This window comes from Puntigrus tetrazona, chromosome 10 (assembly GCF_018831695.1).
Source record: "Puntigrus tetrazona isolate hp1 chromosome 10, ASM1883169v1, whole genome shotgun sequence".
Taxonomy (NCBI): Eukaryota; Metazoa; Chordata; class Actinopteri; order Cypriniformes; family Cyprinidae; genus Puntigrus; species Puntigrus tetrazona.
This window is the reverse complement of record NC_056708.1, coordinates 4,567,978-4,633,315: the sequence shown is the minus strand read 5'-3', so window position 1 is coordinate 4,633,315 and position 65,338 is coordinate 4,567,978. Positions and strand designations below refer to the sequence as shown.

General features: G+C 38.1%; 1 protein-coding gene and 2 pseudogenes across 1 annotated transcript; all 3 read left to right on the top strand.

The window, feature by feature from the left end:
* The first annotated feature begins 6,274 nt into the window (after window positions 1–6,274).
* LOC122352396 (talin-1-like) lies at window positions 6,275–43,028 on the top strand. Its single transcript, XM_043249807.1, is given in 50 exon segments — window positions 6,275–6,367; window positions 7,812–7,873; window positions 8,985–9,165; window positions 9,342–9,458; window positions 10,292–10,400; window positions 10,551–10,759; window positions 11,550–11,648; window positions 11,725–11,781; window positions 14,266–14,306; window positions 14,308–14,431; window positions 14,516–14,740; window positions 14,743–14,812; window positions 15,676–15,842; window positions 15,929–16,057; window positions 17,371–17,484; window positions 17,859–17,972; window positions 18,059–18,193; window positions 18,681–18,809; window positions 19,215–19,317; window positions 19,537–19,745; window positions 19,968–20,087; window positions 21,013–21,210; window positions 21,703–21,842; window positions 23,416–23,509; window positions 24,414–24,503; window positions 24,592–24,714; window positions 25,531–25,674; window positions 26,045–26,206; window positions 26,288–26,428; window positions 26,679–26,860; window positions 26,972–27,104; window positions 27,218–27,319; window positions 27,394–27,564; window positions 28,146–28,394; window positions 29,492–29,611; window positions 29,800–29,946; window positions 30,029–30,195; window positions 30,878–31,061; window positions 31,732–31,801; window positions 31,804–31,856; window positions 33,169–33,285; window positions 33,474–33,659; window positions 34,194–34,301; window positions 36,504–36,609; window positions 37,228–37,352; window positions 37,704–37,829; window positions 37,938–38,000; window positions 38,392–38,574; window positions 41,336–41,461; window positions 41,939–43,028. Coding segments are annotated over 50 exon segments (6,552 nt in total). The 3' UTR covers window positions 42,074–43,028.
* Window positions 43,029–44,682: 1,654 nt separating this feature from the next.
* On the top strand, window positions 44,683–57,076 carry LOC122352395 (annotated as a pseudogene).
* Window positions 57,077–61,352: 4,276 nt separating this feature from the next.
* On the top strand, window positions 61,353–64,948 carry LOC122352393 (annotated as a pseudogene).
* The last annotated feature ends 390 nt before the right edge of the window (window positions 64,949–65,338 follow it).

Genomic DNA, 65,338 nt, shown 5'->3' with positions numbered 1-65,338 from the left:
CTTGGGGATGTACAAGAAAGGATATGTGGAAATAGAAACACCAAAAACTACTGAAGTAGTTCTTTCAAATACAGTTTGGCTTTCATACAACATTGTGGTTTGCAGACCACCTCTTGTTTTCTCAGCTCTGATGTTTTTCAGATTTGGCTTTTGCTGGTTGTAGTATCATTTTATGTGATTGCATCTTTGCAATGAAAGCAGGGTAATTTTGAAGTAGTATTAGTAGACGTTTACGTGGGCGTTACTTCTTTGATCTATTAAAATAGATCCTTAAGTAAAGGGAAAAAGGACTTACTTTGTTCCTTTCGTTTCTGGTAAAATCTCAGAGTGAAATCGGCCTCTAACAGGGGCAGTTTCATCCTGCCTGTGTCTTTTCTCGCGCATCAATTGGATCAACAGCAAGAAATGTTATGAGAAGACAAAATAACTATAAATTACCTTTTCATTGTCCTGCAATCTATAATAATTCCTCCAGGTTTGGTTAATCATGAATAATGTCCGTCCTGTCAGCTTGAAAAGTGTTAAGAGTTTGTGTGGTGTTTGTTTTGCCAGGAGTAGCAGTGGCACAGTCCCACGTAGTGTCAAGTCATGTGTGGCGCTGTCGCTGAAGATCAGGGTGAGGGAATGTGGTGAAGACCATGCAGTTCAGAGCCCTCCACCATGGTGTACGTACGCCTGTGTGCATCATCAGGAGAGAGTTCCAGAAAGCACAGCGCCGCCAGCGTGAGTCCCATCACCTGAAAAGTGCACCAAATTCAGACCAAAAGCATTAGAAGCTCTCATGCGAATGGCAGTGTTATTGAGCATTTGGTGGCAGAAATATTCACAGCTCAACTATAAACAAAATTTTAAAGCACAGTTAGTAACTTATGTCATTTATTCGTATCATATATCAAAATAAATAGAAAAATCATTTTGGATAACGCTCTGAGTATAGGACCAATTCCTACTATTAACTGATTCTGCATGAAGCATTTTGTACATCCATAATCCTGCCCAATACCCCAAACTTAACAACTATCTTACTAACTATTAATAAGCAGCTTAGAATTTGTAGTTTGAGGCAAATTTACTTAAAATTGGCTTTTACGCTGAGTAATGTGTATTCTAAAGGATCTGCACTAAAACATTGTTACTAAACAGCTGCTCAGTAACATTTTCATGCATTTTTAAAATAAAATAAGAAAAGTAATATAATAATAATGATCTTTATTAATAACATCTTTATTATACACTCATACAGTGATATTCCAGTTGGTATCTGTAATATTTTAAATGTTTTGAAAGGGGGTCTAGAATATTTCTAAGGACGTTAAGTATTGCTTTTCATTTATTTTTATTTTTTGGAAAAGCTAAACAAACAGTAAAAGCACATTTTAGCTATTTAATTTATGCAATTATAAAAATAATTATCAAAATGTATGGGGGAAAATGCAAAGCTGGATTGTTCATTATTCGGTCCAGTGATTCTTGTTGTTTGGCTTGGCCAAGAATTTTAATTTAGTACAGTACATCCCTAAAGCATGCGCTCATAGAAAACTCATGCAGTTTGAATTTTAACGATGTGGCTTCAAAATCTCCAATTAAATAATAGTAATATTATCCAGAAATGCCATTTAGTACCAGTAAACATTGAGTTGAAACCACCATCACTAAAACCCATCTCACACCATTTTTGTTTTTACACAAAAATTTGTTATCAGGACGTTAAATCAAATCAGTTTGACTGTTAGTCTTCCTCTATTCCACGTTGCTAACAACCTCTCTCACATTTCATAAAAACTTAATAGCCACATTGCTACAGCTGTCATGGGCAGCAACACTAGTCAAATTAACAATATTTGGCTAAAATCCCAACATAACATCTCTGATTTTGAATTCCTTTTAGCGGTTTGTTCCACCCAGATTCTTCTCTTTACAGAGTAAACTAACTAAACTCCGCAAAATCAAGCATAAATCTAGTTTGTGCTGCACTTGCGCTATAATGCTGGGCCTTAGATCCAGGAGTGCGACTGGGTCAACATTGTTGCGTAATAGTCCTCGAGTACCACTCATACATACTTGTCTTAACCTGTGAGCCATTGCGTCTGTTTGACAGACTGCTTTCGTCCCAAACTCAGCAGCTTATGTGGAATGTGCAGTTGTCTTAAATAAGCTCGTCTGTCGGTGTTGCAGCATTACATTTGGAGGTAGCCTATATCTAATCCAAGGAAAAAGCTCAAATTCTTTCTTGGCATCACCAATGAAAATTATAGTCAAAGTGTTTTACATAAACTGAGCAGCAACCTGGGCCTAATTTTAAGTAAAGCGGTGTGTATTTTCTAACTTGACCTAATCACTTAGAAAGAAAATCAAAGTTTCTGAAGCCAAACAGTGTCATGGTGCTTGAAACTGGAGACAGTAGTTGTTTTTAAATCTCAAACATGCAATTTATGTAGAGCTCAGCAAGTTGAAGTAATTGTTTAACAATAAATAAAGAGTTCTTTCTAATAATAAATAAGTTAATGGAGTAAAACCTGAAATTTTACAGTTAATTTTCCATTTCCTTACCACAGCAAAAACTACTAGTTCAAACATTTATTAAATAATCAAAATCGATGATAATAGCTACAAATTAAGTGTAAGTGTGAAGTAAGTAGCTTAAATAAACACAATAAAAGATCAAATATACGAAAAACATTTAGGTATGTGCACAGAAAACCATCAATCAGACAGCAGGTGAATGCAGAAAATTATTATTATTATTTTTTTTTTTTTAAACACCCATTTGCATCATGCTTTTTAAAGTGCAGAAATGTGTGCTCTGTGTGAATGGTCCATAAAATAAAATTAACCATGTTATTAACATTACGTTATGCATAGCACTTCGCTACATTATTTTAAGTGTGTATATTTGAATTATTTTCAAGAATGATAAGCATTAAGAATCCTGTATTTTTTAAAATTCAGGGAAATTATGGGAAAGCGTTTAGTCAGTGCCCTTCCTATTTTGGCCAGTCTTATCAGGTTGTAAAATGCAGTCTAACTGCAAGGCATGTCTCTTCTGTCTTCTTGGCCAGTGACTATGGCCTCTTCCTGTCAGATGAGGACCAAAGAAAGGTATTTGGCTAGAAGCAGGTAAAAGCCCTGAACTACTATATGCTAAGAAATGTGTGAGAGTTGAAGATTATTTTAAATAAAACATCAAGATGCTGTTGCTCGTTGTTTCTATATTTTACTAGGGATTGTCTTGAGAATGAATAGAATGTTAAATTAGTTTGATGTATTTGAACTAAATCAGATGCCATCTGTAACTGGTAAAGCATGGTTCTAGAAATGAAACCAGGAGTCAAGTGCTAATTACCAGTGTATTGACTGTGTATAAAGTATAATTAAATTACTTTGGGTAGCATCTGCTCAAATTTTAAGAAATGTAAATGCCAACATTATTTATAAGAGACAGTGTTATATTAAAATTATATAAGCATAGTAGACCTTAATACAGCAGAGTAACCTCTAGTAGACATAATTCGTTTGATTTATAAAGATTTTCATTAGAGACATATATTTTTAGGACACTCTGAGTACAAAGAAACAGAGAACCCTAAGAAGATCCATACAATTGGATGGGAACTGTTCAAACAGTCGCTGTGGATGACTCAAAAATCGTCAGTGACATGCTAATGACCATCTGTGCCAGAATAGGTAAGTTAATGTCCGTATTATATTGTAGATGTATGATAAGACTTGGATTGGCTTACAGTGTAGAAGCATAGAAATTACCACATGCTTCAGTGATAAGACCATTGTTTTTCTCTATATCTAAACACCAGCACATGGGATGATCATCCAGTCACATTGTCCTGTTCTCACTTGGTATAAAGATACATTTTTGATGATCCAATAAATAGTGGCTACTAGTAAATATAGGTGAGTCTATGCATTTTGTGATCAGATTACTAAAACTGCATTTGGGGTGTAGCCAGTAGGCAGCTTTTTTAAATGGAGGTAAAAATATATTTAGAGGTTTATAAACTATTATGACCCATGAGGAGCAGTTTTGAGATGCAGTGAGAAATGCAAAAACTTTTTTTTTTTTTTTGAGGCATCACAAACTATGGCCAGTACTCACTCACTGGGTACGTGACAGGGGAGAAAGAAAGGAAGAGACCACAGGGACACTGAAAAGAGACAAAGACCCTCCTGAGGGGATGACAAAAAATATGGAGAAGCTCAAACAGAAACTTCACACAGATGATGACGTCTGCTATGTCACTTCCTCCTCCTGAATAAAATAAACATGCTGTTTGCCATTTTAAAGAAACAAGTGTATTCACTAAAACCTGTTCCCTTTACGTGATGACAAAATGCATTATTTTAAGTATTAGCAGAGTTCTTGTTGACTGATTTTCTTCACTCTGTGCTTTGCTAATCTGCTTCAATCTATTTAAAAAATACATATTATTGAATTTCTTTTCAAAATCCAAAATGTAAAGGATTTTTAAGATGATGAGGAAAGAAAATTCAGTCAAGCTTTTACATGTGGATGATATGTTTGGAATCTAGTTGAATTCATGATGTCAGAGCTGTATTTGAACAGTGAATTGGTTGGATCATGGCGGGACTCTGCGAGAGCAAGGTGTAGAGAAGTCTGAGATGCTGCTTCTCAGAAGAAAAGTTCTTCTACTCGGACCAGAATGTAGATTCCAGGACCACGTACAGCTCAACTTGCTCTATGTGCGTGAGTAAAGCGCCACAGAGCGTCATCTTTCAATCAAGGTCATTTGTAAAGAAAAATGAAAGAGCTTGTTTCGTTTTGGATCTGAGATTAAGCGTTTGTCCTTAGTGGCGAAGCATTCTGTCAGTTATTTCTGTGGCATTTAAATGGGTGAAGCTACTGTACACTCAGTAAAGTCTCATTGGTCTAAAACCAGTCTACACGTAAAAGTATGTTAAACATCATTAATGGTCCGATTGGCTGTAATTGTGATGGTTTGTGCATTTACTTCACTTTTAGTATACACATTTATGTACCGTATGTTGTATCCCAGGCCGTGATGACATCCTGAATGGCTCCCACCCGTCTCTTTCGATAAGGCATGCGAGTTTGCTGGATACCAGTGCCAGATCCAGTTTGGAGACCACAATGAGTCAAAACACAAACCTGGATTTCTAGAGTGAGCTCAACACATTTCTGTTTATTCCCATCTTGTACAGCATTCATTCCTTAGTTAAGTTAAGTTTGCCATCAAAACCAACAGATTCTGCATTTTCAAGCTGGATGAAAACAGAAATGCAAGCAATTAAGTCAAATATTGGTTTATTTGCATAATTTTTTTTCTGATCATATTTTCATATACAGTTTTTAATAGTTTAGTTATAGCAGCTGTTATGTCTTGTCTTTGTTAACAATTTAATCAGGAACAGAGTTTAGGAAATTACTTCTGTTTCTATGAATAATTAATGGGTGCATGGTATTTCAAATGTTGTTTTTTTACATATTTCTATATACAGTACATAAACATATATTATTTAAGCAAAGCTTTTATTTTGGAAGTAGTTGACAGCACTATTTTATACACCAGATCCTGCACAAGCTACTGCTTTGTTGCAGCAATCCTCAAAATATTAATGAATGTAACATTCTCGCTTTCACGTCTGTCTCCAGTTTGAAAGAATTCCTGCCCAAAGAGTACATCAAGAACAAGAGCGAGAAAAGATCTTCCAGGTAAGGTTATGCAAATTATTTGTAATTTATCAATTTTATCCAAAGCATTGTAACATTTCTTGCGCACTTTCTGTATGAATATTTAGATTAGTTGTGGGCTCCGTGTCTACCAGCCTGCCCGTTGACAGCAACATTGCTCTTTTTGCTGTTTGTTCATTTTAATAATAAATAAAAAAAGACAACAAATAGAATACGACTTAAAATGCTTTAAAGAATAGAATTGAGTGCATTTTTTCAAAGCCATGTTAGATGCGGCACTATAGGCTATATGAGTTTTAATAAAATTATGAACTTCGTATCTTTAAGACACACAAAAAACTGCCAAAAACATGACCGAGATTGAGGCCAAAAGTCAGCTACATCAAACTGGCCAGATCTCTAAAAACCTATGGAGTGTCCTTCTTCTTAGTCAAGGTAAATATCTTACAGCCCTATCCAGAGCTCTAACATTAATAAATGGCTCATGCTTTCCTTATTAATTGTAATGTTTATTCTCTTTACAGGAAAAAATGAAAGGAAAAGAATAAAGCATTCCCACGTTTGTTGGGCATCACTAAAGAGAGCGTAATGAGAGTGGACGCGAAGACCAAAGAAGTGATGCAGGAATGGAGTCTGACCAACATCAAGCGCTGGGCGGCTTCTCCCAAAAGCTTCACCCTGGTACCAACACACTCCTCTAAACACACACACACACTGTGTTCTGATAATTACTCACTCTGGACACTGCGCATGACGATGTACGCTAAGGGTGGAGTTTCTATGGTTAGTTTCACAGCTCTGTGGTTACCGTTTCAGTCTGATTTGGTCAATTTTGGAGATATTAAGGATCGTTTAGGTGATTAATATAATAAATACAAATCACCAAATATTTCAAGAGTTCACGCTAAAATGAAAAAGTCGTTTGTGTCCATCCTTTGAAAATCAACTTAACAGCAATGTGTCAAAAGTACAGAACTTTGTTGAAATGAATTGTAAGATGAACTAAAGTCTTTGGAATGACAAGTGAAGTTTGTAAGCGTGACATATCATGAAAATCTGAAAAACCATTTCCAGGTTTTAAGCGCTATAATCAGGTCCCCATTGCGTTTACCAACCAAGGAAACATGAATAAGAGTAACCCAGTAACTTTGTGTAGTAAGCTTTTTCTGCCAACTGAGTCGCGTCTGATCTTGCTCAAATATAATATTACCATCCCTTAATCTATGTAAATTTCCACCTGCTATCATTTTAATTTCACAAGCAACAATGGTTACCAAGACAAACACAGAACACTATTTAGGGTCATAATCTGAGTGTTTCTGTTTCTACTCAAAATAGGCATTTTCAAAATGATATAATAAATAATCTGTAGGTATTTTTGTGCTAAAAAGCGTCAGACACGTATTGAGGACACAGAGACTTGTATTACACTTTGTAAATAAATATTTTTTTATTTCAAATGTGTTTATTTGAATCGATATATTGGTATGTTTTAATTTAATATTAGCTTTTCATCAACAAACAAACCTCCTTTTTTGTTCTTTCCAAATCCCAATTTGCAAACTAATAATGCACACTTTGCAAGAATGCTAAAGCTGCGACAGACCTTTAATCAGTTCCTGTTTCTTGTAATAATAAATGAAGCTGAAGCAGTAATCAATGCTGAACACTGGATCCAGGAAGTGACATTGTTCATGGATCACAAACACAGCAGTAGTTCACTATTTAGACTCTGGCTGCAGACGTATTGATTACGTTAAATTAATTATTTCCGTCCTACAGCTCTCTGTTAGTAGACGCTCAGACTCAATACATTTTGCAATTTTTTTTTTTCTTGCTGCACAGATTTATCAAACTTGCTGAATTAGGTTGGACCATGCCTGCTTGGTAATTTTCACGATGAAATGTATAAAAAAAATTGTGGGTTTATTTATTTTATTTTTTTCAAAACCTAAAACAATTTTTGCTCACTTTATATAGCCTAATATATGAATGCACAATTCACTTCTCAATAACAATGAAACACCAAGTTCATTAATCATTATTTTATTTGCCTTATTAAGTGTCATGCTACATGTTTTCTTCAGGACTTTGGAGACTATCAGGATGGTTTTACTCTGTTCAGACCACTGAAGGAGAGCAGATTGCACAACTCATCGCTGGTTACATCGACATCATTCTCAAAAGGTAACATGGCATGACCTCATTTGTAAAATGCAATAAATCATGTGAAGCCTGACAACTTATTTTTGTTTTCACATTTTTGGACACGTGAGACTAGCCTTACCCTCTCAGAAAGAGTGAGAAAACCTTTTAAGGAAAACATTTTTAACTGGATTTGATAAAGTTATCAGTGTTTTCCATTTATGATTATTCATTTGGTGAATGCTGTACATTGTGCTTAATCATTTGCGGAGACTGATGCGTCATTGTTTTTGTTTTTTTTCTTGACAGAAACCGTTTTAATTACTTAATAAAGGAGTTTATTCAAGTCAAATATTATTTATATAGTGCTTTTCGCAATACATTTTTCATTGTGTTAATATTTACAGCATCTTAGCAGATTGGAGTTGTGTAATATTGCAATCAATATTGCAATCAGAGGTTATATATATATATATATATATATATATATATATATATATATATATAGTCTTTATGCTGTTATGAGGTTTTGGCTCTGGAAGTCTTCTGCTGATCGCACATAATCACACATAATCTGCTACTGCAGGTATTCAATGACTCTTTTGAAGTCTTTTGGATTTGCAATGGCCAAGCACCCCACAGCATAAACACACTTCACAAACCACCATGCTCCTAGTTTCACATTAACCTCTGTGACCGAGAGAGTCAGATTTGCAACTCATTTAATAGGCTTTTTCCACCTTATCTTGTCTGTCTAATTTTTAATGCTTGTGTGATGGGTCTTTGTGAAATTGCTGCTGCTGGTTTTTCTGTGGTGTGAAATTCCTCAACAAACCTTCATGTTTAACCAGCCTAGAAAGAAAGATACAGTCTGATCTGGCAACAAAGTGCTTCATTCAGTTCCTGCTCTCAAGTATCTTTGTGCCTGAAACCTTTTTTTTTTTTTTTATCTTTTATCTGCAGAAAAAGAGCAAAGATCACTTCGGCCTGGAAGCGTGAAGTCAACTATGCTGGAAGACTCAGTATCTCCCAAAGAAGTGAGTTCTAGTGTGCATGAAAGTAGCATGGTGTTATTTTATCAGCTTGAATATGTGCGCACATTGTTTGAGCTACACCATTCAATCTAATGGAAAACTGTGACATTATGCTCCAGGTCAACAGTTCTTCAGCAGCAGTTTAATAAAGTTGTGAAAGTGGAAGCGGGCTCCGTTGCTCTGCCGGCCATCATCAGCTCTGGTGCAGGTGGTCAGAGGAGCTTTCAAATGGGCTCCATGCCACAGGCCAAACAGCACATCACCAGTGGGCAGATGCACAGAGGACACATGCCGCCTCTGGTCAGATATACAAAAACACAAACATACCTTTGGAACAACCACTGAATGTGAAGGATTGGCTTTGCTTTTGATCTGCGAATATGAGACACGTCTATGGAGTTGTGATCATTTTAGCTGTCAGCACTGTTTGTTTGGACCGTACAGTGAGCTGTCTGTGTTCTCTCTGTGTTTTGCAGACCTCAGCTCAGCAGGCTTTGACCGGCACCATTAACTCCAGTATGCAGGTGCGGTACAAGCAGTTCAGGCCCTCTCTTGATGAGTTTGGCGCCCTGCCTCCACTGGGCACTGATGCGGTGAGATGAATTATCTGCGAAATACACTTTACGATAAGGTGTCAGAGTGTTAACATTAGTTAATAAATTAATTAATAAATTAGTTATTAATTAAATTAAAGGTAAAGGTAAACAATGAATAATGCATTTAAAAATATTTATTAAACTTTGTCTGACATTAGTTACTAAACAATATTGTGTGTATATATATATATATATATATGCACACAGAAAATATGTTTGTATATTTTGTATACTAATATTGATGATATAAATGTATTATATTTTCAGAATATCCTACCATATGTATATTATGTATACATTATAAATATGCACATAAGCATATATATTATATATACACATGTAAAGTCATTTTTAGACTGATCATGCAGAAGGTAACTTACTTTAGATCAGGCACACTATTAATAGCTTATATATCCAAGCATAGTGACTGTTTATTGATACTTATAAAGCACATATTAATGTCTTATTCTGCATGACCGTATTTAAGATCCATAAACCTACAGTATATATATTTTAACTATAACATCTACCTCACTTGGTGTCATTTAAGTAAAAACATCTGGAGTTTATAGAGGAAAAAGTCTTATTTAATAATGAATATGTATTGTGATACTGAAATATGTCCCAGTGATATTGACATTTTAGATTAAGAGACTTTGATAGGGTTCAGAAATTATATTTAAGGAGATTCTGACTAAATAGAAGTGGGACCAAAAGGAAAAATGTGGACAAGACTTAATAACAAACCAATATGGATTAACAATATAGTGAGGAATGTATATCATGTGCTCAGTATATTAATGAACATCCCCTCTCTCTCTAATGTTTAGGCCTCTCAAGCATGGAGGAAGAACAAAATGGATGAGTCCAAACATGAGATTCATTCTCAGGTGGACGCCATAACTGCGGGAACTGCCTCTATGGTCAATCTGACTGCAGGTGACACTAGTCATCACTTTTTTTATTGGTGCTTTATCAAAACTAAAAGCATACTAAAACAAGCTAGTGGAATGCCGGATATTTGAAAAGTCATCTTTCCCTCATCGTTTGGTCATGTGGTAAATGTTTCTCACTGAACGTGTCTGTCAGGAGACCCAGCAGAGACGGATTACACCGCTGTGGGCTGTGCAGTCACCACCATCTCCTCCAACCTGACCGAGATGTCTAAAGGTGTGAAACTGTTGGCAGCGCTGATGGAGGACGAGGGAGGAAATGGCCAGCAGCTTTTGGGTGCTGCCAAGAACCTGGCGTGCGCTGTGTCCGATATGCTCAAGACCGCTCAGCCCTCTAATACTGAGGTATTACCCGAGTACAAACATGGGATTGGGAATGAGGCAAACAGTTGATGTGGTTCATGTAGCAGCATTGGCATTTAGTGGTTGTGTTTAAAAGAATATTCCACTTCCAGAATAAACATTTCCTGATAATTTATTCACCCCCCATGTCATCCAAGATACTCACATCTTTCTTTGCATGATCCAAGCTAAGTAATAGGTCTTATTTAGCTCATATGTACTCCGTGCACTCCTAAAAACTCTGTTCTCATTTACAAAATTGTCCTTGACCTTCTTTGCATGTTAATTTTGTAAACACTAGGCTGGTATTTCTGCAGCAATGTAGGGGATCTTGAAGTTGGAGGAGGAATAAGATTAAAGTTTTTCAATCTGGTTCTCTTAGTTTTTGGAAGAAATCTAAGCTTTAAACCTAAACAAACTTCCATTTGGGGTCAATAATATTTTTTTTTTTATGTTTGTGAAAGAGACATCTCTTAGGCTCACCAAGCTCACATTTAGTTTATCTGAAACATTTAGTTTATCTAGTTTAAAAATTACAATTTAAGAACTGTTTAAAATTAAAATAATGTCACCATCTCTTTGGATCACTTTAATGAATCCTTGCAGAATAAATTGCTTTCAGTAAAATCTTGAAAGAAAACTATAAAAAAGCATGCAGAACAGTACTACAGCTAAAGTTTAACACCTCGTGTGTCCTTTAGAAAATGCTAATAATTGTGTAAATATGAGCAAATACTGGGCTAATGTTGACTTTGCTATTTTGGTATGTTAATATTACTTTGTGTGTCTTCAGCCACGACAGAACCTCCTGCAAGCAGCGGGTAATGTAGGTCAGGCCAGTGGTGAACTCCTGCAGCAGATCGGAGAGTCTGATGCTGATCAGCACTTCCAGGTGTGACACACACACACACACACACACACACACACTGATGATAAGACTGTAACGCATTAACCTGTGTTCTCATCAGTCTGTAGGTACAGCAGCATTCACACACTCCAGACGGACACGCTATAGTCAAATGCTGGTAACAACACATAGAAAGAGCAATTCGTATTCACCAGCCAATCATACTAATGAAACCGTGATCATTATTAAATCAGTCATTCAGTGATCACGGTTCGATCTGGATTGTGATGAGCGTCAAATAGCCTCACTGAGCCTGTCATAATTGTAGCATATAAGATCATGGTGTGTGGCGGGTCTCTGTATTCTCATCCATATCCACTGGAAATCAATTATTTCATTATTCAAACTGTTTCTCTGCATGATAGATTTCATCATTTAATTGTGTCTTGATTCTCAAAATTCTGTTGTTTTTGTGCATACAGACCTTGTAACTATTAGTAATGAATCTGGGGTTTTTCTGTGTACCATAAAGCTAAAAGCATCTAATATATTTATTTTGTAAAGCCTGATTTTAGAGCTTATGACAGCCACTGTAACATTTTTCTAATTGCCAGTTACTTTTACTACAGTAAAACATCTATCATTTTTAGTAATTGTTTTAGTAATCATTAGTGCTGCACTCTATTGGAAAAAATTGACATTATGATGCTATATATTGCAGTATGAAAAAATACAGGATTTTAAGATTATTAACGGAGTGCTAGCTATATTTGCAAAAACAGAACTCTTTTTAGTAAATTATGTTTCAATTGTTAGATACTTTTTTTTAACCTATGCAAAATAAACCATCGGAATGCATGATTTAAAAAAATGGTAAAGATTTTTGAAAAATTGTTAAAAACAATAACAAATGTTTTTGCAAATGAACTCTTCATTTGGAAATAATTGATTATTATAGACGTATTGGGGTGATTTTGGGGGGAGTGCATCTGCATAGAATAGAATAAAGGCTGGAAAATTTAATAAAGATGTTCTTTTAACGTGATGTTATAAGGTCACGGCTTTGCAACCTTTTGAGATATTTTATCTCCATAGCCCTTTACCACATCCCTTATATCAGTGGAATAATTCAGATACATGTTTTGTTGTGCGATGAGATATCAAGGCAAGCCTGATTGTGCAAATGATGTGAGCTGCAGTATACACTTTTTGGAGCACAGCGGTGTGAGCTGAAGTAGTTTGTGTTAAACTAAAATTAAATTAAATTAGGGGATGTTCTTGTCCTAGAAAGCATCGTTTTTTCTGGGTCTGTTTTTTTATAAAGAGACATTTTTTACATTTTACAAGCATCCTCTATAAGCTGATTTTGTCAGTGTTTAGACTTACATTAGCCTACAATCATGTTAAAAGGACATTGACGTGATATTTGTATTCCATATGTGTGGTTTGGGCTAAAGCTGTAACAGCTGAAATGGCTCTGAATGCCTTGGAAGTCTTTTGTCAGCTCTACTGTGATAATTTTCGAAAGAACTACCCTATGCTTGGTTGGAAACGTCTTATCACTTTTCACACAGCCGAACTGAAGGGGAAGTTTTGTGCTATAGTCGTGTGCATGTATGAATGTCCTTATTTGGACAGAAAGATTATCAGAGATAGTTTAATGCATTTGGTAACATGAAGTTTAACGGACAATTCTAGTGCCGCCCTGCCCTCTTGTTTTTGTACAACACCGCTTGTTCTTTATTCCTGTTCTTTAAATATTTGTTTATAGTACAAAATTTTCTCTGCTGATGTGGTACACAGTAAATAAAAAGTATTTATTAGCAACTTCTTTGCTTTAGTATTGTCTCGATACTAAAATAATTTTCATAAACTCAAGGGACATGCCAACAATATTTTGAGAATGACCTTTATCCTGCATGTAAATGAGCTAGAGCATGTGTATATAGTGCGTGTTAGTTGATCTATTTCTGTCATTGCCGTATTTCACTAATGATTCTTCTGGTCTTCATTGTAAAAAGAGTACATATACTTTAGAATTTCAAATTGAGCAGTGTCCTTTAGAATAGATTAGAGGATGCGTCTCGTCAGAACTGATCTAACAGTCACTCTGATGTAACAGAGTAAATTATTATTATGTATAGAAATAGAAATTGCAACCAGATTTGCTTTCCTGTTGAGAATGTAAGTGAAAGTGACGCTATATGGCTTCTATAGGATAATAAGGAATATGATTTTGTCCTGAGGAAATTGATCAGATATTGGAAAGGGAGCTTACATAAGCCAGATGTTTGCTGCAGACTTGCATTATGTGAGATACAGTATATTATGAATGGAACAGGTCTGGAAAAACTGGGGGTTCAAAATTGTGAGATGCATGTGATTTTTCTTCCATGTTTTAACATAGCAAAAATTAGACCAAACATCCGTGTGACATTAGAATGTTTTGAAAATCATAAAATTATTATTGTTTTGAACAACTATATTGCTGAAATTCAAATGCTATTCAACTTTTTCATCAGATTTTTATTAATAAAATGGATAGTTTGGGTAACATGCAGTCAATTCAAAATTGTTTCATTTAGAAAAATGCCCATGGTTTATGCTATTAAGTCTGTTTGATTAAGTCAAATAATTTTTTTTTTTGCATGTGCGTGTGTAGGACATGTTGATGCAGTTGGCAAAGGCTGTGGCTAATGCAGCGCGCTCTGGTGTTAAAAGCCAAGAATGTGGCTCAGAAAACAGAAGATTCAGCTCAACAGAACCGAGTGATTGCCGCTGCCACCCAGTGTGCCCTGTCCACGTCACAGCTTGTGGCCTGCACCCGAGTAAGCGTTCACACCGGTCTCATCCACTGACTCCTTGCTGACCTCAGCTGATGCCTGTGTGTGTGTGTTTTATCTGCGTTTCAGGTGGTGGCTCCCACCATCAGTTCCCCTGTGTGTCAGGAGCAGCTCATCGAGGCCGGGAAGCTGGTGGCTAAGTCTGTGGAGGGTTGCGTGGAGGCGTCACAGGGCGCGACCAATGACGAGCAGCTGCTCAAACAGGTGGGTGTGGCCGCCACAGGTGTCACTCAGGCTCTCAACGAGCTGCTGCAGCATATCAGACAGTATGCCAGCGGAGGACAGCCAATCGGGCCGGGCACGGAGAGGCCACTGACCGCATCCTGGATGTGACCGATAACATCTTCAGCTCCATGGGAGACGCAGGTACTAGGAATATGTTTAAGCCTTTTCCTTACTGTATTGGAAGTGGCCATGTATTGTAAGATTTAGATAGATTACACGAAAAACATATATACACACATGTGATCATTTTACAGTCCTCGGAGTCTCCGAGAAAAATGAACAATCTTTTTGTTAATTTTATGTAAAAAAAAAAATGAGTTCCTTCCCTAACACATTTACTACATATGCACACATTGATCACTCTACAAACAATTCAAAACTATAATGCTATAAGAAAATTTTTATTCATTGTTTAACTGGATCTTCAGGCTTAATTAGCTTATCTCACCTCCAGAATATGACAGGATTAAAAAAAAAAAAAAGCCTAAAATTGTTATGTTTTAACTTAAATAATTTTTACTTATTAGTATGGTTGAATTGGATCATGGAAGGTCAGTAGCAAATAAATACATAAATATCGTATATATATATTTATATTTAACATTTAATTATTGCAGGTTTGCATCATTCTGTGCTTGTATTTCTCGCATTCTTTAATATTGTGTATTTGTGCAGGTTACTTTTTTTGAAAAAGCATTTCAGATGTTTTTCATGTAAATTAAAAAGTAATGCCTTACTTTACTGAATGCTTGATAAAAGTAATCAAAATTTCACAACTTTATATAAAGGCATCTGCTGAATGTCAAAATGATGGTTATTATTGTATTTTCTAAATTTTTGTCATGAAGATAGCTGACCTCTTATTAAATAAAAATGAAATAAAAGAAATCAAAACAGGAACATGTAATAGTCTGTGTTTAATATAGTTTGGACTGATGTGCAGAGACTTGTTGATATTCGTATGAATGGAGCTCACGCACAGGCGCATTCCTCTCTGTGTTCAGGGGAGATGGTGCGACAGGCTCGGATCCTTGCTCAGGCCACCTCAGATTTAGTCAATGCCATCAAAGCCGACGCGGAGGGTGAAACCGACCTGGAGAACTCCCGCAAACTTCTGTCTGCTGCCAAACTCCTGGCTGATGCCACCGCCAAGATGGTAGAAGCTGCGAAGGTGGGACAGAAGACATGCCTTGGTGTGTGTTTTTAGAATGGATATCTGTGCGTTCGGAGCTGAGTGTGTTGCGTGTGTGCTGGCAGGGTGCGGCTGCTAACCCTGACAGTGAGGAGCAGCAGCAGAAGCTGCGTGAAGCTGCGGAGGGTCTGCGCATGGCCACCAATGCTGCTGCACAGAACGCCATTAAAAAGAGGCTGGTCAACAAACTGGAGGTGAGAACTGAAGCGCACAATTCCAAACCTCTTCGGACCTTTTTTGTGCACGTATGAGGTCACATTCTTTTTTGAAAACAATTAGCTGCACTGAGATGAATTCTAGAAGTTTTGCCAATTATAACATCTCTTTGCCCTATTTGGGGTAAAGTCATATGATGTTTTATAGCTCATGGAGTTCAATCTTGCCAAAGGCTACAATGAGAAAAGATTTATCACATGTTTAAAAGGCTGCAGTACGTACAGCTCAGTGATGCAGTTTCACAACTAACTTGTTGCAACTTGAGAAAGAAGAACTGCTAGGTTTCGCAAACTCCACAGACCTGTTTCTGTTTTATACTGTTGCTTATAGTCAACAGTAAAAAAAAAAAAAAAAAAAAAAAGAACAGCATGTGCTTAATTCTTTGTAATATCTATCTGTCTGTCTAACTGGCTGCCTGTCCTATCAGCCTCCTGCCAGAGCCAAAATACTCCAGAAGACCCAAGTCGCTCTAGCAGCCACCAAAATATAAACTTAACCAGCTGAAATATCAGAAATAAATAGCACCATCTAGAAAGCAGGCAAATGATCCTAAAAACCAACTAGACCTGTCTGTCTGTCACGTATGCTGACCAAAAGTAAATTTTTTTGTTCCAATTTATTTAAAAAAATGTAATTTACTACTGTTATAAAATCAATAGCCATTTCTCCAGTATTCAATGTCGTGTGATCCTTATAAAAGCTAAAAACATTCAAAGACTTTACTTAAAACATTAATAAAGAAGTTTGCCCAACTTTATATTAAGTGGCCTTGACTACTATTTACTACTATTAAATTTTATGTATTTATTTTGGTTTTAGGGAGTCTACATAAATGCAATTATAGAAGTTAAGTACAGATGTGATTACATGCAGGTATTTTTTAATAGAAGTTCAATGTAAAAACGTGTATAAGTGCATTGTAATAAATTAGTATTTTAAATGTATGCACACTATATAAAGTAGGATCTAAGTTTGAACTTGGAGAGCAAAGAGAGAGTTTAAGAGTGTTAAAGAAGTGTATTTGTTCCAAACTTTTGACCAGTCGTGTATATATACAGAGACTGTTCAGTGTTTTATTATAAATGGAAGGAAATGCAATGTACAATATGTGAGTAAGAAACCATATTAGTGTGTCAGTAAATGTCTGACTTTATTGGTGATTTCAAATTGGGTGTTTAACAAGCAGTTTTTGAGATTTTAGAATTTCGCAGTTCAGTTGGTATATATCTAAGACAATTTTTTTTTTTATGTGGTTTATAATACATATGTTTGTGTCACATCTGTTGGTCAGAATGCAGCCAAACAGGCGGCTGCAGCTGCCACTCAGACGATTGCTGCCGCGCAGAGATGCCGCCTTTCCAACAAGAACCCTGCTGCCCAGCAGCAACTCGTGCAGAGCTGCAAGGTGTGTTTCTATCAACACCCACTTCCTGTTCCTCTCGGGTTAAAACTGGTTCACGTAGGCGATGTGTTTGTGAAAGGCTGATGTGAACAGACTTGAAACATAAAGCGTAATTCTGTGCTTAACAGTAATTTTTGATAAATTACTACAGTTTTCTTGCTTGCAGTTTATGATTGATATACAGTCTAACCAAAATTTATTCAGACACATTCTCGCATTGTCAGAACTGTCAGAACAAATTAATCTTTAGAAAGTCTATATAAATCTATAGAAAGCTATGTAATGGATTACACGTATATTGACTGTATAGTAAGCAAGGCCTATATAATTAGGAATAATAGAACACGAACATGATCAGTGTGCTGATTTGTTTGCAGGTGGTGGCAGATCAGATCCCTCAGCTAGTTCAGGGTGTGAGAGGAAGTCAAGCTCAGCCTGACAGCCCCAGCGCCCAGCTCGCCCTGATTGGAGCCAGTCAGAACTTCCTCCAGGTCCATTCACTCTTCTGACCTTCACTTTGTGTTATAAAGTGCTAATCTGCATCATTTGAGCTCACAATGTCTGCACTTTACATCAGCCCGGAGCGAAAATGGTGACTGCAGCAAAAGCCACGGTTCCCACCATCAGTGACCAGGCATCTGCCATGCAGCTCAGTCAGTGCTCCAAAAACCTGGCTAGCGCTCTCGCTGAGCTGCGCACCGCCGCACAAAAGGTACCATGGCAGAGATTTACATTCAGTTTGATAGTTAATTTGATTGGGGTGTGAAGTGTTATGTGATGAAGTTTTGGTTCACCACCTAAATAAAAGATTTATTGTTGAATGTTTAAAAATACAGAAATTAAGACAGTTGTGTATTAGAGTTTTCCTGGTGTTTTGTAAAAAAAAAAATGTTTATTATTATTATTAACACTTGTTTTTTAAATTTATAGTGTATTATTGCAAAAATACATTATTCATTTTTTTGTTTAATTGTTATAATTTAAGTAATACGATCTTTATTATTATTGTATTCTGTGTATATGTATTATCTATATATAAGTATAAACACATATTGTTAAATGCAGTATAATTAGAAAATATGTACATGTATTTTCATGGCTATATATCCATAAAATTTATATTTAAATGTATATGTTTTATATATAAACATTTTTTTCTGAAATCTATATACGTCTCTGTTTGTCTTTGTCTGACACAGGCTCAGGAAGCATGTGGTCCTCTGGAGATTGATAATGCTCTCACAATGGTACGAGGGCTGGAGAGGGACATGCAGGAGGCCAAAGCTTCAGCTGCTGAAGGCAAACTCAGACCCCTGCCTGGAGAAACGGTGAGTATATCAGTACACAGTATGCGTATGTGCTCTACATGCATTTGTTTGATCTCTGCAAAACAACAAATAATAATCTTAAAACACATTTTTTGCAATAAGCGTACATCTTTGTGGTGACCAAAACAGAAATTCTGAGTAAAAATATTTAAATCATAATCCTGTAAATCACGAACAATGAAAAGGATTGAGAACGACTGATGGGAAAAACTGAAATCTGTCTTCATTTTGTTCATTTTAGTTTTACGCCTAATGAAATGTTACTAAATATTGTTTTTTGTTTGTTTGTTTTTAAGTCTTAAAATGTTCTTTTTGAAGGGAAAATCACTCATCTATAATTTGAACATGGTTTCTGAAATGCCTTTAACAAAGTTTCGTAACGTGTGTGTGTGTGTGTGTGTGTAGCTGGAGAAGTGTTCTCAGGATCTGGGCTCTAGCACTAAAGCCGTGAGCTCTGCTATCGCTCAGCTTCTCAGTGAAGCCACCCAAGGCAATGAGAACTACACAGGTAACCCCATCAAATTTACATAGAGCTAGCTATTTGTCCAATGTTATGCAGCACCCCCTGTCTGTGGAATATGTTATTTATCTGTGGCTGCTGTAGCAAATGCGGAAACAGACACAGTTGTGGCATAGTGGTTAAAGCTCCGTCTCATAACTCAACCCGTATGTTGCAGGTTTTAAAACCATAAGGGTTACTTATGCGTTCATTCCAAATGTTTTGCAGGTATGGCTGCTCGTGATGTGGCTCAGGCTCTGCGTTCACTGGCTTCGGCTGCACGTGGAGTGGCCGCCAACACGGAGGACCCTCATGCCCGTAATGCCATGCTGGACTGCACCGCAGATGTCATGGACAAATCAGCCAGCCTGATCGAGGAGACCAAGAGAGCCATCGCCAAACCGGGAGACCCTGACAGCCAACAGAGACTGGCCCAGGTTAAACCCAACCTCTGCATGAATACTTAGAGTAGCTCAATAGAGCGGGTTTAAATTCAGTAACGAAACCTCCCTTTTAATTGCTGAAGGGAGATTTGGTCTGCTGTAGGGTGAAGTACCCATTATTTCGAGAAGAAAATTGCCTGTTGTGCGTCTATGATTAGCATAACAGGAGAAGCATCTTAAATGTTCTGCTGATGACTGGAGTGTGTGCGTTTGCAGGTAGCTAAGGCAGTGTCTCAGGCTCTGAACCGCTCCGTAAACTGTCTGCCGGGGCAGAGAGACGTGGATAATGCCATCAGAACTGTAGGAGAAGCCAGCAAGAAACTCCTGTCTGATAAAGTGAGTCCCCTGGCTATAAAGACGTTTCACAAAGTATTTTCCAGAATGCAATTTGCATTATTGTTGTCGTCCGGATGGTCTTGTGACTTTTGTCTAAAGTGCATTATATAATGTAATTGATGTCGGCTGGTCGTACACACTTGATTACACAAAAACTGTCCAGCGCTAAAGGCTTGTTCACATCAAAACCTTTTGTGTCTGTTCAGACCAAAAAAAAACATTTGCATGCTGTCAGGGCAACGTAATTATTTATGGAGAGGTGTGCTAATCTCTCTTTGCACCTCTCTGTGAAGAAGACTCTAGCTTATAGAGACACACTGATTGTCCCTTGGTAAGCTTGGTGGCGCTAACAAAGACTGTTTTGCTAAGCAAAATAAAAAGCGGAAGAAGAATCTGGAACCATTTGATAAACACAGTAGCAAATACAAAAATCTAAACAGCTAGTTAAAAATAGAAAATACTATTTAATTCCTTTTTGGTATAAAAATTTTTAAGTTGCACAGCTCTGCTATTGTGTGCCTCTGCATTTCTGTTGTTTCATAAGCACCACCTACTGTCAGAGAATGGATTAGGATTGTCGATTTAATAAAAACATAACATGAGATGTTACGCAACTTGAATTTTTTCATAAATCTTTCAGTTGTTCCAGCACTCTGTCAGTTTGTCTGTCTTTAGGTTGATTCTTTCCATCATTAATTAAATGTCTAGCCATCAGTCTATCCATTTAGTTGCATGGCCTCAAATATTTCAAAACTATAAACTTGAAATACTTAAAACCTTCTAGCCAGGGTTTCTCAAGCCAACAACCAAGTCTGTCTAGAAATGTCTTGTTTTTGGTTTAGTTGCAATGCTTACTTGTGTTTCCTGTTTCTATTAATCACTACCCTGAGCCTTATCACAGTTCCTGTTTCTATCTAATTTTCAGTTCCCAGTGAGCGGGAAGAGTTTCCAGGAGGCTCAGGCGAATCTGAACGAGGCAGCAGCTGGACTGAACCAGTCAGCCAATGAGCTGGTGCAGGCGTCACGCGGCACCACCCAGGACCTGGCAAAAGCCTCCGGGAAGTTCGGACAAGACTTCAATCACTTCCTGCAGGCTGGAGTGGACATGGCTGGACAATCCCAGGTGTGGACATATTCATTTTATCAAGACTATAAAGGCTATAGAATAAACATGGCTTGGCAAACGAGATGTTTGGTGCACGAGGTGTTCTTCTAGCATTGAAAATAAATTTAATATGTGTGAAAAATACTGATGAAGAGTTACTCTCCTCCCATTAGTTTTGTCTGAAAGGGAAACTCCGAGAAATGCATATTGAGTAAGGTCAGGTGCAAAAATATATTTACCCACGCCTTTACAGCGCTAATCTTTCACAGCGTCCTTAGTAAAACCTGGCAGTACAATTTTAACGCCAGCTCTTACAGTCATGACCTACTTCTGAATTATTCTAGCTATAGAATCAGTTGATGTCTGATAATTACATGTCACTGATACAAGTGACAAATTAAAAAATGTATTTTTCGTTAACATTAGATCCTGAAAGTCATTTGACACTTGATTGATGAATGAATGAGTGGATAGCTGAACAGCATCTTCTCCTCTTGTCTCTTCCTGCAGTCTAAAGAGGACCAGACTCAAGTGGTTACCAACCTTAAGACCATCTCCATGTCCTCCAGCAAACTTCTGCTGGCTGCTAAAGCTCTGTCCACAGACCCCAACTCACCCAACCTGAAGAACCAGCTAGCTGCTGCCGCTCGGTTAGAATCAGATATCTTCTGCTGTTCAATTCATGTTTTGTCATCAAGTATCAGTATAGAAGGTTATAAGCAAATGTATAACATTAAGCAAAAAAGCAGTTATTGTAAGGTCTTGATAATGTTCTGTTTTGGCATTCCATGTAATGCAGTGCTCTTCCACAAGCAACGTTTTAGGGTTGTCATGATATCAGATTTTAACTACATTGATTATTGTGGCCATTATATTCACAGTAAAGCAATTATTGCAATATCTTATAAAAGGAATGCTAAAAAAATCAGTTTTCTCTTTTTTGAGAGAGAGGAATTGCTCAAAACACTAAATGTAGGGTAATGCAGTGTAAAAACAAACACATTGGTCACGTGCAAATCTGGATTATATTCATACTATTTATATTCTAGAAAATAGTTTTTTAATAATTGCTCAGTAATTACTTTTTCAAAAGCAGTATCTACACAGAGAGTATGATTTCGGACACAGCCACATCGTCATTCTATGAGGAGTGGCAAAGCATCTGCTATATTGCCAATTTAATTTCATTTCATTTCAATTTGTTTCAACCAGGTTGTTGATGCTGGATTATTTAAAATATTATAATATTGTATTTACATGTAGGGCTGGGTGATATGACAAAAAATTCCCCACAATAATATATATTATTTCATATTAGTTCTTTATGCAATCTTTATTTTGCAATCTTTATTTCTTTTATTTTAGCAGTTAATGTTCCTACAGCACTGTTTTAGTCAACTGAGACTGATAAACACATCTGCTCTAGTGAGGTCCGTGTGGCATGCTTCAAATGAATCGCTCTGCTTTTGGTGCATAAACATTATATTAAACAAATCTTCATCATCTGTAGCATGGAGATGTATAAAGCATCTCATACAGAAAACGAGCACTTTTTTTTTTTTTTTTTTTTTTTTTTTTTTGAAACACAGGAATCCATGTGACTTATTGGAATCACACAAAACATTTCACAAAGCAATTAATAAAAGTGATCACATTTGGCTAAAAGTAACCCGTTATAGTTATCCAGCTACTATTTGAAAGCATCTAAAATGCAGCTCGCTGTGATTTGGAACAGAGCCCTGCACTCTTTCTTTGGAGGATGGAGTCAGATGTTGTGCTGTGTGATGGCATGCTAGCCAAACAGTGCCTGTGATAGTAAGAAAGAAACGCGCACGCACACACACACACACATAGCTCCTCTATTGACATACATTACATAAGTGGCATGCTCGCTTTTCTACACATTTGGGTTGGAATGAGCACAATTATGTAATGGGCATCTACAAAAGCAAACCTGTTTATATTGCTGCTGCTCTCTGATGTGTGTGTGAGGGGAAGAGGAAGACAGGGTGAAACAACAGCAGCTAATGGCTTTAAAGCGCTCGCAATCCAAAAACTCCCATCACTCCCTCACAGAGCATCAGAGAGAGAGAGAGAGAAAGAGAGAGAGTGTGTGTGTGGTAACACATGGGTGGATTGTTCCTCACAGATCTCTCACACTATTCCTTCCCTTCCTAGCAAACTCTAATGTCCCTCTCTCTGTGTCTCTCCCTCTCTCGATAGCGCGGTGACAGACAGCATTAATCAGCTGATCAGCATGTGTACCCAGCAGGCTCCGGGACAGAAGGAGTGTGACAACGCTCTCCGTGAGCTTGAGGTGCTTCTACTCTCTCTTTTACTTCTGTATGTTCATCAGTTTGTGTGACTCACTCTCATGCAGCGATTGAATTCTCTCATATTCAGATTTGATCTGAATCTGAACTCAGCAGTGTTTTATGAGGAGAGATGACACACCTTTTGTGCCACCGGCTGTCCCTTTTGTTTTATTACATTATTTATTAGAATAATGTAATAAAATGCTTGACAAATATGTAGTTTTATGTATATACATATTCTTCCGTATACATGTATGCCGCATGACTAGAAATCCTGTTTGATATCTGCAGTTATTTGTTGTACTGTTTTTGGATGATACTGGAAATGTCAATATTGTTTTGATTTTTCTTGTCGGCTAAAACGTACAGAATATATTCATGCTAGTCTTTTGCTCAAAAGTCTGGAGTCAGTAAGACGTTTTAATGTTTTTTAAGTCTCTTCTGCTTACAACAGCTGCATTTATTTCTTTAAATGTACAGTAAAAGTAATATTGTAAAATATTATTGCAATTTAAAATCACTTTTCTCTGAATATTTTGTCACCGTAATTGATCGTTGTGATCAAAGCTTAATTTTTATGTGTTGCATGATCCTTCAGAAATCATTCTAATGTGCTGATTGGCTACTCGATTAACATTTCTGATTATTATCAATATTGAAATCAGTTGTGCTGTTTCATATTTTAGAGGAAATTGTGATACTTTTTTAATATTCTTTTATTACAATAAATCTAAACAGCACTACATGTTTAATAGCAAAACATTGGCACAAGAAAGCGTTTGCTTTCTCTAGAATGTGATTTTATGACTGATTTTATCTAGAACTATATAAAATCGTAAACTTGAACATATCAAGCAATATTAATTTGCTGAATCTGTTGTGCGTGCTAACTGTGTGCGTCTGCAGACGGTTGGAGGAATGCTGGAGAATCCCACAGAAGCCGTCAATGATTTGGGCTACTTTGACTGCATTGACAGTGTGATGGAGAACTCAAAGGTGGGACACAGATCAGCTTCACAATTACAAGGCTGAAAAGTATATGCACCCGGTTGCCATTGATGTTAACGTTTGATATTGTGTGCAGGTTTTGGGTGAGGCTATGGCTGGCATTTCCCATAATGCCAAGAACAGTAACTTGCCAGAATTTGGAGACTCGGTCAGTTCAGCATCTAAAGCGCTGTGTGGTCTCACTGAGGCAGCCGCTCAGGTAAAAACAATATGTGTGTGTGAAACTCCTCTCTCTCCTCTCGGCCTAAAGAGGCGGTGCGTAATTAAATGTACCAGGGCTACGGTGCATCAAACATCTGGAGCTACAGGAGCGTATTAAAATGAACAAACACATTTGCCTTCATGGACTCTCCTTTGCTGCCTGTTCGCACACCGTCATGTTTTTATTATTTACAGGCAAAAGAACACACTCTTACACACTTGTGCAAATAGAATATATCATGGGTTTGATGCCCAGTGTGTCATATTTAACTGCTTCCTGTGTTGTTCTAAAAATGGATTCATAAACACTCAGCAGCCATTTAATTCAGAAGTGTTTTTTTTTTTTTTTTTGTGTGTGTGTGTGCGTGCCTGAGTGAGTTTTTGATAAGTTTTAACTGTCAATTTTTTCCTTCTGTATTTCTGTAATCAGAATTTTTAAGTTTTAATAGTCAAATTTAGATCAAAATATTTATATTGTGTGGGTTTTACCACATTGTTTATGCAGGTCTTGTTGATGTGTACATCAACAAAACAAGCTGAAAACAGTTCTTTATATTGTCAAGTCAAGACACCTTTATTTCTGCAACGCTTTATACAACACAGATTGTTTCACAGCAGCTTAACAGTAATGTACTCAAATAACAGAAGCTGTAATGTTCAAAAATTCAAATTAGAAAGACAATAGTGTTATTTATTATTCTGCTGTGTTTTGTTTAATTCAATAACTGTCAATGTATCAAAATTTTAAGATTTTAATTTAGCTATAAGAAACTTATTTAACTATTTGTAATACTGTAAATATTGTCACTCACAGGGGGCGTATCTAGTGGGTGTGTCTGACCCGAACAGTCACGCTGGGCAGAAAGGGCTTGTGGACCCCTCACAGTTCGCCAGAGCCAAACAGTCAATCCAGATGGCCTGTCAGAACCTAGTGGACCCAGCCTGCACCCAGTCTCAGGTGACACCACAACTTTTTCCTATATGGAAACGCAAGATAGGAGCGAACACATATCTGGTTTCCTTTGAAAGATATTAATACTGAGAGTGCATTATTATTCGTAGATTACTGATAATGCATTTAGTAATTCCTGATGAAACTTTTTTACGCATTATTTATAAAAACATATTTGTGACCGTTTTGGATTTGGATTTTGGAATAAAAAGAAGAGCTAAAGGTGTGATTGCACTCACAGTTGTTTTTTTACAGAATTTCTCACTTTTAATGCATCTAGAATTGAATTGATGAAGTGAATTCTTAAAGGAACATTTTGACCTGGTTTTCAGTCATCACAAATAACTTGGGTGTTTTATGCACGTCTTTTCCCAAGGTCCTCTCTGCTGCCACGATTGTTGCCAAACATACTTCAGCCTTGTGCAACGCCTGTCGACTCGCCTCCTCCAAAACATCCAACCCAGTTGCTAAGAGACAGTTCGTCCAGAGTGCCAAAGAGGTGGCCAACAGCACCGCCAACCTCGTCAAGTCTATCAAAGTGAGTTTTGAGTCCGTTTCTGAACAGCAGTGTTGGTATTATTAGGTTGAATGTAACACTCTGCTTGTGCTGTAACGTCAGGCTCTTGATGGGGCCTTTAACCAGGAGAACAGACAAAAGTGTAAGGAAGCCACTGGGCCGCTCATCGAGGCTGTGGATAACCTGACCGCCTTCGCTTCAAACCCAGAGTTTGCTAGCGTACCTGCACAGATTAGCCCCGAGGTACAAAAACAAAAGACTATCTTGTGACAAAAACAGTTTTCCGTTATGTTACATGCGTATTTGAGCATGTTAGTTTCTTTCAGACTTCAGAAGCCAAAAGGTCAGGACCATTTTTATGTTAATATACAAATTTAATAGATGAGTTCAGTGTTGGACAAGGCTCAGGAATGAGAACCAGAATTCAGGCTCAGATAGCAAATCCTGTTTAGATCATGCTAGAATTTACAAGTTGTATTGTGTTTGATTGCAGGGTCTGGCAGCAATGGAGCCTATCGTAGCGGCCGCTAAGACCATGCTGGAGAGCTCTACAGGCCTGATTCAGATGGCCCGTTCACTGGCCGTCAACCCTAAAGACCCGCCCAAATGGTCTGTGCTGGCCGGACACTCTAGAACAGTGTCTGACTCCATCAAGAAACTCATCACTAACATGAGGTATTCACAGAATTTAATACTTTTATTGAACAACCAACTAAAAACAAGTCTCTGAATAATAGTGTACTTTCTATGTATCACATTGATAGACTATCATGTAAATGGTTTCAGGGAGAAGGCTCCAGGTCAGAGGGAGTGTGATGATGCCATTGAGGTTCTTAATAACTGCATCCGTGAGGTGGACAAGGCGTCTCTGGCAGCAATCAGCCAGCAACTCACACCTAGAGATGACATCTCCCATGAGGTGAAGCTTTACAGCCGTCTTGATTAAGCTACAGCAGTATCCTCAGAGCCAAGGGCACAGCTTTCGTGTTCATCATTAATGTAATAGAGGACTATTGCAATATTGTGTGGCAGGCCCTTCACGAGCAGATGGCAGCATCTGTGCATGAGATCAGTAACCTGATTGAACCAGTGGCCATCGCAGCCCGCTCCGACGCCTCTCAGCTGGGTCACAAGGTCTGAATCCTTTCTAATTGTTTTAATGCATTTCTCAGTGTTTATTGGAAGCTAAACGTGGCGTCATCTCACAGGTGTCTCAGATGGTTAGTTACTTTGAGCCACTTATCATGGCTGCCATCGGTACAGCGTCGAAGATCCTGAACAGCCAGCAGCAGATGAGCGTCCTGGATCAAACTAAGACTCTGGCTGAGTCTGCCCTACAGATGCTCTACACTGCCAAAGAGGCTGGAGGAAACCACAAGGTAAAGATAGCAGCAGCGAAAAACAGCAGCTGGATTCTTGTAGTTTTTATTATACACTGGGTTAGAAAGCTTGGGATCAGTATGCTTTTTGCTCATCAAGGCTGCATTTATTTAATAAAAAATGCAGAAATATTGAAATAAAAATTAGAGTTAAAATCGAATTTATTCCTGTGAAGCAAGGCTGAATGCTCAGCATCACAGCATTACTCCAGCTTTCAGTGTCACATGATCCTTCTTTTTTCATGACACTGAAGACTGGAGTAATGATGCAGAAAATTCATCACATCATCACAGAAATAAATTACGTTTTAGACGACTAGAATGGTGTATTACAATAGGGAAACCAATATTAGAAATTGGAATTATATTTCAAAATGTATGATGTTGTTAATGTGCATAAGAGACTGCGTTAAAAAAATTACTGATTCTAAACTTTTGTATTGTGGTGTGTATTGTGGATCTGTTGGAGATCTGCTGTATTGCTCAGGCTTACAGTACTGTGTGTGTGTGTGTGTGTGTGTGTGTGTGTGTGTGTGTGTGTGTGTGTGTGTGTGTGTGTGTGTGTGTGTGTGTGTCCTCAGGCGGCTCACACGCAGGAAGCTCTAGAGGAGTCTGTTCAGATGATGAAGGAGGCGGTGGATGATCTGGCTGCAACTCTGGCAGAGGCGGCCAGTGCTGCAGGAGCGGTGGGCGGCATGGTCAACTCCATCACTCAAGCCATCAATAAGATGGAAGACGGTCCTGGAATCGAACCTGAAGGAACGTTTGTGGATTATCAGACCACGATGGTGAAGACGGCCAAAGCTATCGCTGTCACCGTTCAGGAGATGGTAAAAACTAGTGCTGGAACAGTATGAGTGGCTGAATTAGGAATTATGGGGAACAATTAGAAAAGCCACTGTGGCTGGTGGGCAAAATAAAATGTATAGGTAGCTGACCAATAAAATTTGGATCGTGTCCTGTGGTGCCAAAAACAAAAAAAACCTTAACACAAGAAACAAGAGAAAAATGTGTCTTCATTCTTAGAGTTACAAATAGCATGAGAAAGGTTTGTATTCAATGTTAGAACTTTTCTGTCACACCATAGGACACATTGATGCCTCACCTAGCCATATGCACAAACATACACTGAAAATCGAATTAGGGTTTAGTACGGAATTCAGAAATGCACTTGTTATGAAGGACATTAACTAAGGAGTGTCAATAATGGGTTTTAGTTAAACTGATAAGCACATTTGAGTAATCATCTTAAGAACATCTGATAAACTGTATTGTAATGTAACTTAACAAACATTATACAGTGTTTAACAATGAACAATTTGTTTAGCGTTTTCAAATATAAATAAGCATGAACATTTTCAATCAGACTTTAATAAAATTCATGAAAGGCTGGTTAATTAAAGCCAGTAATATTCTCACTAATTATCAATTATGTTTGGCTGTGTCAATTTTCTGAAAGACACAGGTGGGTTGTAATCAGCTTGGCTCCTGATTGGATAATAGTCATGCCTTCATTCTTTTACACAGCAGCAAACTTCCTGCAAGTTACCTTTTGTTTCTGTAGTGCTTTATACATTACATATTGTGTCAACGTAGCTTCAGAGATAAAAAGGAAAAGCAGAGTATATTGTAGAAACTATAATAGATTTTATAAAAAAAAAAAAATTTGACATCAGTAGAATAATAAAGCATCTGCATAATAAACTTGATTTTAAAACATCTGCACCAGAGAGTGCATTTTTATTCTTGAGGTATTATATAAATTAATGATTATTTTCCATCGTGCCACCTTGGCGTTCTCTTTGCTCACATTGATTATATTTTCCATTTATTTTTGATCTTATGGTTCAAAATAGTTCCAGAAGGGAGAATTATGCAGTATTTATAGAGAAGGGCTGATGTTGTGTTTTTAAAACTGTGTTGCCAGGTTACCAAATCCAACACCAACCCTGATGAGCTGGGTGGTTTGGCCAATCAGCTGACCACAGAGTTCGGTGACCTGGCATCCGAGGCCAGATGTGCAGCCATGACTGCTGAGAATGACGAGGTATTTTTACACATGCTTTCCTTTGCTGTAGATTTTATGACCAAGTCCTCTATATTTCTTGTTGTATATTCTGTTGCGCTTTGAAATATGTTACGTTACTGAAGTAAAATGATGTACTCTGCATATCTAAGCTGTTTGTTTGATAGACTTTAAGGTGTCAGTTAACGGTTAAGTGTTTTGTTCTTCAGATCGGTTCTCACATCAGGAAGCAGGTGACAGAGCTGGGCTACAGCTGCACTGGTCTGGTCAGTAAAGCAGGAGCACTGCAGTGCAGTCCAAACGACTCCTACACCAAAAAGGAGCTCATCGACAGTGCTCGGAAAGTCTCCGAAAAGGTTCACTGTTGTTCTTCTCTTATGCGTGTCGTTTCAGTCTTCATCAGACTTTTGTATAGTTTTAACACTATCTGTTTCTCAGGTGTCTCACGTGCTGGCGGCTCTTCAGGCGGGCAATCGTGGTACTCAGGCCTGCATTACCGCTGCCAGTGCTGTTTCTGGCATCATTGCCGATCTGGACACCACCATCATGTTTGCCACCGCAGGCACTCTCAACCGAGAGAACGCCGAGACCTTTGCAGACCACAGGTACTCGCTATGTCATTGCATATCAGCACAGATGCCGTGGTTGTTTTGTTAATGAAACCAAAGAATCAGAATCAGTCCGTTCCTAATGATTCCAGTCTGTATATGTGAACCTGGCCTACTAAACCAGTCATAAGGGTCCATTTTTGGAAATTGAGATTTATAGGTCATCTGAAAGCTGAATAATTAAGCTTCATTGTTGTATGGTTTTTAAGATAGGACAATATGAGATACAACTATTAGAAAATTTATAATCTGAGGATGCAAAAACATCAAAACCTTTAGAAAATCTCCTAAAAGTTTTTTTAGATAAATTCTAAGCAATGCATAAAACGAATTAAAAAATTACGTTTTTAAATATTTGCGGTAAGGACTTTGCAAAATATCTTCATGGAACATTATCTTTACTTAGTGATATATTGTTGTCTATTGATAGAAAATATACCTGTGCTACTTATGACTGCTTTTGTAGTTCAGGGTCACATCAATCTTCCAATCAGCTTGAGCATATGTGCTCACATTTTAGAAATCACGGAACGAAACTCTTATAACGTCAGATTGAAGTAGTAAGTAAAGTGTGAAACTGCTTTAACTGAAACTGTTTGTCAGATTGACAAAAAGAAAGTCAGAAGAAGACTTATAAACAAATCAAATTAAATGTTTTGTGTTTCCCGTGGTTTGTCAGAGAGCACATCCTGAAGACAGCTAAAGTTTTGGTGGAGGACACAAAGCTGCTGGTGTCTGGAGCAGGAGCGAGTCAGGAGAAACTGGCTCAGGCTGCACAGTCGTCTGTTAACACCATCACTAAACTGGCTGATGTGGTCAAACTGGGAGCGGCCAGTCTGGGCGCTGAAGACCCTGAGACACAGGTACTGACACCTGCTTCCTGTCCTGTCCACTTCCAAGCAGGAAATAGGAACTCTTCACACCACACAGCTGACCTGATGTCAGAAAGTGTGTTTGTTTGTTTGTGTGTGTGTGTGTGTGTGTGTGTGTGTGTGTGTGTGTGTGTGTCCATGTGTGTGCGTGCCCAGTGCTAGGCAACAATTCTTGGGTTTCTGCTGTTCCTATGGCAACACTTAATAATTCATGGCATATTCTCAAAGCTTGTTATAGCTGTATTGTTCAAGGAAGTGCTGCCATCATGTCAAGGATTATTAACACTTCAGTCTCCTTTCAAGTTTGTGAACATAATAAAACCGTTATATTCAAACATACTGTATTCGTAAAGTCTGTATATTCACTTTTTAAATGCGACAGTTGTTTTTTATTGCTAGTTAGAATAATATGCTTTTATGTAACTGATACTTAACATAACAGCTTTGCTTTTATAGTACATTTCTTGTACTAATACATTTCACTCATGGCTACATATACATATACATATTATGTCTCATGCAGGTGTGAGATTATGCCCATGTTTGTGGTTCAGTGATGCACCTTCTATGTATGGCAGCATGTTAGATCATGATGCTGATCTACATGTTGTTTTGTAGTGCCACTGCCGTCTGAGATCCTGTGTTTGTTGTCATGTCTTAGGTGGTTCTGATTAATGCGGTGAAGGATGTGGCTAAAGCTCTGGGTGACCTGATCAGCGCCACGAAGGCTGCGGCGGCAAACCTCATGATGATCCTGCCATGTTACAGCTCAAGAACTCTGCTAAGGTATAGACACAGAGAAGAGTCATCTCATTCATCCACACATCCAGTCTCCTCCTAAGGCCTTTAATAACCGATCTAAATCAAAGTGACAGTTCTGATTATTATAGTCTGCCAGAAAATATTAGGTGACCTGAAATCAGTCAGTCCATTTGACCTACAAAAGCAAAGATCTGCTAATCATTTGCAGTCAGATTGGTGGTGTTATTGTTAGCTACAACTAAAGATAAAATTGCACAAATAAATCGAAAAAAAAAAAAGTATGTGTTTGGTAATAGAACTAATATTGAAATATCAATATTAGATTAAAAACTTACATTTTATTAGTACTTATAACTTTCTAGTTTTAAGTGCTAATAAAATATAACATAGTTACTGAAACAAAATTATGAAAACTAAAAATATAAGACCTAACAGAGAATATGAATAAATACCGAATAAATATAATAGTATAAAAAACATTAAATGAAGCTAATACTTAACGCACAAACTAGATTTTTATTTATGTTTATTTCTTTTAGGATAATCATTACCATAAATTCATTTCTATTTTTAAAGTTATATTTAAGCATATGGGATATGTATTCACAATAATTTATCAGTTAACCCTTTATTGTTCTTTTTTTTATTTGGCTTGTATGTTTTCTAAAGACAATGTCAGTAGATTGTGTTTGCAGGTTATTATATATTCTTTTGTTATTTATATATTCCATATTCCATGCACACTATGCTGATGACCAGTTTTGCTAATTATTTGGATAATTGTTTTTAATTAATTTATTTGATTTGGCTTACTAGACAACTCTGTTTCTGCACCAAGCTATATAGATTTAGAATATTTCTTAAATATTACAAAGATTCCGGTATTGTTGCTTTATATATTATTATTCTTTGATTATGTTAAAGTGCACCTTTTATGGATTATGAAAGGTTCACATTTTGGTTTTCAGTGTCCCTAACCACAGGTTGACATGCTTGCGAAATCAAAAAAGCACTTTAACTGTTTTATAATTGCCTTTTTTTTTTTTTTAACCAAATTTGCTCATGATATGAAACGGCTGATTTTACTTCTCCAAAAGCAGCGCCTAATGGCATAGACAAATTAAATTACTTTTTATAGTTAACCCTTTAAAAGAAAGAGACAATGCACGGTGCATATTCAGGTTTAAAACTTTGCAGGATGCTTTGTTTTCATTCTCTTACAGCTGTTTTACACAATAATTGGGCACTTTTAGTGCTGTCATCAATGGCATAATGTCATAAAGCCGTAATGCAAGTGTGTCAAGAGTTGTGATGTGTGATGTTTCTGTGGGATCAGGTGATGGTGACAAACGTGACGTCTCTACTGAAGACGGTGAAAGCCGTGGAGGATGAGGCCACTAAAGGCACACGTGCACTAGAGGCCACCATAGAGCACATCAAACAAGAGCTGGCTGTAAGAGACATACACACACACACACACACACACACACACACACTGAACTGTGCTGAAAATATGCACAGCCATTTTTATATATAGCCATCACTATATTACAGTGAAAGTATGTATTAGATATAAAGTCCATTGGAATGAGAGCAAATTAAACCTTGGCCAACAACATCATATGTTTTGCTGGTATTCAGGTGTTCAGCAGTCCAGATCCTCCTCCAAAGACCGCCACTCCAGAGGAGTTCATCCGCATGACCAAAGGCATCACGTTGGCCACGGCGAAAGCAGTGGCTGCTGGAAACTCGTGCCGCCAAGAGGATGTGATCGCCACTGCTAACCTGAGCAGACGAGCCATCGCTGACATGCTGCACTCCTGCAAGGTGAGACCACTCGCATACATTTTCATATTAATGACTTCATAAGGGGACTCAAACTGTTCCTAATATTTTAAAATGCGTTCTATTTATGACTTTTTTCTTAATTAAACTTCATTAAGAAAAATGCAGCTATTTCATAATAATCCAACTTGAAATTGAAATCCAGTTGTAGCAAAATAATGCTATAAACTCAAAATTGCACATAAATTGCATTTATATGTTCATTTATATTTCACGTGTGATACGTGCAGCATTATAGTTTTATGTAAAATGATTTTATACGCTTATTTTCTAAACTTGAGTTGTGCTGCTTGCGCTTAAATTCAACAAATAGTTGCTTGTCAGCGACAAAATTAGTTGAGTGTCCAATGTGGAGAGATAAAATTAAAAACAGTATAAACAATCATTTCAGTTTAATTTATTTAGTGACTAAATAAAAAATATGTAAAGTAGTCTTAGAGGATGAGTGCTTGAACTTTGACTTCTAGTGTATATGCGTTTCTGAAGCGGAAATCATTTTTCTGCTGTGTTGTTTAGCAAGCGGCATTCCACCCGGAGGTGAAGCGAGATGTTCAGGCTCGAGCACTGCGCTTCGGCTCTGAGTGTGCCACAGGATACCTTGGCCTGCTGGAGCATGTGCTAGTGGTGAGTGTCCACCAGTCCACCCTGTTACACACACACACTCTTCTTCAGAGCTCCTTTAGTTGGGGTCATTAGGGTTAAAACGGTGAGAAATAACCTCCGCAGCCTTTGGTCCTGTTATTTTAAGGGCACAGAGAAATGTCATATTTCACAAACTCACAGTATGTTTGTCACTAAGTGGGTCAGTGATTGAAACATCTGTATAAAATGTATTAAAGGGTAGTTAAAATGATAAAACATTAGAGAAAGAGTATTTGTAAATTACAGTTGAGTTGTGCAGTGTGGGATTTTGAGATTGTAATGAGGTAAATTTTAATTTTAATATTCATTTTATAGTTTACCTTCATGTATTTTCTGTTTTCTCTGATGTGTATGTGTGGGTTCGCTGTGATAGCCGGTGAGTTAAAGGTGACTGATTGTGCATGTGAACGTGTGTGTTTTGTGTCTGCTGAACGGGACAACCTCTTAACATGACTCAGAAATTACATAATATAATGTGTGCTGCAGGGCTTCTCAATTGGTGGGATGCAGATCTATATTTTTCCTTTTTTTGATTTTTATACTTTTTTTTACATCATTTTGATTTTGACTTACGGTTTAAACTTCCGTTTTAAATGTTTCATATAAATTTGGTCATGTATCCTCTGTAGATTCTCATGACATGATTTCTCTAATCTAGTCAAATCTTCTAAAAATTCAGTTCAACTGAAGTAAAATCACGATGTTATAACTGGTGATTATAATGGTTGTTTTCAAGAGAGTAACATTTGGATGCATTCTGAGACCTACAGTATATTAATAGCATCTTGATTAGTCAAAATGCTTTGATTTACAGGCTCTTAATTGTTCATGTTTTCAGATACTGAATGAGATGTCATAATTGAATGGTTTGCAGAATAATTTAACATTTTGCCACATTTTTGACTTCACTTTGATCACGAATGAGTATTTTCCTGTGGATTGTGTGTGTGTGTGTGTGTGTGTGTGTGTGTGTGTGTGTGTGTGTGTGTGTGTGTGTGTGGGTGCACTCTAATCGTATGCTTACAGCTATGGGAGGAGGCCAAAGCAGGATGAATTGTCAGTTTTATGTAATATTCAGAAAGAGACAGGGTTCCCATAGTCATGTTGTTAGACTGTGCCAAAATCCTTACAAGTGCAGCAAAAATGTCAGATTAAAAAATCCTTTAAGTGGTGACATTCTCTTGTTGAAAACAAAATTAAATTTATTAAATTAATGTGATTAAATTATTATAATAATATAATATATAATATAAATAATAATATAATATATATAATAAACAACACTGTTGTTTTGATTCTTCATAGATAATGTTTTAGTTTTTAAGAGTTTTTATTGCAGGTTTAAGTACATAATTAATATGGGAAATAAATAAATAAAAAGAAAGAAAATGATAAAAGGAAAAAACTATTAAAATATGATTGTTGTAATAATAATAATAATACAAAACTACTCCTCAAAGTAGTAAAACTGTTGCCATCTTGCCATCTAATATATTTTTTTATATTTTAAGATGTAACCTTAATATTTTTTTCTTATTTTACTCACAGCTTAATGTATTTTAAATGTTTTTTTGGGGGGTTTTTTTACATTTGAGCGGAATAACGTGCATGAAACACTAATCTGTCACTATTGGTCACATTAGTATTCCATTGATCATTTACTGTACATCTATCCAACCCAAATATAGTCTCCTGACATTTAAAGTGGAATGCAGCACAGTCTCAAAACAAAAATCACAACTGAAATCATTTGTGAAACGCATTGGTCAAAACATAGGAACTCTGAAAAGAGAGCCAAGACTGCCTTTTGTGCTTTTGTAAGGCTTATATAGACAGGCAGCATATGTTTGTCTGTGGGTGTGTGTGTTTCTGGTATTGTCTGTGTCATTCCCAGCATTCCTACTCATGGCCAAGTCTTTTCTTAGCTGTCTGTTCCAAACGAACAGCTCTGTTAATGCCACGCACCTGTTCTACTGTCACCAGCACCACCCTGGAGGACACACTGAGGACAAGCACACACACACGCACACGCACACATACACACCTCTAGATTTGCGTCTTATAGTTGACCGCATGAGTGTCTAACAGCAATGAACGGTTTGTCATCAGATTGATTTAACAATCTGTTATTTCGGATGTTTTAATGTTCTCTTGTAATTGAAATCATGCAATCTCTGCCCATAGATCATTCAGAAACCAAGTCATGACCTTAAGCAGCAGCTGGCAAACTTCTCCAAGCGTGTGGCCGGTTCAGTGACAGAGCTCATACAGGCTGCAGAGGCCATGAAAGGTACAAATTCACCCTGTGTGTGTGTGTGTCATGTTTCTCAGAACACACACTCTGCTCTGGCCATCCAGCAATCAGTGGATTATTTTCTGGCTGCAGGGGTCTAGAGCTAGGGCTTCTCTTGTACTTCTTGCCCTCTTGTCCTCTCCATCAGCTCAGGTCAAGTATCCGCTTCCAGTTCTGCATCATGAGCAGGGAATCCAAGCAGGATTTATCAGGATAATCCCTGCAACCCATCACTGAAAGTGATCTGAGAGCTTGGGGTGATAATACCCAGACCCTCATTTAACACATGATGAGAGACAAGGAGAATCTCAGAGAGAGTGTGTGTGTGTGTGTGTGTTTGTGTGAGAGAGAGAGGAGTCAGTGTCAATTTGTGTAAATAACAAAAAGCAGAGTATTTTAAATATTTTATATTAGGTTTTTCTACCTATCTAGTGTTTATTAATACAAAAATATATTTAATATACTACTGTCAAATGATTAATTGTGATTAATTGCATCCATACATACATAATATGTGTGCATACTGTATATATTTATGACAGTGTTTTTTTTTATTACAGATACACAGCACAATCTTGCACATGAGTTTGATTGGTTATATGATGCTTTCTTTAGGTACAGAATGGGTGGATCCTGAGGACCCGACCGTCATCGCCGAAAATGAGCTGCTGGGAGCCGCAGCTGCCATTGAAGCTGCCGCCAAGAAACTAGAGCAGCTCAAACCCCGGGCCAAACCCAAGGTGAGGAAACCCACATCCCTCAGGAGCAGCTTAACTGACACGCTATACTGCTTGACATTTTACATTCAGCTTGGAAAATCCCAATCAGTGCTCATATATTCCGAAGCTAATGTTTCTGATTATTTGTGTAACTATTCCCATTTGCATTACCCAGTTTGGATTTGGATTTAAGGTAACACAAATTATACGAATTGTGAATGTAGCATGAACTGACATCCATCATCATCTCTATCTATACCGGAAAGAAAAGCCATTGTGACAATGTGTCCATACGCATGCGCACACTTTTAAGATCAGTCACGATGTTTAGACGGTGGTGGAAATGAACGTTTGCTCTGGTCTGATTAACAGGAAGCTGATGAAAGTCTAAACTTTGAGGAACAAATTTTGGAAGCAGCCAAATCCATCGCTGCAGCCACCAGCGCTCTGGTCAAAGCTGCATCTGCTGCTCAGAGAGAGTTGGTGGCTCAAGGGAAGGTATGAACATGCCTCGATGAATGTTATTTTTATCCAGAATGCTCAGATATCATGTGCTTTGTTCAGCCTTTGTTCAATCAGTAATGCATTTCTCTCTCTCTCTGTCAGGTCGGGGCAATCCCAGCAAACGCGGTGGATGATGGACAGTGGTCACAGGGTCTCATTTCTGCTGTAGGTCACTGCCACAAGTAGAGCTAAAAGAGCACAAAAATTTCAATTCTGTCATTATTTAGTCAAATCATTATTAACACAAATGAAGATATTTTGAATATTATTCTTATTTTTATCCAGAGTCAGCGAAGTCCAAAACATCTTTGGTCTCCATTGACTTTTGATATTTTGACATGTATGCCCTGAGACATTTTCAGAAGAAAAGTCAATCATACAGGTTTGAAACCACATGAGGAGAGTAGATGATGACAGAATGTGAACTGGCACTTTAACTTTTCTCAATTTCTAGTTTAGATGCAGAGATTTCAGATACATGAAGTAATTTTTTGATGAGGTGGGTGTTATATATATATATATATATATATTTTGTCCATGAATTCGTTGACTCTAGGCACGTATGGTGGCTGCAGCTACGAACAACCTGTGTGAAGCGGCTAACTCTGCGGTTCAGGGTCACGCCAGCGAGGAGAAACTCATTTCTTCGGCCAAACAGGTGGCAGCATCCACCGCTCAACTGCTGGTGGCCTGTAAGGTCAAGGCTGACCAGGACTCCCAGACCATGAAGAGACTGCAGGTCAGAGAGTGTGTGTGTGTGTGTGTGTGTGTGTGTGTGTGTGTGTGTGTGTGTGTGTGTGTGTGTGTGTGTGTGTGTGTGTGTGTGTGTGTGTGTGTGTGTGTGTGTGTGTGTGTGTGTGTGTAAAAGTGGAAGTCTGATTGATCGTGATCGGATTCAGTACAAAAAAAACTAATTGGATAAAAACACTCAGTAATACTTTTTTCTCACATATTACAAAAAAAGTTAACATGAAAACATATATTTTAAAAGTGTTGTTTCTTGTAAACAATTTAAACATAGGAAGTGTGGAAAAGCATTTTCAAGTAGCCATCAGAAGATGGGTGCACTATAGTCATAAAGGGATGGATATGGTCAGCAACCATACTCGAAGTAGGCTGTGGCGTTTAAACAATGCTCAAATGGGCCTAAGGGGCACAAAGTGTGTTACAACAATGTTACAACACCACCACCAGCCTCCTAAATGAAAAAGGCACTAAAACCCATTTTTTTTATTATTTAAGGCGAATATCATATCGCAACAAGAAATAGTTCAAATTGACCTGCATCCTAAAATGAGCGTTTTAAAAAACGCCGCCTCCTGCAGTGGTCTGACACAATTAAACGTAGTTAGCTGTTGTGTGTCCACCTCTAAACAAAGCCTTTAAATATTTAGTGGCACAGTGAAACCCTCTGCACCCCTCCTGCCTCCAGCCAGACAGCTGTCGTCCTGCACAGGGTGAAGGCTGAGGTTTAAATTTAAAACCTAATAACTCCGAGATCACCACTTTATCTTTCAGTCATGATGGGCACCGTATTGAATTTTCACGCATAAGCTGCGTATGAGCAAATCAGTAACATGGTTAGTTAGCTGATGCTACATGCTGTCTTGTCATGCAGTGAAAGTCAGACATACAGTGTGTGTATATCTATGGTATCCAGTGCTGTTTCTCTTGGTAAAGTCCCATGTTTAGTTTAGCTGTGTTTTAGCCTTGCAGCCGTGAGATGAATGTAATTCTGGAGCAGGAATAGACGCAGTTCCATCATCTTGTCTTACACACTCCAGCTGTCTGAAGCGTAATGTGCTCTGATGAGTGCTTGTGATAACAGCAGTGCTGATGAGGCGCTGCGGAGAGCTGCTTGGGAGGCTTCTGAATTTTATATAAATGGGCACATGAATTACATTTATTATATCAATTTACAATGTTCATTTTTGTTTGTTAAGCTTCGGGACGTTAATAACAAAACTCTGAAATGCACGATAATGAACATGGGTTGGGTAATTTGTCACATTCTGTTAGAAACACTAATTTGACACTAATAGGAATGTTTATAGTATACTAGTTCTAATTGTAGATTATAACTAGCGATGAATGAATGGAAAAATGCACAAAATATAGAATGCCGTCACTGACCGCCATTGGCCTGCATTGCTCTGACCAGTCATAAATACTTGACTTTAAGCCAATAAATTTTACAATCAGAGCAGCAGATGACAGTATTTTGAATGATCTTTTGATATATGAATTTTAAGAAGTTTAAACTGGGTGTCGCTCACCCAGTACAGTTTTATTCACAGAAATGCACATGCTCTGTCTGCCTTTCTCCTTAAAAAAGTCTGCTTTTAACTGTGATATACTTCCCCTTCTGCATTATCCCACTCCTGCGGTCTGTCCATGAGGAAAAAGTCTTCTTATCTGCGCAAAATAACATGTCGCACCAACAGTATTTGGTTAGAAGATGTGAACCGAATTTGTCTGTGGCCGTGCTCAGTAATGTAAAATGTCTTCTGCGACAGAAGTGCGTAATCTCTCGGCTGTGCTACTTTGTGTATAAATTGCGGGCCAGTCCTTCCTCTTACAGAAATAAATCGCACTCTTGACAGCTGAACGCACTCGATCCTAAATCACACCTTTAGCCCTGCACAATGCCTCAGATGGCATAAAAAAAAGAAAAAGAATATTCCTGGAACGTTTGCCGGAGGATCGCCGGAGACGTGTTTGGTTCAAGCTGCTCTCTCCACAGCTGCATTTCCTTATAAAGCCATCTCTAGAGTCCGGACGCATACAGAACCTTCCTTAAAACATCTTGACTTCAAACCTCCGCTTGTTAAATTTTACTGTACTGGTTTCGCACATAGCTATCATTTATATGTTTTTGGTTTGGATAATAAGTGTTTTATAAGTGTTTGCATCTGTTTTTAATAAGGCTCATTAGCCAGTAGTAATCAAGGATGATTCCACAGGTTTGAATTGTACTTGTAGCTACAAAATAAAGTAGATGTAGTTGTGCTAATTAGTATTTGTTATTGTAGAGTACTTGTAGCTACAAATTATAGATGTACCCGAAGGTTTAATTCTAGCCGCATATTAAAATGGGTAGTATACTTATAAAGCTGTAGTTGTAGGTACTTGTAATAATAGTGTGCTTGTATTTCTAATGTACTTGTAGCCACAAAATTAAAGTTGCATTTATAGTGCACTTGCAGACAAAAATGAAAACAGTTGTATTTGTAATGTACTTATAGCCACAAATTAACGTAGTTTACTTGCAGAAAAAAAAAATGTTTCATTTGTAATGTACTTGTAGGTGTGCTTTTAGCCACAAATCAAAACTTTCAATGTGAGAATACAGTGCACATGCAATTTAACATTAGGAAGCAGCTCTGTGTCTCAACCTGTCTAAAGACTAATATATATGTATATACACAATATATGTATTTCATTGGGTTTTGTTGAATGCTGTGTAAAGCACAAAATGTCTCTTTTTTTTTTTTCTTTAGGCTGCAGGTAATGCCGTCAAGAGGGCGTCAGATAACCTGGTGAAGGCGGCGCAGAAGGCTGCGTTCGAGGCCCAAGATGATCAGGCCGTGATGGTGAAGAGCAAGATGGTAGGCGGTATCGCTCAGGTAAAGAGAACATCAGCTACAAGTCAAACATTTAGATGCGTATTAAAGTGTTTGTTAAAGCATTTCAATCACAGCAATTTACGTTTTTCATTTAGTGATTTAAAGCCGTTACCATGTCACTTTCTTATGTCCGTTTATGCACAATTACTATAAACAACCAATTCATTTGTAACACATTTTTTTTTTCAATTTGATATCGTAACCTCAATGTTTTATAGATAAATATAGGAATATATTTATTATATATAATATAAGGGTTTACCAAACCCGCGATTTGCATTCATGGTATTGAATGAATTAACATTGAATCTCAACAAATGAAATATCACTTATATGCACTTCATTACTTTTAGTGTGCATTTTGAAGCAGTTTGTTTACACTCGTCTTTATAAATTGTAGCGTTTTTACAGCTGGACCTTTTATGCATTGTGGATTTTCATCTGTGTGTGTGTGTGTGTGTGTGTGTGTGCCCTCAGATCATCGCCGCTCAGGAAGAGATGCTCAGGAAGGAGAGAGAGCTGGAGGAAGCCAGGAAGAAGCTGGCCATGATACGACAGCAACAGTACAAGTTCCTGCCGTCAGAGCTCAGAGAGGACGGACAGGAACAGTGAGCCGCGCCAGAGACTAATCAGTGACATTGAGAGCTCGAGAAAAGTCATCAACGATATGCAATGAGTAAAAAGTGAACTATGTATCAGGATGTCTATTTTAAGTGTTTTGTTTATTTCCGTCACTTTTTTTTGGAGAATTGCCATGCCAGCTTTATTGTTTAGTTGTATTTGGATAAAGCATATACAAATCCTTTTAATGTCTATATTATTTTTCTTCAGTACTAGATAGGTCAGATCAGCAGTGTGTGTTTTGAAAGCTCGTGATCGTGGCAGGGGCCAAACAGTGTTTGTAAGCTTTTCAAGACAAAATTTGTACTTTTTCAATTTTTTTTTTTTTTTTTTTTTTTTTTTGTGGCAATTTGGACCAGCAGTGCAATGATTAACTTTGCGTCCTAGAAACAATTCACGGAGAAAACATATCATTTTCTAAATAAAAGAATAATAAAGCTTTGAAATGTTACAATAGCATCTCCTGTTAATGTTTTGTCGATGTTTGCTTTTGTGACAACTTGGTCTGCTAGCGAATGATATCTTTTATAACGCATAAAGCCATATTTACATTTTTGCTTTTATAATGTGTTTTTTTTTTTTTTGTTCTTTTCTTGCTATTAACTGTTGTAATTTACTTATGTGATGCCCGTGCAGATGTAGACAAGACGATATTAGATTAACAAAAATTGCTTAATTGCAATGGTTGTTCATGAAAGAATCAGAGTTATTATAAAGAACTGTTTTAAGAAAAGAAAAGACTGTTATTAATAGATGAAATGCATTTAACAGTTTGAGTTTTCACCATTGCTGCCTTTCCTGTTGCATTCGGTATGTTCTGAATCTTGCCTGCCTTTATATTTTATAATTGTGTATTTATCTGTTAACAGTTTCTCACCTAAAATAAGCAGACACACTTAGTCGATGTGTTTATCTAAACACTCATAAATTCACTGTTTTGCAAATATCTCCTGTTGCATTTGTGTGTGTGTTTTTACGATGCCGGTTAGTGGAATGGCTTAGTTTTTACTTGCACAGGCTGCTAATAACGTAATTTATGAACATTTTGTCATACCTAAAATATCTACTCCGTGTGCGTTCGGATATCAAGGTGAATAGTTATTATAATAATTATAACACCCGCAGAGAGATATATAATCTAGAACTGAGAGTGCATCCGAGTTCCAAACACTGCCAGGAAAGCTGTTCCAAAGTTTAGGAGCCGATATGAATGCGTTTATGTCCTTCTGTGGTGCTGTTCTAAAATTGAACAAAAATAAAATTGAATTGATGTGATCGGAATTTCTAAGAACTGTTGCATTTGAACCACGTGGAGCTTGTTTATAAAAACTGGGATACCCAGCCTGCAAATTGCAAAAATCCAGTCTTGACCCATGACCTTTCTCTATCAGGACGTTAAAAAAACGGCAGTATTTCAGCAGTAGAAGGCTTTTTACAGAATTGGCAAAAAGGTTTTGAAAGCAATTTGCTACTAAGTGATTTTGTACAGAAGGTAACAGCAGTTATCATAATCATAATGTTTAAAACATTTTTATATCTAATTATTCCTCCTTTGGCACAAGTCTGAGTTTTTCGGAGGTTATAAATCTAATAGTCTAATAATGTGATATTATGGATGGCACAGAATGTCAAAAACGCAATGCCTAATACTGGGTTCTAGTAGGCCATCTGTGCACATGTTAAACCAGGTCCTGTTGCCTAAAATATGTGCATAAGCAAGTAAGAAACCTGGGAATTTACTTTAACTGAGTTTAAAAAGGATAAGCGGTCGAACTCGATGATGAAGGCTGGATACTTTAAGAAATATTATGTTGTTGTTTTCTTCTAAATATCGTTTTTATTGGAAAGCACTTTGGCCAACCTAATATGTTTTTAAATGTGCTACACCAATAAAAACAAACAAATTTAAAGCTAACTCCTCAGCGTAAAATGAAAGTCACGTTTAATGTTTACATTGCATTAGAAAGCATGAATAATGACTACAAGAGGTCCTAAGACTGAGCCTTGTGGTACCCCCGTATACTTCGCTTTGTGTTATATTTGACATAAAGTTCCTCCTGAAAGTCCTGAACATGCCCAAAGTGACTATTTCTCGTTTGCCTTGACACCTAAATCTGTTTTTCTTTTTTTTTAAACTATCAATTATAAAACTAACAATTATAAATTGAGCATTTTACGCTATGTGTTTATGTAGAAATGACTACAGTAGAACAAAAACCACTGGGAAGACGAAATCAATGTCCAGGCAGCGAAAGTGGTCCTGAGTCATGCAGAATATCATCAAAATTATGAAGAAATTCAAGTTAACTATAAGGTAAATAGAGTGTTTAATCTGCAATTGCACTAGTAGTTGTTTTTTTTTTTCCCCCATAGCGTTTAAATAATCCTGACCTCAGATTTAAGTATAACTGGAGAATGAGAATGCAGAGCCTCCCAAACATGGACAAAATCACAGGGACAAATACTGAGCCCGTTCAGCAGGACGAATCAGAGCAGGGGGACGTCGCTCTCCCAGAGACTTTAGAGAAGTTTCCAAAAGACCAGCGTTCCTCTGGAGAGGATTCCAGCCGCCTCTGCTGCTCACTCAGCTTGTCCTGTCCGTCTCTGCCTCCACTCTCCGAACAAGTTCTCCTCTTTCTTCTCAGCCGCTAGCAGAAACCCAAGAAATCAACAATGGAGGCCATCAAGAAGAAAATGCAGATGCTGAAGCTAGACAAGGAGAATGCCATAGATCGAGCAGAACAGGCAGAGATAGACAAGAAAGGCGCAGAGGACAAATGCAAACAGGTAAATGGACTGGATTTGGTGAACTGAAAAAAGGTTATCTAGACTTTTTTTTACTGTAGGTCCGTACATGTTTCCGTTGTTTTGCAACTGTTTGAGCTCTCTGTTAAACTGAGAAAACCGCATGACTGGAAAAAGCATGAGGAAAATTGTCTAAGCTCCTCCAAAACTGATGATCGATCCCAGTTTATGGTCCAGCATCTCTGATGGGTTGAACTATTTTTAGTCTTGTTCCTTAAGACCCGTCAGTCAGGACTAAGTGAAGTGGCTGATGCCAAATATAGTGGTGTAAATATGTTAGAATATTTAAGTAGGTATACTTGATTACAGCCATTTGATTAAGAGGCCCGGGCTGACAGGAACCGTATTTTCCATCGCTTGATTAAATGTGACACAAATAACAGTCCAAATGGGCCTGTCGCTTGTTTATTATTGAGTTGAATAATTTCCTAACTATTCCTGTTAATCTTCCACAATGATTAATAGGCAGTGTCGCTTAAAACAGTCCTAAAGCCATCTTAATGAGGGCTCTGTCGCTCAAAAAACGCTGTCGCTGTCCATAATGGAAGTGCAGTTGGTTTTCCAAAAGAAGACGATTTTGTTGGAGCATGTGTTATATGATCACTTTTGATTCCATTTAATTTTAAAACTCTCTAGTTACTTTCAAGTTAATATTCATCTGATTTAAATCACGTTATTAGTTAAAAGCCTGTTCTGGTGACCCAAGCTCCATCTATTCTTGTCCCAAGGCCTTTGTTACTGCGCCCACGCACGCCGCCCTTGATCTTTTTCGTCCCGCTCCACCTTCGTGGAATCGTTCGATATAATAGGATCGAGGCGTCGTACCATCCGGAGCCGCCGGGCTGCGTTTGACGCCCAAAGCTGCGATGCTTCTCATAACTGTCCCCGTCCGTCAAACGGAATAAAAGGAAGGCATCCGTCACGACTGCGCTGCTTTAAAACCGTTATTTTGGCGCTTCGATTTACGAGCTGACCAAAGTGGGCTCTATTTTTGCAGCCGCATCATCTCGTTTCCATATGCAGCAGCCGGGCCGTCCCGCAGGCTCACAATAAATAGAGGCTGGTTTATGACGCTAAGCTATGTGCGGTGGTTTATTTGTCGTGTGTTAAATGGACGGGTGGGGGTCACCAGCAGCTGCTGCAACTCTCTGCTTAAACATAACTTTGCCGTTTATAATTGCCCCCCTCCCAACGGTCTGCCTAAACGAGACAGTCATTTACGAGCCGGGATTTACACATCATCATGTATCAACGGTGTACGAATGACGGACACGTTCACTTAAAAAGCAATGATCTTCTAAAGGAAAGAAATGACTCTATCAACCCTTACCTTGTCCTTCAGTCAGTCTTCCTGCACTAGAACGTAACCCGAGCATCGAAAGCTGCTCAAATAAAAACTGTTTCCTACGTCCCGTGCTGGCATCATTTGACTGTATTTTCAGAGCTTAGTGTGTGTGTTCGTGTGTGTGTGTAGCTGGAAGAGGAGCTCCTGGGCCTGCAGAAGAAGCTGAAGGGTGTGGAGGACGAGCTGGACAAGTACTCTGAATCACTGAAGGATGCTCAGGAGAAACTCGAGCAGGCCGAGAAGAAGGCCGCAGACGTGAGTGACAGACAAATCATCTCTCAGTCACGACTTGTTTGATGCGTTACGCATGCGCAGTTGTGAGGTCAGTAGGTTTTTGTTTTTTTAGAAATATATATATATATATATATATATATATATATATATATATATATATATATATTAATTCAAAACTTTTATTTTGCATGAAAAGGCATTTTTGGGTCAAAAATTTTAGGACCATCTCTGCCAGATCAGATATATATATATATAGATGTTAATAATAATAACAACAACTCATGCATGCATACACACATACGGCAATGTTTTGCATCAGAATTGAGAACTGGGAGTGAGGAATGTCTTCAGACATGACATCTAGAAATGACAGGATTAAAGAGCTGGAACAACCTGCGCATTTAGAAGCTGCCCTCCTGTGGTCGGCATGAGATGTGAAGCCGTTAATCTTGAGAGTGGCCCGTGCTGACTGGGCCGGTCCGCTGACAGCTGCTCTATTGCTCGGTGCCAAACCCACCCACAGTATCAGATTCTGTAAACACCTCATAAACACCGTCAGCACCTCACAGTGTCATAGCGTTCATCACCACTTCGTCCCTGCATTTTCTGCTTCATACCATACCTGTCATGTTTCATGGGGTTTAACAAGACCTTGAACTCTTTCCACTATTAAGGATGATTCCTATAATTCTCAATATCCAATACTTTTCACCGATGACCAAAATACATGCAGTGGCATGCTTTATACAATACAATATAAGTACGAAAAATACATTTCATTCGCAGACAATTCAGTCGCAGTAGAAATCTAGTCGCTCTGCCTTCAGTTCTTACACTGATATACAAGGCTCTTTGACCGCGTGCTTCACTCGCTGTATGTGTGCTCTATTTACACCATTAACGTGGGCCAAAAAGGAAAAACATCAGAGGAATGCAGTCATTTGTTTACAGTGAAGTGATGTCATGATTTCCAGAGCTTCTGCTCAGAGCTTCATTGAACGGATTGGTATTGAAGGACAGTAAACTCAGATGGGCCTGGGCAAACATTTGAAACATCCTGTTTATGATTTGTTTGAAATGAATGCATGACGTAGAAAGGTTGTCAGCGGTAAGACTCATCTCTGAGATCACAGACACAATCAGGGTATGATCTTGACGCCAGGTGACCAAGAATTCAATAGGCTGTGAGTAAATTAAAAGCCATGTTGCTGTGTGTCATCAAATTTCTTAAAACCATTATGTCGCTGTATCTCTTGTTTTTTAAACAGGCCTGAAACACAGATTTGCAAACAATCAGTAAAGAACATTAACCCTTTTTCATAGTCAGGGTGTTGTTAAAGACATTCTTCTGGATTAACGCTGTTCTAAACCTTGCTTTTGACCCTGTTGTAAAGTTATGTTTCACATTTGGCCAGTTTATTGAATTTGAAGATGTAGATGGAGTCATATTAAATGGCTAATTTGGTATTTTTAACAAGCAAATGTTTTTACCAGTATAATTTACAATAAACTTTTGTATTATTAATAATATTTCAAGATAAATACTTGAAACGACTTAGGTTTACTTGGTTATCGATATTTCTCATTCAGATGTGAGCATCAAAAATCATAGATGTACATGCATTTGTTTATCTCTAGCTCTAGAAAAAAAAAGGTAAAGAAGCTGTTGCTTGGGGTGGTAATCTTTAAAAGGTACCTAAAGGGTCCTAATTATATCTTATATATATATATATATATATATATATATATATATATATATATATATATATATATATATATATATATATATATATATATATATAAATCTATTTTAAATTCATAAAATAAATCTACCTATAACATAAAAGGCAACTAAAACTTTGAACGTATGCTCACTTTTTTTGCATAATTAAAATTTTATTTTTATTAATATTATTAATTTTTATTATAATTTTTATTTATTTTTTCTCATTTATTTATTTAAATTTTATTTCTTTCTATTCTTTCTTTCACGTGAATCGCTATTTAATGCACGGCCATCCTTAAAACCCTGCCTCTGTCCCTTGGCATACGGTTTCTTACATTTGTATTTATTTTCTAAGCAAGAAAAAAAGCCCCGGCGCTGCTTCTGTGCTCCTCTTTGCCGAGAGCCGGATCACCTGACAGGTGCGCGGCGCCATCTGTTGCTCAGGCGAGCGTCGGCTTTAGCTCAGCCCGCGGACGCGCGCCTTGCCCGCGGTGGAGAACAGAGCGCTCGCCGGCGGTCCGCGCCACATTTTTTTTTCCTGAGGGGAATTCTACTTTTTAGAAGAAGAAACTGGCATGTTTAACCTGAACGGTGTCTGATATAGGCGAGATCACTGAACGTAGCGATATCGCTCCCCGCCTTGTCGCGTTTGTCGTTGCTAACACCGGACTCGGATCCAGAGGAAATGGCCTCGGTGACGTCCATAGAAGCGGTGAAGAGGAAGATCCAGAGCCTGCAGCAGCAGGCGGACGACGCGGAGGATCGGGCAGAAGAGCTGCAGAGGGAGGTAGACCTGGAGCGGCAGGCCAGGGAGAGAGGAGTGACCTGATGCGGATTCTGGCCTGAGCTACTCTGTTACAGCGATGTTATATCTCTTTATTTACACTGCTCACCCTTCTTAACTTCAAAGACATCCTATACCAACGTCCGTTTATTTCAAAACAACCAGGCGGTAGAAAGGGGACCTATTGTAGGCCATATGTAATCTCCTGGATGACTACAGTATCTTTATTAATGGGTTATATATATATATATATATATATATATATATATATATATATATATATATATATATATATATATATATATATATATATATATATAGCACATTAGTCAGTACAGCAAGCATATATTTGTATCAATAGCCAACAATACATTTTATGGGTCAAAGTTATCCAAGCATCATTAGGATATTAGGTTATGTTGCATGAAGATATTTTTCCTTCCGTAAATATATCAAAATCTAAATTTTGCATCCTCAGATTGCAGATTTTTTAAGTAGCTGTATCTCAGATAAATATTGTCCCATCCCAACAATCCAGCGATTAACATGTTTATTCTATTCTGGTTTTGTAAAATGATGCTCCTCGTGGTCGACATCTGTTGTGCTGTTTTGTAGCGAGCGCTTTGATGTATTCTGTTTCCTTAAGGTAAATCCAAAACGTTCACTTCAAAAACGATTATCCAAATATCAGGTGAAGCAATATTGAGGTACGGTCTGCAGTGTGTGAAAAGCGAGTGAATGCTCCTGACCCAATCAGGTGAACTTGAGCTAATGCGCTGACGTGAGAAGAGGATTAGAGTTTTTATTTAGAGGGCAGGTGATGCTAATCACTTAAAGCATCCCTCTCTCTCTTCAAAATCAAGTTCTTTCTCTGACACGGACCTGTAGCGCGCAGATGCAAATCAATTAAACAGGTTAGCCCTGAATGCAGATATCCATCAGCCCACAGGACCAGACTGAATGAAATGTTTCGTGTACTTGTCCTCTGTAGACGTGTTGGTAGTTTATATGAAGATAAACACAAGCTTGGAGAAATGTTTATTATGCTACCTAACCCCTCGTGCACCTAAATGCACCTGCACTGCCAGTATTATAATTTTTTTTTGCATTACAAATGAACAAGAACGAAAACTGATCTGTAATTTAAGCTGTCATGGAAGATTTCATGGAAATGTAGTTTTACATGATCGAGGCAGAACTGCATTCAATGCATTGTACTGTTGATTGAGAACAGCGTAACATCAGTTTCGCCAACAAAACCATTCTGATTAAAAAAACAGTTTTATGAAGTTGTGAGTTTTGAATATGATACGATGCTCCCACACCTTATAAGTGACACGAACGCATGGTTTTCTGTCAAAACCAGCTCGCGATATAAAACGCCATTCTAGCTTTGTCAAAGTATAAGTAAGATGATTTTGGAAGTTGATTTTCTTTCATCAATTACGCTTTTACATCTAAAAGTAGTCAAAGATCGCTGAAACGCTTTCCATTTTTTTTAAGTTAATTCCAGATTTTAGCATGCGACTGTGTAGGAAGCCATTTATGTGTTTGATACGCTTTCGAAAAAGATCTTAAACGCCTTAAATGAGGTTTTGGCTTGTCCGGGCTATTTTCATATTTTATCCTGGATTTTAACCTTGCAGTGAAAATAGCTTTCTAGAAACTGGCGCGTGTCCTACTGTCACCCACAAGCAAATGAGGCCACCTTTGTACTGGAGCAAGTGTCGCTTTGCTAGATTATGAAGAAGAACGTCTGTCGTGAAGGCCAATTTTTCTTATGTTATCTAATAGCTACAGGCATGTTGTTTTGGGGGATTTTTTACAATGATCATCGGTTCGTGTTCATTTTGAGCTGTGTTTGGTGACACGATCGAATGTTCCTACATTGAAAGGGTTAACACACTAATCGCATTGTTAGCGTGTAGTTAGCTATTAATGCAGTGGGCAAACAGCTGATAGTGAGCTCGACCTCTTTACCTTGTGAACTTTTGCATGTTTACATTTTTTAACTTTAAAGCCAGCAACGCGCCTCCAACGGGAACTTCTGCTTTATAATTCCCATACATGTGTTACATTTTCTGCAAAGCATACATTTTCTGTTAATGTTATAATCTTTTTTTTTATAGCAATTTACACATTGTTCTGAGGAGAACACTAGATGGTATAACTTTTTATCAACAACATTTTCAGAGTTGTACTGATTGCAACAAAATAACATTTTTGATTTTCAAAAATGCCTACTTTTTTGACGGCGAACAACACGAAGAAAGATCATTTATGGTTAGATGTCATTTTTGCACTTGACATTTATCTCCGGATTTTGGTATTGCATGTCGCCATCGCATTATCCAGCATGTTCATGTTTGCAACGGATCGCAACGGATCGGTTGGGCATTGTGTGCATTGGCTGATTCTCCTGTGATGGCAGGCCGAGGCTGAGGTGGCGCTCTAAACAGACGCATCCAGCTGGTGGAAGAGGAGTTGATCGCGCCAGGGAGAGACCGCGCACAGCGCTACAGAAGCTGGAGGAGGCAGAGAAGGCCGTAGATGAGAGCGAGAGGTGGGACCCTGGCTTTTTTAACGCTAAAAACTATACACCTAAGCTCGGTTCACGGAGTTTTTTTAGGCATTTAGTTTTTTGCCAATCGAAAGACAAGCATTGCACACTGCAAACGATCAGAGCTTCACGAGGAAACACCTTACATCCGCTAGTGCTTCGAATTTAGTTTGTGTCGCTTTGTTTATGGCAAATGTTTACGGCATTTCTGAATGTAATACTGACTGTGTGGTCTCTGTAAACAGAGGAATGAAGGTGATAGAGAACAGAGCAACAAAGGATGAGGAGAAGATGGAGATCCAGGAGATGCAGCTGAAGGAAGCCAAACACATCGCTGAGGAAGCTGGACCGCAAATACGAAGAGAGGTGAAAATGTCAGCCAGCCTTGCATTCATTTAAATTAGGCTTATACTGTGAAAAGCGCCTACTTTTATGGAATTATGGCCATGCATAAAAAGTTCCAATGGTGGAGTGAAAGACGTGGGAATTATTTCTAGATTCAGAAACAGAAAATCAAGTGCTATCAAATAATATGCTAATGTTTTCTTATATTTCATATTTGCTCATTTAAAAGATAACATTATACGTTATTGGGGATTAACTTCTCCTTCCTAACTTGGCTTTACAGATCTGAGATATTTGTTATTTGACTGTAATTGTAATGTTGGCTCTATTTGTGATTGTTTGTTTGACCGCAGGTCGCAGTAAACTGGTTATTCTTGAGGGTGAGCTTGAGCGCCCGAGGAGCGAGCTGAAGTGGCTGAGGCGTAAGTACATATAATGCATATTAAAACGGTTTAGTTGAGACTGAACTTTATTGCTTTTTTCATTTGTGTGTTAACTGGGATTTTGTGGTCACCGATAATAGATATTAATACTTTATTTTCAGTATATATATATATATATATATATATATATATATATATATATATATAAAATATATGTAAGTTTAGGCATGCATGAGTTTAAGATATGAACTTATTATTTCCAGGGTTCTTTTATGCTGCAAATGCTTTTATTTTAAGGAAATAACAAAATGCGAGGTTTCTGATTGTCCCATTTTCCTTGTGTTCAAAATGCATGGTCCTTGCTCCTCATCCCGTGACTTCCCCACCACTTCCCTTCCCAACGGCCCATTTTGACTAACTCCAGTCGAGTCAGGCAGCTGGAGGAAGAGCTTAAACTCATGGACCAGAATTTGAAATCCATGATGGCCGGAGAGGAAGAGGTACTGCCGAGAGACTGGTGTAGCACGTTAACTCCGGGCTTCTTGACCCGCCCTCTCTCTCTCGAGATCTGTATCCTCCTTGCTGCTCTTTCTCGGCTCTGTCCCTTTGCAGACAAACGCATCTTTTTGCAAAAGAAAAAGGACCTCAACTAGAAGCTTGGAGAATAAACACTTTTTATGTAACAAGCACTTTTGCAAAAATGTTTAATTTGCTTTTCTTAAGAAAACAATTTTGTGAATAACACGTAAAGACATATTTAAAGTGCCTGATGTGATCGAATGACTCTGAATGATTCAGCCAAAAATACCTGCTTGCTCAGGTTGGGGTCTCTTTAGCTTAAACTGCTTTCCTTTTCTCATAGTGCTGTCTCTCTCCTTTCCTTTGCCTCTTTCTTTTCCTGCATCTCTTGCTATGGTACAGCAAATCTGGTGACTTAGAGGAAGAATTGAAAAATGTCACTAACAATTTGAAGTCCCTGGAGGCACAGGCTGAGAAGGTAGGCAGAGCCCTAGCGTTTGTTGCGGTGGAAAGTCCAAATGCCCTGCTCTTCATTTTTTAAGTCAGACTGCCCATGTTCGCTCTCAGGTTAATCTCTAATATCTCTAATATTTGTGGTTGTAATTTGCTCTTTGTAAAGCTAAACTTAAAAATGAGGTTCCCCTTAAAGCAGAGCTGTATACAGGGTGAGATTAGTCAATAAAGTGAATTGTTTCCATGGTTTGAGAAAAAGCTTTGAATAGCTTTCCTATACTCTCCATTCTCCATAGACTTCACTGCCATCTATCTCTTGCCAATGCTATGCAATGTGTATTCATTTTTTAGTATTCTGCATTGAGTATTTAGCCTGTAAAGAGTTCTTAAATATCGAATGGTATGTAAAAAAAAAAAAACAGTTTTATCTTCACAGGCATAATTATTGCACAGGTTGCAAAAAGTGCTCTTGCTTTTCAGTTTCTTCACATAATGAAATCTGCAGCATCAATGATTCATTTTTGATTTATTTCCAGTACTCCACAAAGGAAGACAAATATGAGGAGGAACCGAGTACTCACTGACAAGCTCAAAGAGGTGAGTTCATGAAAATTCAGCACAACTGCTCTTCTCTATCAGCTATAAACTCATTTAAGTTGGATACCAGTATTATTATTCACTGTAACGAAGCCTTAATAGTTAAAGCGTCTAAACTCAGATTAAACCACCTTGACCGCTGTGGTAATGTGGTAAATAAAATATGGTACACTGTAAAATATGATTGTGAAAAAATGTTAAGCTTTCAGTTGATGCAGCGCCACCCTAAAAGAAAAAACTAATACTTCTTTGTTAGCTTAACGCTATCATGCATTTCAAAGGCACGTGTTCAGATACAGACTAAAGTCTTATCATTTGTGTAACTGGAACTGATTTGGTAGGTTATTGATTGCTAGAGATGGATTTATGGATACAGTTTTATGACCGGGTTGTTAGCCTGGTTGCTCAGTGAGCGTGACACCTTGAGAGAGTATTCTCACTGACTGTGTTTAAATACTGAGAGACCATACATGTATGCATGTATGTCTGTGTGTGTGTGCTCACAGCCATTTTTGTGACATACGAGGACAAAAATTTGTATAATGACGTATGACATATAGGTATTCCAAGGAGAAGGTGACTTATGAGAACATTTACTTAATGTACCCGCTTTAAAAACGCTTATAAATCATAGTAGAGTGAGTATTTTTGAAAATCTACAAATGTAAGGGTTTCTTTGTAAGGGGTAGGTCTAGGTGCAGGACAATAGCACATATAGTTTGGCCAATTAAAAAAAAAAACATTACGCCTATGGAATGTCCCCACAATTCACAAAAACACGGGTATGAATGCATATGAACTTTAGTTTGACACTTACTCGCATACACTGTTTCACTAATATGGTTAGTCAGTTTGTGCAATGTCAAATTTAATCTCAGAGATAAAAAAAAAGATCTTTATCTTAGTTTCACTTGATTGGAAGGTTCACAGTCACTTCATTCTGTGTTCTAAAAGTTTCTTTATTGTTTCATTGAGGAGAAACCCTTCAAACTATTCAGCGTAAAAATAAATAATTCAGACTCATTAACAAACAATTCAGGCTACTTCGCCAACCATTTGATCAGCTCATTGATGGTCATTGCGCTGTAATATTTCTGAAGTATTCATTTTAAGAAATGTGATGAAAATGTTTTTTTTTTTTTTTCCTTTCTAGGGCTGAAACTCATTTAGTTTGCTGAAAGGTCTGTGGCAAAGCTTGAGAAAACCATTGACGATTTAGAAGGCACGCCTTTGAGATTTGTTCTGCTGCCTGTAAAGAGTGTCTGTACTAATGACAAAATAACTGGAATCTACTTGTGTGCATTAATGTTTTGTAAACAAAATGATTCATAGAAAAATGGTTTGTATGACCAGATAGAGCCGGATGTCTTATACTAACGTTGTTTGAACGTTGTTTGAGGCGCAAGTGTGTGTGTTTAGTAGAGATGGATCTTGTGTCTTTTGATGGACTGAAACTGCATGTCATCTGTTTTCGTGAGGTGACTCTGACACCTTAGATGTCGAGGGCATAAGTAGACGACACGCGTGAGAGCATGTATCGTGGGTTTTATTTCAGAGCGACTAATCAAGACGACTCTTTGAGTGAGCTTGAAAATTATGCCTGAGCCAAGGTTTTCTAACCAAGATTGCTTGTCGCTCAGACTTTGCAGTGAAACAACTTTGATGGTTTAAATTGGTTCTTCATCTCATGGTATTATTTTGTCTTTTTCCGCCTGTCGCTCTGTGTTCTCTCTGGGACGACGCATAGATGAGGTGTACGCCAGAAACTGAAGGGTAAAGCCTCAGCGAGGAGCTGGATCTGGCTCTAAATGACATGACCACTCTCTAAGCGCCTCGGTCTCTCCTCATCCTCCACCTCTTCTTCCGTGGTTCTTTTCTGTTTTTCGCCATGTGACCGTGAATCGGACATCAGACGTTGTTCCAGTTTCGTGTTTAGTCTTTCTCTCCTGTCTTTGTGATCTGTAATGGAATGGTCTGCATTGTGCGTTTCACGATGACCGGCCCATTCTGAGGTGTCTCGATAAGTCCAACGCTTAGCTGAATGACTTTCATAATGTTGACGCTTTTAAACTGCAGCATCTGTGTCATACGTGCTCGCCGCTGCTTTACTTTTATCATGCTGCTGTAATAAATGTAAAAATTTCTTCCTTCTGTTTCTTCATTTCTATTTTTATTTTGCTTCATCACAGATGTGTCATTCATTTTATGTGTGAAAAGTGGACATTCAGATTTTGTGTGTAAGGCAAGTTTGAAAAAGAAATGATTGATTGATTCAGTGTGAAAGAACTTGACTGGAGTTGCTTATGTTATTGACAGCTCTTTTAAATGCTCTGGCTTTATTAAATATTGAATGCTTCTATATTACAAAACTGCAGATGGTTCAAAAACGTTTCTTGTTGATAGCTGTTTCAAAGAAGAACAAAACATGACAAACTGTATAGAAGGTGCTGATAGATATGGAAACATTAAGCTGCAAAGATACTGTTCTCTGCTGTTATTTAGCTTAATTTGTGCGTTGGTAGGTAGGTAGGTAAGGAACAGTTATATTAATATTACAGTATTAACTGTTTAGAATGCACACAGTTGAGCTGGTTTGATTTCTGACCTGTAGAGCTCAAAAGTAAGATGAAGCAGCCTCCAATTTAGAATAAGCAAAAAAGCAGTATCAAAGAGCAGTGGCGTTGTTGCAAATGCTGTCCCATCATTGCATCACGTGCAGGCTGATGACAGTCACAGTCAGTCAGTACACCAAACTTATCCGCTGCCTCTATAGAGGAACTGTCAGCCGGCTAGATTGGTCTCCTCCTAGGAGCCATCCTTCAACTGTCTGAACGATTGGTTCCTGCCAGGGCACCATCAAGCCATTGTCAAAGAGCCTCCCTCTCTTCCCTGAGGTCCACGATGAGCTCACTAAGTCTTGGTGCACTTCTACCACCTCGATGACATCAAGAAAAAGGGTACAAGAGACTGCCGCTGCTGGAGAAATCTAGGCATGCATCTCTGCCCTCACAGCAACTGGTTGGAAAGCCAAGGCTAACCACCCGCCCAAGCCTACTGTCAGCTAGTCAGGTTTTCAGCATTTCCATGCATTTGATGGCAGTGCTCTAAGCCTTCCAGGCCAAGCTCCTCGCCACCACTCAGCTGAGAAGTGCAACAGACTTGCCGCTGCAGGCCACAAAGCGCACTGCCCAGGTCCCATTCCTGGATGCACCAACTGTCCGCTTCATTCAGTTCCAGGTGTAGACAATGTTGTTTCTGCTGTAAACGTTGGGCCCGCTTCTAGCGCCCAGACAGCAGAGCTCTGCGATACCACACAAAAATAAAAGACACACTTTCTCAAGAAAAGAACGGTTTTCTTCTCACACCACTCCGGTTTAGTGTCCCTTACACCGACTAAGCACTCAAATCAATCCAACCTCTGTCCAACCAATAGCAAGCTCAGAATGGGCTATGGGGATAATAAATCGCGCAACATTGCACAACAGGGACGCTCATGTTTTATGCACCAAAGTAGAGAATCTGCTGGCGAAGGAGCCATAGAAGTTGTTCCCCAGCTCAGCACGACTAGTATTTTACTATTTACTATTTATTTTAGCTGTTACTTCCTCGTCCCCAAAAAATATGGCTGTCTACACCCCATCCTGATCTGAGGGATCTGAATCACACCCTCATGAAGTGCCTCATGAAACGGGCATCAGAACGACACTCAAAACAGATCATTTCACAAATACACTGGTTCCGAGGACTGGTCTCTTTTCGCTGGATCTGAAGGATGCTTACTTTCACATCAAGATAGCTGCATATATAGCAGACACAATACTGAGGTTATCTTAGTAACTGAATACATTTTTTAATATACAATACAAGTTACTTTTTCTGTCTCATTCATTCACTTGACAACTTTCATGTCTCCACGCTGAGAGAAATCAGGAGTTACAAAAGACAGAGACAGAAGCACTCTCTTCAGCTGAGGCTTATAAATTTCACTAGTAAATCACAGTAACTCGGTCTTTATAGATGCCAAAAATATAACTTTCAGGTTATATTTTTGCCAAAATATAGCTTTCAACAACAAATAAGCAAGCCCATTCCAACATAATTCATTACTTTCCATAAAAGTAAATAAGTAATGCAGTTAGCTTCTTTTATGGAGTAAAAGCAGTGCTGAAAAGCATTACTTTTGAAAGTAAGTTTCATCACTCCTGACATGTGAAAGGTTAGTCATAGTCTATATTTTAGGCTTTTTTATGTGGCTATGTTGCAGCTCCCTTTGAAGCTTTTGTGTTTTTCTCCTTTTCCATCTGTCAAATCACCCATGAGCAGAATAGATTAGATTTTTTTGCTACACAGCTTCTGTTTTTGCTTTTCAGATACGCTATTTTCAGTTTAATACGCTGCAGCCACATTTATCAATTATTCAGTCATAATTATCACAGGTATATTTGTAGCAGTAGCCAAAATACATTGTATGGGTAAAAATGATCCATTTTTTCTTTTATTCCAAAATCAATCAATCACTTTAATCATATTTAATAATCCATACATACCGCTTTTAAGTTGATTTTCTTTTTGCACTCTTTTTTCCAGATTTCAAATGGTTGCATCCAAATATTTTTCTATTTCAGCAAACACTTTAATTACTGTAAAAATTATACATGTATAGATCTAAAAATAATTTTAAAAGGATGCAAAAACATTACTCAATGAATGGTTTTGTGGTCCAGGGATAAATATTTGAAAGAATCTAGATTCTTAGAGAACGCTTTTATCGTTTTTTTATGTTATGATTGTCAAGAATTGTTTTTTCCCTGCTCTATTTGTGTCTATTTATGTAATACTTTGAATATTAAGTTAGTTAAGGCCGTCTTACCAAATCTCTTTTTTCTCGCATCACCAGAGAAACTTGCCCAAGCCAAAGAGGAGAATTTGAACATGCACCAAGCGCTTGACCAGACCCCTTCTGGAGCTCAACAATTTATAAAGACGACGCCTTACAGCACAATTACGCTTTCCAGCCGGGCCTGACGCAGCTCTTTGCTTTGATGAGTGAATGTCTTAGTCACACACTTGCCATTTTCTTTCCCCAACAGTCCAGTGCAAACAATGTCTTGCAATAGTAGCGGTTTCAGCGGAATGTTGTCAAATTATCAACCTGGATTTATAGTATTTGATTTATTCTAAACATCACGCTTACTACAAACGTAGCTTTTTGACCTCAACCGATGACCTCAATTTTCACTTTGGATTTAAACCGTATAATAGCAATTGAAAGAAAAGTTTTTGTACATTTGAGGTTACTTATTTTTAAGCATTTTCACTGATTTGAAAATTCAAAATGCGCAGCTGAGATTGTAACTAATGTGTCACTCGGATCACCTGCAAAATTAGAAATAGCAATGTTTCTGTATGCAGTGCTGCAAACTTGTGGCCTTTCAGAGAAATTTGTTGTCGCGAGATCGCAAAGCAAGAGGGTCCAAACGAATGTGTGCTTATAACCCTTGCTTTAAAATGTGAAATGGCACTGTGTGTGGCACTAAAGCATCTGTGATAATTAAAATTAGACATGGCTTAAGTTTTTGACTGTAATAATAATTACTGCAAATGTTTCAAACATTTCGTCTGTTTGATAAATCTGACCAAATCTGTGAAGAAATGAAAGTCACATACATAAGATTGTGATGATGATGATACTAATTATGGGGTTGGATGAGGACTGCTGTTGTTATTTTTTTCTGTTATATACCGTATGTAAAATAATGCAATTGATTTGATTAATTGGGGAAATATCTTTAACACTGTTTAAAACTTTGTCTAACTCTTCTAAATGCAAATCACTATGTAGTAAAAACATGCATTTATTTGATATTAAAGGATAACATTTGGACTCATTCTTGCACACATTTTTAAATAATTCCTATGCATTTTTATGCATCACCCGCTTATGTATCCTATGCAATTGTTTGAGCTATTTGATTAAAAGTATTGAAAACTGAATTTTGCCTTTTTGAAAATCTTTTCAGAAGTCTGATAAAAAAACATTCAAGATAAAAAAAAAAAAAGTATATGAAGCGAATTTTACTTCTGTGAATGTGCATTTGTTCCTTTGCTATTATAATGTTTATGTTAAAAAAATAAGCAGACTTCTGCTGTTTTATTTCTTAGTTATTTTGGCGTAAGTCTGCTTATTTTTTTTAACCATAGAGATTTTCACCATAGAGATTTGATCAGTCCATGAATTTCTTGTCGATCAAAAACCTTGTTAGCGCTTATGCACTTGCTGTTGCATTATTGAGAACAAGAACCCGGAGAATCTTTCTGTTTAGGTCTGACTAACCGCTTGATGCACGCTTTCAGTTTCGTGGCCCCTCACTGCTGAACATCAGAGGGTGGAGATGGTAGGTTTATGGGTGGGTTTAGTGATCAGGGGGGTGAGACGGGTTGGTTTAGGTACGCAAGGTGGGGAGGAGCTGGATCGATCCAACCTCTCCACTTGAATCTTGTGTTCTGCAGTAAGGACCAGATTTCCAAAAATGTACTTACTTTTTGTCTCAGCACCTCCAATTGGCCATTTAAGGTGACTTTTTAGCATGCCATAGCACCAACATCCCACCAAGGTTACATTCTTCTAGGCCTTTTGGCCCCCTACTTCCTGTGACAATTATCAGGACCAAGGCAAAGAAAGAACACAAGCTAAAGATTTTCTGCAGATTCAGGGTGGATTGGGGTAAGTGGTTGTTGTTCTGTAATGACTGTAATTTTCTGTAATTTTTGTGCTTCATGACATGACTCTATCAAGCAAAATGAATAAATCGAAATATTTGTTATTTTTGTAATTATAATGGCGAAAGGAGCTACCCAAATGTCCGCTGTGGCTGACAAATTCATTTTTATTGTACAAAACAAGGTCTACATTTATGATTTTTATTCTGTTTTACTTTCTCGTGTTTTTGTTTATGCTCTTGTAAGTGGTGATCATCATCAGTGCATCAATCTGGGAACATATTATAGCACTGTCTACTTACCACCACACTATAATTAGTCTATAATTAAGAATAGCGTGTCTGGCTACGATCGGGGATAACAGTACTTAAAACACGCTGCTTTATGTACAGTTGTAACTTTTTCTTAGCTTCCTGTTCACAGCGCCACTTCAGCGGAAGTGCGTCGACACGCACGCAAACCCGGAAGCGCAAGCCGATCTTTACACTCAAACAAAAGCCCTCGGAAGTGTCGCGTGCGTTTTTGTTTTATTCGAGAAAGGCAAACTGAAGACCAAGTTTGAAAATGTTACCGAACAAAGCGCTCTGCCGAAGAACGACATAAATCGCGCGAAAATAATCAGAATTATTAGCGTGCTCGGATCGATTCTTTATTTACCTGCAGGTAGTGCGAGCACTGAGGGATTTCTCTGCGTCGTACGACCGCACACTTCAAATTCTCTCTGTTTTATGGAGTATTATAAATCTGCTTCCTACTAGCGCTGTTGTTCGCTTCCTGAGCGCTTCTTTCGAGCCCCGTTGTTGCTCGTTATCCGATCGGACGGTCGCAGAGAAAGGATGACTCTGGCAGTGTTTTTTGGCTGTGCTTTCATAGCGTTCGGTCCGTCTTTTCGCCTTGTTTGTTTTCACTATCGCCAAAGACCCGTTAAGAGTCATCATTCTGATCGCAGGGGTGAGTCGTGATGAAATGTCACTTACGTCCTCATGATGCTACTGACAAAACCTTTTTTACGCATTGGCATGTTCCAATTTGAATAATTAAAGCACTGTAGTGTTAAGGGCTGGTGGTTCCACTATACTTTTTAAGAGATTTAAATTTTTTTTTTTGGTTGTCTTTCTTTATATGTGATCCTTCAGCAATAGTGAACAATACATTGCATGGGTCAAAATTATCCACTTTTATTTTAAGCCAAAATCATATTAGGTGAAGGTAATGTTCTATAGATGCACTCACAAATGTAGTAAACTCATGTTTTGCATCTGTAAAATATGCAAAAATAACAACTCCTTATGACTGGTTTGGTCGACAAGATCACGTAATGTTTAACAGAACATTAAAATGTATTATAAGAGTTTACTTTCCATGACAAGTTGCAAAGTGTCATGACATGTAGCGTGTAAGTGCATGCGCTGTTTCCAGGGCGTTTTTTCTGGCTGCTGTCTTTGCTCCTGTCCTCTCTGGTGTGGTTCATCGCCATAAAGGCCAGTAACTCGAGGGATGTCAGCCTTCAGAGAGGCCTGTTGATTTTGGAGTCTTCTTCTCAGTCCTGGCTCCAGGAAGCTCCTCTCCGTCCGCCTACTACAGACTGCTCAGGTGAGACACTGGTGCACCATACACAATAAGAAACCGAGCTACCCTGTAAGTGCTTGTATTTTTCATTCAAATGAGGTTTCATATTAAAAATCGCTTAACCTAATTACATTACTAAGTCTAGTCATTTCTCACTTTTACTCAAAATGATTGCTCCAGAAATTGCTGGCACAGTTCATGCTGCCCCCGTGATTTTTTGGTCCAAGTTTTTTTTAGTTGAAAAGTGATTTATTTTAACTCCCGTGTTAATTCATCAGGGAAGGCTAACGAGGGTCTGGCAGCCATTAGCATGATGACGGTTCAGCTATTTCCGTCCGATAGATGGCTTACGGCAAACCGCGCTAAGCTGCCATTGTGTTTCTGTTGTACTTGATTTGTCAGGTTTTATCAGCTTGTGTGTGTTTATGCGCAGCAGTGGCCGCCCTGGGCTTTGGGATCATGAGAGGCGCGTTTCTCAATGATCAACGCCTTGTCTGACTCCCTGGGTCCCGGGACGGGTGGGCATCTTTGGACTCGCAGTATTACTCATTACAGCAGGTGAGCTCCTGCAAATCCTCATTGGTCAAAGCCAACAGCTTTTAGATGTGCTGTTTGTATGTCAACATGCGACAAAGCACTCTGCAATTGACAAAAACCAGTCCTGCTGGGGCAAAGACTTATATTTCTTTATTTACTAATCACTGGGACCAACTGATTTAGTCTTGATGCCATGTAGGTCATTACCAAAAGCTATTTGTATGAAAAACACACCACTTTTCATATTTTATCCTGGATTTGGCCAAACACATTCATTCTTTGTCATGTTGTTATGTTCTGCTTTTACTGGAAACATCTGGAGAATACTCTTGTTATACTTCTTTATTGGTCTCAGTTTGTAAATATCGCTACTTAAATGTTATGTTCATAAGGTTGACATATAATGTATGTTTGCGTGATTTATATATACATAATGAATACACACAGTACACATACATGTAGTATGCAAATAAAAACTTTCTATGTTAATCATTTGACAGCACTACAAAAGCATTTTTGGGAGACATCCCTAAGTCTCAGATTTCATTTTTTGATCCGCTTTATCTCCACTTGTTTTTCTTCAATTTTAATTTTCATATTTCACTACACTGCTACATTTTTTTTTTTTTTTTTTTTTACACCATTAATAATAACAGCTTTCCAACGGTTATGAAACCCAGAAATTTCAGCAAACTAAAACATATGGCTCTTCATAAGTACTTTTTTTTTGCTGAAGATAATTTTAAATCCTCGAGATTTATATAGTATCTTCGAAAGCTGTAAATAGCCGTTGATGTATGGTTTGTTAGATAGATATATTTGCTGAGACTATTTGCAATTGACCTGAGGTATAAAAATTAAAATATTGTGAAATCAGCTTAGTTAATTAGCAAAATTAGAAGCGACAGATAGTTACCATCAAAAATGACTAACATAATTATCTCATTCATCTATAAATAGCTGTTACAAACATGTCCATGATACATATTGGTTACAGGAACATATATGCCAAGATAAAAATAAATGTTTCCAGTACTACTTAGTTCTTCATTGTACACTGGGTTGCTGCGAGCGCCAGAGCGCCGAAAGCCACGATGTGCGCAGCATCTTCGAGACGCCGGCGCCGACGCCGCCGCACACGTTGGGGCGTGGTGCTCTTTCGGCGGCTGCAGGCGTGTCATCGCCGCGTCGTCTTCGCAGGCCCGTTAGTCGCCGGCTCGGTGAGCTGATAACATTTTCGCCGTCCACATTGTTCATTCAACGCCCGCCGAGTTATTTCCGACTTTATAGTAATAAACACAGGTTCGGCTTTGAACCACGTCAGTACAGTAGTATTTTTATATATGCTTTACGCTACGTGAGCGCTGCTTGCATTTAATGTTCTTTGAACATTGAATGTCTTCAGGCATGCTGGTGCCTGGGATTTTCCATAGTACGAGTTTGTCCACCGTTTTCAGCCGAACTGATAGTGCATCCAGCTCCCAAGAAATTTGAATACGTGAATGCAGTAAAATGGCCGTATTATCATGCACATGGAGAAAAAACATCGGTGCACTAAAGACATCAGTGGACAAACATTTGTAAATTCCGTAGAAGACTTAGCTCAGTTTACTCATCGGTTGTGTCGTCACTTTTATTTGCGACGACGTTTAACAACTCACGTGCGAGTTCGCATCTTCTTTGCCACTGCATGAAACACGCCGACGCTTGAGACGAATGAACGCTATTCGTCAGGTGCGATGCATAAATTGATCAAAAGTGGCACTTACATTGTAAAAAATAAAAATAATGCCAGCCTCTTGAACTTCTGCCTGTCAATAGTTTCACGGGTCTCCACATCACATAAAGAATTTGTAAATCAAACCATTTTCAACATTACACACCCGAATGCACACCGAAGACCGGAAAATGATGCTCAAAATTACCCGATTACAGCAATAAGTTGCATTTTACTACTTCACAAAGATATAATGCGATACAGCTCGTTTTCCTAGCTTATCGTCACCTTAATAAATAAACGCAGTATTCTTCTTTTCGTAAATCTTCGACCACACTTTTTTGAATCGTATTGTACATGGTTGCCATATAAATGAATTCAGTCATTAGCTGACGCTACTAGCTTAAGCCTGATGGAATGTCTCCACCAGATATGATGCGCACTCGTCACAAAGGCGGTCACAGATGGTTGCCGGATGCCTTCCGATGCACAAAGAGCAGCCACACAGTCAGAGCGCGATGCCACAGGAGCCTCCGACCGCAAACTCAAGGAACGCAGCAAAGCTGGGCTGAGCAGTTCAAAATCTTCCCTCAGAAATGTTACTGCCATTGCATTCCTTTTTTTAGTAGCCGTAGCAGATTTCGCCCTACGACATGCATCTTAAATATTGTTAGTCTAGATTTTAGGTTCGCAATTTGGGAAAGATTTACTTGCTTGCCATTGTTTGCAAACATGCTTCTTCATTTCCGCCGAATCGCTGCATGAGTGGCGTTCAGGTGTATGTCATCATGCCGCGCTGATGGCTCGGGCGCTGTCTGAGACGCTGCTGGTCGTACTTACGCACAAGAGACTGCATTGCTCGAGAAGGGTAAACTTCGTAATGCTGTTAGCATGTTCGTTATTAACATGTCCTTGCGACATGATTATAAAAAGCACATTCCTGCACTGATACTCACATTCTG